The following is a 72,089-nucleotide window of genomic DNA, read 5'->3' as shown; positions in this document are numbered from 1 at the left end:
TTTTTTGCCTGTGTCTCCCTTGTCCACATCCATGTTCCCCATTAATAGTCAGTTATGCCACCTCTCTCTTCCTCGCTCTGCACCCCATTGGTAGCCCATTACATTGTCACAACTCCCTCTTCCTCATCCTGATACCTATTAGTAATCCACATCATTTTCCAACCTCCCACTTTCTCCTGGAAATTAGTTGGAAATCTATTCCATCAAAGAGATTGATCTGGAGATTGTCTAGTATGTATGTTTTGACAGGTGGTATGAACATGTTTTAGAAATGTTGGTACAGTAGATGGACGAATTGCTTTGTCATCGATTGCCTCTGGAAATAAATTACAAAACTCATATTTTTCATAGAGTATGTATAAAAGAATGTTACATTCTAAATGCCCACTTGTTTACAAATATCCCTTTAACTTCAGCAGTATCTGGGCTGCAGAATTGCTATGAGTATTTCACAAATATGCCTAATATGCCCGTTCAAACCAAAATACAATGTATATACAGAATCAATATTTCAATATATTTATTAAATATAAATGAAGCCACTTAGCTGTGAATTATAGGACTGAATAACACAGTATCAGGGCCAGTATGTTGTTCCCAAGAACAATATGTTATTTAGTACAATTATATATGTTTAGAAAGATAATTATTTCACGTGTTGCATTCTGCTTGACTCTCGCCGGGTCCTTACCCGGCCGAGAATCCTTTGATTCTCGGCCGGGATTCCAGCCGTCTTGTCCTCGGCGGGGGGAGTGGCAGCCCCTCAGCCAATGAGGAGGCTGGAAGCGGGGCCATCCCCGCTCCGATCCTCCCTGTGGCTGAGAGGCTGCCTTCGCCCCCCGCCGGGGACTCGGGTAAGGCTTTTTTTTTAAACTCCATTTCCTCCCTCCTCCCCCCTACTCCCACTTACCTGCTTGTTCCTGCTTCCCCGGCGAGGGACGAGGGAAGCCTCCAGCCGTGTGGAGACTTGGAGCGGGGCCATCCCCGCTCCGCGCCTCCACACGGCTGGCGGCTTCCCTCGTCCCTCGCCGGGGACGCAGGTACGTTTTTTTTTTTTTTTCCCTCCCAACCCCACTTACCTTCTGCTTCTTTTTTTTCTTTCGGGAGCGGACACGCTGGGAACACTTGTGTTTCCAGCGTGTCCACTCCCGATGGCCGCCATGGAAAGGGAAGACGGACTATGTTTTCCCTTTCCATGGCAGCGGCTATCTGTCCCGAAATGCCACAGTGTTTCGGGACAGAAAAAAATGCTTTTAGTGCCCCGGTCACGCACTTAATGCGGGCCGGGGTACTAATAGCAATATAACCCTCGCGGCGGGGGCATTACCAACTGAGGTAATGCCCCGGGGCCTTCGTTAATGCCCCCACCGCGAGGGTTATATTGCTTAATTATGGAAGAAATTAATATTTTAATAGAAATCAACAACTCAGGGTATGGGGGCAGGTAGATTATAAGAACATCTGATGATGACACATTATGCCTTTGGACAGTGCCAGACTCTAGGATGGCACTCTGTATGCACATTAATGACATCAAGCCAATCAGGTGGTCCAGCCAGTGGAATATTCCTGTGTCAGATTACACTGTATAACAAATATAAAAAGTCATAATCCTATGGAGGAGGGATGTGTTTTTGCAGTCTGATGAAAAAGGGACTTTATAAACGGGCTCTAGTGCCAACTTAGCAGACAGGGAGCTGATCCACATTAGTAATGAGTAATCTTTAATTGAGTTAAAGGTGGGGCAGAACTTGGTGGAATCTTGGTACCTGGTTCCAAGTACAGAGACGTAGAATCAGATTACCTTTCAAATATAACAGCACCTGCCAGAGGGTCAAGGGATAACCATTCCTGGGATTTGTTGTTGCCTAGCAAGATTTTTTTTCAACAACTAAGAAATGGTAGCTGAACTCCTGTCCCACTGTGTATTTAAATATTAAATGCATTAGAAATACAATCTTAATTGAGGATGGCATTTTCCTATCATATCCCACTTAAATTAATAAAATAACTCACATTTTGTTTTTCAGAAGCATTACTCTTTTTTTAGGCCTGCGAGCTGTATAGAGCTGCAGACGTCACTGATTTACAGTGAGTTATTTGACTCCTGCCCATCAGCAGCATTAGTTAGTATAATGTCCTGAAGTAGAATATGTTTCCGCACTGGGGCAATGGCCATGCTAAGCAAAACCATATTTAGGCGCATGCTATTCGATATGGTTGTCATTCTGAATGGTGTCATGTTCTGCTTGACTTTCACGAACAACATCACAAAGGTATGCTGGATATGATGCACAATTTTGTTAAATATGAAACTCTGTAATTATTTTTAGTGTTTTACGTGATGCCTAAAATATTTTCTTGCAGCTGCCTTAATTTGAACTCATTTAATTTAATAAAACAAACAAAATACTCCATCCAAAACATGTTGCGAGTTTGTCCTATATAATGGGGTGGCAGTGTCATTTCAGGGGTTGGTACCATTGGATCATGAGTACTCGATGACAAGCCAGTTAAATACTTTGGTGAACCTGACTGGGTCAGTTGTTAAATTGTTTAGGTTGATTTCTTTCCAAGATATTTCCAAGATATTCCTACAGGAGATGGTGCTTTTGCCAAGATGCTGCATTAGCTAGTGCTTGTATTTAAGCATTGACACATTCTGTGACACAGAACGCATTTCACATTTTTGCTCTGCAGGGATGTGCTGTTGTCTAGAATAAGATGGTCCGAAGTGATTCATTTTACAAAGGATACAGATTATAGAATACGACATGGATAGATGTTTATTGTGGATTATTAAGTGAATATTGATCTTTTAATTATCATAATCCTCATGAAATTGCAGTACTATTTAGTGTTGTGCATTCATTTAGAATATCAGATAAACATTGATGAACTGAGAAGGCACACAATATTGTGCAGGCAGATTGTTTGTTTGATCATTGATCATTGGTTATTGATTGTGATTTGCGATCAAATACCCAGTTAAATAATAGTGAATAGAGAAATGGTTAGGATCATGGGCTGTCCATATATTTTCTTCCTAAAAAGATTTCACGAAAAGTGGGTGACCCAGGAAATCAAATTCTTGGAAGACAAAATGAAGAATAGTATGGACAAGATTGCAGGAACTGGGTGCATTAGACCAGCCATTATAGAGGCTTTATATCACTGATACTAACATAGATGACAGACTTCTGCTTTTAAACTTTTTGGATTACAGCTTTTTTTTGCCCTTAAGCTATTGGTAAACAGTCTATTGCCAACGGTACCTGACAAAACTATGTATAAAGAATTTGCTCACAAGATATCTGTGAAATTGATAGTCAACAAATCAGTGTGAGATCATAGAGAAAGGGAAATAAAAGATTCTGGATAGCACCTGCCTTCAATGCAAAATATGATTAATTGAAAGCATTCAATGAAACAAAATAATTCATTGATCAAGAGTTTAGGATTCTTAAGGATGACCATAGTCAAGGTCAAGAGTCACATGACGAATTACAGGGTAAACTAAATGATGACACCATTCACACTGAGCCTTGCTAATAAAGTTGTCACTCTCAAAATCCAGCAAAAAATACTAAAGAAGCAACTTCAAAACTAATTGTTAAAGAACTATATTTGCAGGCTGGTTATGATCAGCTACAACAAAATGTAAATATAATCAAGTCGCATTAAATCCAGATTAAACATGAAAGAGACACTGTTTTCCAGGGAAAACAACTTACTCTGCATTTTTACACAGGGACAAGGATATCAGAATATGGTCTATAGACATTCATTTTTGAAAAGGATACAAGAAAATGTGGCATTGAGAGTGAAATTGGAAAAGGTAATGACGTGCCTCTCTGATGTAGTTTGACAAACAGGAAAAGTTTCCAATGTGTAAACCAGGAGTAAATGAAGTACGTGCTTGTCAGTGTGAATATAAGGTCATCCTTGCCAAATCCAGGGAGCAACTAGTACAATGAACACAACAGTTGATGAGCGTAATAGATATTAAGGACAGGCTAAGACAACAGATGAAAGAAAACAGGTAAGCAATGGCCAAACATTTAAAGACAGACACGTTTTATGAAAGGAGGATACTTTTCATCCTTTACACGGATTCCCATAGACACAGGGGGAGGAAGGTTTTCTGTCTGTCAGACACAGATGAATACATCCCAGGAGTGGGTATCAGGGAAATGAGAGTATTTCCAAGCACATAACCATTGAAAAAGTTCACCAAAATCAGTTGAGGGAACAAGAGTTAGAAAGCATGGTCCAAAATCGAGGCCAATTAGCTGACCCGGATAACATTTAAAGATAAAGAATACAAATCAAACGGAACATTTCAAAACCCTTTCCTACATAAGAAACCACTAGAGAACACCAGGATCCTTATATAGATGGGAAACACAGAATCGGAAAAGCAGCGTGTGTGAAGAAACAACATATGGACCAACCTTTCAGAAAGCATTTAAACAAGTAGAAGAACTGGGAAAAGAGAGGATACTCTGCATAGAGCACATACAAACCTTCATGCAGTCCTCATGACAGCGATACTTTTCATGTAGGAAGGGAAAAGGGTTTAGTTGGGAGCTCTCACTCTCTAGACACATTGATCCACTGCTACACTCTGTCAATGATATGCTCAAGCAAATCTAGATTCGTTGCTGGTCTAAACCACCATAAATGGTTCTCTTACAAAGCAGCAATTTTAAAGTATTTTTCAATTCACAATCCCATGAGAAGCCCAAAAGGCAATAATGTGCACTGAGGATCAATCTCCTAGAGATTTTGCACAGCAATTGAAGCATGCATTTGCCTAGAACTCTTTACTTGTGGAAACCGACAGCCGAGACTTTAAAACTACTTTTGCCAATGCCCTTGCAAAATATGTAATTACCCAGTTAGTCTGTGATTTTTATAATACTAGGTTGCTGGAATTAATTATTACTCAGGACATGAACAGCTATGAAGCACACAATACCACAGCTCTGAAAAACAAAGAAAAGAACTCCAAAGATATGCCTGCACCTGCACTTAGAAAAAGGAGGACAATTAACTGCTTCTCTGCTGTCTAGGAAACTAACAGATATAGGTGACCCTCTATGTAGATTAGTTCTCCTGTTGACATGCAGAGTACAGATCCCCCTGGTATGGTCACGTGAACCAGCTGCCAGGCTGCATCACATTTTCTACATTTGGTTGTATGCTGCCGGAAATTAAAAGGAATACCAGCCGGGAAGCAATACGGCACATCCCATCCGAATCATTACGAATTGAATGTTTGACAAGGTGAGAATGTTTATTCAGTTTACCTGCCAATCTATTTAGATTTGGTTTCGCGCGGAGGTACTGTTTCACATGGACTCCGCTGTGCATAACATTCTACTAGAAGGGAGTAATCCCGCCGTAGCACACTGTGTTTAGAGTACTCTGCAAATGTATCTACTAAGAGGAGCAGCCCATCTGGCACCTGTTCGCATGCACGTCTAACACACAAAGGGGTTAGCATGGGTTTCTATGGAGGATGTGCTAATGATATGTTGAAGCACAACCTACATATAGGATATGCCACCATGGGGTAATCTGTGTATGTGAAAGAAGACAGGCTCGCTTAGGAGCCGTCCTCATGCATCAATAACTCAAGCTAGTACATGATCTTCTTGTGAACTTGAGTTTTAAGTTTCACTGCAGTTATGAAACTACTATTGCCATACAGCCATATTAATAGACTAAATTACCCTTTTTGGGAATGTTTTTCTTTTTTAAAGTTCGTACAACATTTGGCTTACTTAAGACAGCCCTTTTGGGAAGATCAAATATATGCTTTTTCAATCAAGGACCAGCATATATAAGTGGGGAACACTGACTATGAGGTACTATATAGTCCCTTGTGGTGCTATATGTATGATACACTGCTCCCTGTAGGAATAATCTAACTAGGGCTTATGTTTATGTTTCCGCCCTTCCCCTCCTTTATTTGTATTAGGTGGGTCCTCCTAGAGACAGCCACATTATGCTGTATCACAACTTATGAAGACAGCAGATGATCTAATGCTGACTTCACCAGCCCTGATGAAAGTGGTGTAACCATTGGATGCCACTGAAACCGGTCGACTCATCATTGGGCTGCAACTTGGTAAAATAAGGATTGATGAATTCATAAAAATTTCCGCCCGTCTGCAGCTCTATCCTCTTAAGAATCAAAAAAGAAGAGGTCTTTGGATTTTCACAGTTGTACATTTTGGAGGATGATGAAAATCACTCCAAGTAATTGTATTTAGGATAATTGTTTGAATTATTTGGTCCATTCATCTCTCTGATACTTTTAATCTCACCACCCAACAGATACCATTGGTCTATGGTAAAAACATAAAGGCAACTGCCAAGAACCTGTGTTTTTTTAATAATGTTCTGCTTTCCATAGAAACTGAATCAAGACTAAAAGAACGTTTCATTTGGAAGGTAGTCTTCATATGGTATAAAGCCAATAGAAAATGAAAATCAAATATTGATCCTCCCCAAAAAACTATTAAGCAAACAAAATCATCTGAATCAGAATGTGTGACTGTCATGAAAGAGGGAAGATTCGGATGTTAGACTACCCTCAAGGTCCAACAGGTGGACATCAGGTATTGATTTAAACCACTCATAGATTACACTGTGGTTGTGAGCTGTCCTCTCCTCTTGTAGTCCAATCAGACCTTTATAATGCAGTATTGAGGTTACAAGCCCTGCTCTCCTCTTAAGGTTGAAATACAACGTTCATTTTAACTTGTTTTTATCTTCCTTCATTAAGTGTATGGTTTTAGTTTCATGTGGATTTACTGTTTGCGGTTTGTGACTGTGGTTGTGTTGTTCTGTGCTAAAGGATCAATCTAAATAAAGCTTTTTGACATAAAAATAGAAATCAAAAACAGAATTTCTCTTGGCAAAGAAACCAATCATATCTTGCAAAAATGCATTAGCCAGATATTCTCCCTCTTCCTCCTACGTTCCAGTATAGTAGATGTAGGTAACATGGTGGCGGAAGACCAAGTAATTCATATAACACCAGCCATCAGGATTGCCTCAAAAATTTCTCTAGAAGGGATAGTTACACTCTCATGGCAGAACTAGAATACAAGCACTGAACTACACAATTTTGATGGAAAACGGATTCCAGTAGATGAAGTTATTGAATTGTAAAACAAAATAAGGCACAAGTGACTTTCCCATGGGCGCAATTTACTTCAAAGGCTTCCACCTTTGATAGATTGTATGAACCAGGTCCTTTGCACCATAACTGGCTAGCCAATCAAACTGTAAAGGAGTGCCAGCTACAACAGCCTGAATGGTCCTTGCCACTTAATTGCACAACATCCACACTGAGCCATGTCTTTGCCATCAGCATCATATCTGTGAAGTAAGAGGTTGGTAGTGAGGGGACATCAAATGAACCCTTTAATAATAATCCTTCCATCCAAAAATGAGTGCTACTCCATTTTGCATGGGAAAACTTTGAGGTTTTACTCATGGGAGGCTTCCAATAGGGATCAGGTCCAACTGTAATTCGGAAAATGAAATAAGCTGTCAAGCTACTATTCAAAGGAGAGGAGAGCAGATGTCCTCCCCCATTCAAATAAATGAAGGTAATGACTTTGTTCTCTCAAATCTATATTTCATTTAGTAAAAAGGTTTCAACAGTGAAAACATGTTTAGGCAACTAAAAAAAGATTGGACATTTCCCACATTTATGGTTTCTAAACACTTGATTACTAACAGGTGTATTCTAAATCTTACACGTTTAACTAAAATGAAAGATAATTGTTAGGTTGAGATATGTTCTTTCTGATTGTTGTATATTTCGGTAATGTCTTACTACATTGATTAGGTATTATTTTGGGTTTTGCCAGCAACAACGTCTGGTCCAAAACAGGAGGTAACCTGATAGATAGCAACAATATCGAGAAAGTATTTAGCATCTCAGTCTGCCTAAATGATAGGCAAGATATATCTTTTTTCCGATATCCCAAAAGCAGATCAGGCAGGAGAACAGTGGATACGCATTAACCAGGCCATAAGCTTTCTTCCCTTATCAGCCCCAAACAGAGAGAGGAAACATTTGGACCCATACATGAGGAGGCGTTGGAATAAGGATCAAGTGGAATATGCACCCGAACCCGTTCACGGCAAATGAACTGCTGTACACACCAAGCATGTAAACCATCCACCTAATTTTGATTAATGCAAGTTGAACAGCTCGTATCCGAAAGGATTTTGGCCAAGAACATCCTGACATTAACTATACAAATTGAATTAAAAATATAACAACTGATTGGAACAGTGAATCTAATATGTGGTTGCCTGTATCTGTAAAGACCTTATGGTCGAAACACGTGTTGGCATAAGGATACCTGCTTCCAAACATTAATAATGTTTTGGTGCATACCACATGGTATAGATTACTAGAGATATAATTATTGATCTGCAGTGCTAAAACATTAAGGTGTCATTTATCCACATTAAATATATTTGTTTGATAATATGGTTTAATATGGAGATTCCATGTTTACATATCTAAATGATTAATTGATTATACATTTATTACCTGAAACTAGGAAATTGATATTTCATTACCATTATAGTTTGAGGAAGCACGCTAGCACATAGAGAATTTATTTTTCACGCAATTATACACTTTGATTACCAGATGGCCGAGTGTTCTTATTAAACCTTACCGTAGAAATCATTAGTCAACATCACAGAGGTTTCGTGTTGCTCAAAAACCAGGTAACGTCTGGCAGAAAAGAAGAGAGAACCTATTAATCAAATACATTTGTATCCTAATGGGAAAGCTCATAAATGCTCTATGCACTAAATGCATAAATAATGGCTTTCTCTAAGCCAGGTGACTTGCGGCATATGCATTCTAGAAATCATTTCACAACACTTGCCAGTTTGCATAGAAAAAAAGTTACATTGTAAATGCCCACTTATTTACAAATATGTCTAAAATCGACACCATCTGGGTTGCAGAATTACCATGCAAAATTTCCGAATACGCCAATACAAACTAATATAAAATGCAAATCCAAAAATGTATATTTTCCACATAATAAGAAGTATTAGTAATACCACTTTGCTGTGATGTACAAGATGGAAAACATGGTGCTAGAATCAGCACATGTTTGCAAACATTAATATGTTATTTACCACATGTTTGCATGAGTACACAGGTCATTACTAAAGACATTGGGGGTCACTGGAGGTAAGGTAAAAAACAATGCCGGTAAAGGATTACCGGCATCGCTTACCGCTACGGGCTATTCTGACCAACCAGACCGCTATTTGCGGCATCGTACTTTACAAAGCAGTAAATAGTGGTCCAGGCGCACACGCGACACAACATGGCGGCATTACCGGCATGCCGTAAACCGGAGCTGATCGCAAACCATGCGCACATGCAAATAATGGCCTACTGAAGCCCGAAAAGTACCTTACCGGCATGGAGTAAATACACCACATAGGATACACAGGAGGAGAAGGAGGGTGAGACAGGCCCAACATGCCCCACCAGTGCAGCCACCATCACCATTCCGGCAGCCCCAACAACTCGCATCAGAGTCACCCCCTTCACCCTAACACCAGTGCAGATCCACACCCTGTACCAGCTTGACTGTGACACCATCACCACCATAGTGGACTTGATATATGACGACATAGTGAGCCTCATAGAAATACGCACCGCCATCCCCCCTCTACTGAAGGTAGTGTCCATTCTCCACTTCCTTGCTACAGGCACCTACCAGCACACAGTGGGGCACATGCATGGCATATCACAACCCTTATTTTCCCGGATACTGAACCAAGTGCTGGATTCCCTCCTCAAGCACACAAGGGACTACATATCCCTACCACAGACTCCCCAGGAGATATTCGATACAAAAGTTGCCTTCCATGCACTGGCAGGCATGCCAAATTTTATAGGTGCCCTCGACTCCACCCACATGGAGTTGGTGGTCCCGCATGCCATGGAGGTGGCATATCGCAACCGCAAGCAATACCACACCATCAACGCGCAGATAGTATGCAACTTCAGCAAGATCATCACACACTGCTGTGCCCGATATCCAGGATCAGCTCATGACTTGTCCTGTGGAACTCCACGCTACCACGCTATATGGAGCAACATGCTGGACGACGTGCCTGGCTGCTTGGTGAGTTGCCTGACTGGGCCATGGCAGTGCATCAGGGTTGTGAGGTGGGTGCCTGCATACTCCACGTGGGTGTGAAGGGGGGAGATGGAGTATGCATACTCCACCTGGGTAGGAAGGGGGGGAGATGCATACTCCACCTGGGTGCGAAAGGGGAATGCATACTCCACCTGGGTGGGAAGGGAGGGATATACATACTCCACCTGGGTGGGAAGTGGGGAGATGCATACTCCACCTGGGTGGGAAGGGGGGAGATGCATACTCCACCTGGGTGGGAAGGGGGGGATGCATACTCCACCTGAGTGGGAAGGGGGGTGGGGAAATGCATACTCCACCTGGGTGGGAAGGGGGGGATGCATACTCCACCTGTGTGGGAAGGGGGGTGGGGAGATGCATACTCCACCTGGGTAGGAAGGGCGGGAGATGCATACTCCACCTGGGTGGGAAGGGGGGGAGGTGCATACTCCACCTGGGTGGGAAGGGGGGAGATGCATACTCCAGCTGGGTGGAAATGTTGACGCCAGTGCACGATGTGCACCTCACCGAACACTGTGCCCCAAAGCAAGTGAAACGGCACATGACTACCAAATCCAACAGTGATGAAGTAAGGCCGACACCTAACACTACATGACTAACAGGTAACCAGGCCACATCTCACAACACATGCACCAATCATCGGCGGCCCTCACACACCGTAATGGCATCCTGCACTATGCACTGCATAAACACTATGTCGCTGCCCCAGCATATCACCACAAAGGACAGTCATCCCTGGGAGTGCATTGAAATGAGCCTAACAGGGATACCACAGCGTGTCACTGGTTCCACACACCCACAGGAGTGCTGCAAGTCACCATGGTACTGATCGGTGCAGAATGACGAATATGCTACTGACTACAGCCAACACTCCCTACTACCAAATCTCATAGAACACAACAAATCAATGATTTTACTCCAACACTGCTGCATGCATATACGATGCACGTGCAACAAGATATGAGTGCACACCATAACCCATCTTGAAGATGCTACCCCCTCCATCATTCCATTGCACAGGACACATAACAGTACCAGAAATGGGGTCAATGCATCCAGGGACATGTGCGTATGGGCAGAAATCACCTGCTGCCATGTAAGACTAGTACAGTTGTCCGCCATGAATGTACGAACACTTACCTTCATTCACCTCTCATGCAGGCGATGGTGGCTATCCCTTGAAACCATGGCTCATGACCCCTGTCCGAAACCCACAGAACAGGCATGAGGAGGACTACAATCGTTCCCATACCTGTACACGTGTGGTGATTGAGCAGACCTTTGGCCTGTTGAAGGCACGGTTTCGTTGCCTCAGCCGGTCGGGTGGGGCACTCATCTACAGCCATGAGATGGTGTCCAAGATCACCATGGCATGTGTATTGCTGCACAATATGTGCATCCGTCGGAACGTGCTCCTGCCCCCTGACATGGAACTGCTACCACCTGATGATGATGAAGGGGAGGAGGCGGAAGAAGTGGCAGGACAGCATCACGGTGCCGATGCACAGGAGGGACGTGCTGTGCGGCAATCATTGATTGGACAATATTTTTGACACACAAGTCAGCAGAGGGTGTGAGGATGTCAGGAAATCGGGCACTGGGTGTGGGGATACATGTACACTATGCACTGTGCAATATTAAATGACACATGCGCAATGATGAATGTGCACTCTGTTTTTTTTAGATGAACAACCAGTGTATTTAAAGTGAAAATTTCAACGTGAAAAACAAACCCTCCACCCCTCCCCCCCACCACAACTCCCCAACACACCCTCCACTCCCTCCCCCTCCCACCACAACTCCCCAACACACCCTCGCCCCCTCCCCCTCCCACCACAACTCCCCAACACACCCTCACCCCCTCCCACCACTACTCCCCAACACACCCTCACCCCTCTCCCCCTCCCATCACAACAACCCCACACTAGTCCCATAGGGTCCACATAGCCAACATGTGGATGGCAGTAATGTCACTGTGCGCTCCCGGAGCCAGGGGGAGGCATGTCCTTGCGGCGCAGTGTACAGAGCGACCGAAGGAGCGGGCTGGTCTGGGTCGAGTTGCTAATTGGGGGGGGTGTCCTCATGCTGGGATGTTGTGCAGGATGTGCAGCCTCCAGAGCATCGGCTATGCGGCTGAGGACCTCACAGAGCCGGTTGGTGCTGTCTGTTATTACCGGGCCCAGTGTCCTCAATTTATCCCGCCACTCCTCCCTGGCCTGTCGATTGTCCTATAAAATAAAATCAGTGATCATGGCTGTGAGCTGCTCAGCCCGCTGTGCATCTGCGGCAGATGTTGTGGCCCTGGTGGGGATCGGGCTGACATGTCCTGTCTGCGCTTCCTCAAGGGAACTGGCCAGAGGACTGGCATGTCCCTGTGTTGGTCCTTGGCCACATAGCTCAGGTGTGTCGGTCTAACCCAAGTCACTAAAGGAGACCTGGGGGTTAGAGTGGGCATCAGGGGTGTGGACGACTTCAAATGTGTCCTCCTCAGTCGCTCCACAGATGGAATTGGGGCTGTCGGCAACATCGAGGGGGGCCGTGGCTGCCACCTCCCCAGCTATACTCGACTCCTCAGACCGCGGCATTGGGCATGTGTCTGCAGCCAGTGCAGGGAGGGGTGGGAGTGGGGGTGGTGCACCCTCCATGGGCCTTGCTGGAGCCGGTGGTGTGCGTCCAGATGTTGTCTTCCTCTCTGGGAGATGGCGGCCCCTGCCTTGGCCCCTGGAAGTGCTGGGGCGGTTGCTCTCCTGCTCCTCACTGTCATGCTCACTGCCTATGAGGGTGGAAGGGAGGGGCAGCTTGAGTGATGATTTCAGAGCCATTTATACATGGCTACAATAGCACATTCAGATATTTGTGGGTTATCAGCATTTGGGTGGGGAACGGCACATAATTCAATACTTGGGTGGTAAATGCATGCATATGTCTATGACACTCATGTTGGCCGGTTACTGTACTGTCTAACATGCACACTGTTTGCATCCACTGCCCTGTGTGCCTCATGGAATGGGCCACTTTGTGTGGTATGTCTCATATGGGTTACGGCCTCGCACCTGGCACTAGCCTGGGTGTCACTTGCTTCGGCATGATTTAGAGGGGAGGGTGTGGCCGACCATGCCGTGACTCCTTGGCCAGACCTTAGCAGTGACTTTCATAACATTGGCGTTGGCAGTATTGACTTTGGACACTCACCTCCATCAGCGGATGACGTTGCACCACGTTCCATTTCCCGACCCCTTCAATGGATTCAGGGCCTGTCATGGCCGCACATGTCTCCTCCCACGGCATGAGTTTCATGGGTGAACCTGGGCCTCCTCCAGTCTCCAAGGCCTGGCTTCAAGTCGCAGAGAGGATGCTCCGCACCCTCAGCCGCAGGTCATCCCACCTTTTGCGGCAATCCTTTGTGGTGCGGGGGGTGTTGCCCACAGCACTCACCTTCTGCGCCACTAGTGCCCAGATGTCTTTTTTTTTTAGCACTGCCACCCTCTGCATGTCGTTGCTGAAAACTGTGTGAGGGCTGAACCGCTCCTTTCGGAGGTGGGTATCAATGATTGGTGACTGGCCTGCAGATTTGCCCACTAGGTCTGTAATGTCCTCCTCCTCACTTGATAGGAAAGGTTCCCCCGAAATACCGTTCTCCTCCTCACCTGATGTAGAAGAGTAGTGGGTTCTCCTTCGACGTGGTTTCTCCCTTTGAGACTTCTTCTTGGAGAGCAGATACGGTCTGCCTCGAAAAGAAGCCACCGTGAATCTCAACAGAGGAAACCTCACGATGACCCCCTCCCGTGACAGCCAGTTGTTATCGGGGGAAAAAGCCTCCGAGGCCCAAAAAACCCCCACAAGTTGATAGAAGACTCCTGAAGCAGGTCCGTTGAAGCGTGGAGCACTAAACGCAGTATCCAGAGAAATCGGCTCCAGGCAGAAGCGGTGGAATCACAAGAAGGTAAACGAAGCAGCGTGAATGGGCTTCACAGAGGAGAGAGCTCCTGAAAACATTGACAGGAGGAAACGACCAGCAGGGAGTACTTCCGATAGAGTAGGAAGCGAGGAAAAGGGGAGAGAGCAAGCGGGAGAGAGCGAGCAGGAATTGGGGTTGGAAGATCGCTAAGAGGGGACAAAGCTACAGAGCGCACGCAACGAACGGGAAAGCAAGTTGCAACGCGCCAGCCCGCTGAGATTCGGATGGAGAAATACACGGCGGGCGGCCATGTTGGAAAACACTAGACTGCACCGTACGTTGAAGCGAAAACGTAACGGAACCGTCTAATGGCGACGGAACTTCCACCTTCGCCAAATCCTCCAAGCGCCAATGGTCGTGACAGTATGCCCCCTTCGAAGGCCCCTTCCTCCAGGCTTACCCGGGAGGAGACGGTGGAATCGTAGAATCAATCGGGGGGCAAAAACCTGTGCAGCCGGTTCCCAAGTATCCTCGGAAGAGGGGTAGCCTTTCCAATGTATGAGGTACTCCAGGCGTCCTTGATGGTACCGAGAGTCTCGAATCTGGGAGACCTCATATTCCTCCGAGGTAGAAGTAGGTCGAATCACTAACTTGGGAGCAGCTTGTTTCCTGGCATCAGGGACAAAGGGTCGAAGGAGGGAGGAATGGAACACCGGATGTATCCGTCGGAGAGTCTTTGGCAACTCTAAACGGTAGGCAACAGGGTTGATCTTTGTCTCTATCTTGAAAGGTCCAATGAAACGAGGGGACAACTTAGAAGGACGGACCCAACGGGGTAGGAACTTGGTGGACAACATGACCTCTGTACCCTTGTCCCAAGAAGGCACTTGTCGTCGATGTCTATCGGATTGTTCCTTATACCGTCGGCTAGTCTCACTTAGACTACGTTCCGCTGTGTCATGAGCTTCATTCAGGCGATTGAGAGTGGTCTCTAAAGACGGGATGTTGGTCTCATTCCAGGCTGTTGGTATGATGGATTTAGGATGGAACCCATAAGTGCAAAAAAAAGGGCTGATGCCCGTTGCGGAATGCACAGCATTATTGTATGCAAACTCAGCTGTTGGAAGTAGAGAGACCCAGTTGTCTTGTTGTTGATTTGTGAAACACCGTAAATACTGTTCCAGTGAACCATTGAGTCTTTCAGTCTGGCCATTAGTTTGAGGGTGATACCCAGAAGAGAGAGCCCTCTCCATGCCCAAGAGCTTACATAGGGCCGTCCAGAACTTGGAGGTGTATTGAGTACCACGATCGGATACGATCTTCTGGGGTAAGCCGTGTAATCTAAAGATTTCCCTGAGGAATACTTCAGCCATAAATGAGGCTGTAGGCAGCTGGGATAAGGGAGAGAAATGAGCGAGTTTGGAGTAGGTGTCGACAGTAACCATGATACAAGTACAACCCTGGGAACTAGGTAGTTCTACGATGAAGTCAGTAGAGATAGAATTCCAAGGACCCGACGGAACAGGTTCTTGTTGTAACAATCCCAGTGGTTTTTGAGTGGAATACTTGTTCTGTTGGCACACTAAACAAGATTGTACATAGGTCTTGGTATCTGTCCTCATGTTGGGCCAATGAAAAGAACGTTTTAACAGTTCCAATGTTCCTCTAATTCCTCGATGTCCGGCGGTCCTGGCGTCGTGACACCACTGAAGAGCCTGTTGGCGATGTTTCTGCGCGGGCAAGAACAGTCTTCCCTGGATGAAGTATAGACCATCTTTCCTACAGACAGGCAGCTTATTGACGTCTAGAGCAGGAACATCTGAAGAGGTTTCCCTTACCTCCTGCATAAAAGAGGACACCGTTGAGACTATTCGGGTATGTGGGAACATTAACTCCTTTCTGTAGGTAGGGTTCAGGTCGTCTTTGCGGGACAAAGCATCAGCAATCTGATTTTGAGTACCCGGGATGTAGGAAATAGTAAAATGAAATTGAGCAAAGAAATGAGCCCACCTGGCCTGTCTAGTGTTGTAACATTCTTGTTGTCTGAGGACCTGTAAATTTTTATGATCGGTGCGTATTTGGAAAGGATGAAAGCTTCCTTGGAGTAGATGTCTCCACTCGAGGCAAGCCAGCTTCATGGCCAAGAGCTCCCGCTCGATGACTGAATAGTTCCGTTGGCTCGCAGTTAGTGTCTTTGAGAAGTAGGCCACAGGGTGTTCCTGGCCCTGGTCCAATTGCAGAAGAACAGCTCCTACGGCTGCCGCTGAAGCGTCGGTCTCCAGAATGAAAGGACTCAGCTGATCGGGCTGTCTAAGTATAGGTGCAGAACAGAAACTTCGTTTCAGGTGGAGAAAACTATCCTCAGCGGCTGTTGACCAGATAAAAGGTTCAGAAGATTTCTTTAGCAGCGAGGTTATGGGTAGAGTGAGTTGTGAGAAGTTGGGTATAAACTTTCTGTAAAAATTGGCTAGTCCCAAAAACCGTTGTATCTCTTTGACAGAGGTGGGAGACGGCCAACCAAGAATGGATTCAACCTTTTTGGGGTCCATAGTAATCCCTTGCTCGGATAGAATGAATCCTAAATAGGATACAGAAGACTGGGCAAAGGTACATTTCTCCGGCTTTACTAGAAGGTGATGTTGTTTAAGCCTACTTAGGACCTCTCCAACATGAAGAATGTGGTCTTTTAAATTGCGAGAGTACACCAGAATGTCATCCAAGTAGATCACAGTGTTTTGACCCAAAAGATCTGAAAATAGGCGGTCCATGAACCTCTGAAATATGGAGGGTGCATTTACTAGGCCAAACGGCATTACTTGGTATTCGTAAAGGCCGTAGGGAGTGCGAAAAGCCGTCTTCCATTCATCACCCGCTCTTATCCGGAGTAGATGGTAGGCGTTTCGTAGGTCGAGCTTGGTGAATACTACAGAGCCCTGAACGGCTTCCAGGATCTCATGGATGATAGGCATCGGGTAACGGTCTTTGATGGTCACTTTGTTGAGACCCCTGTAGTCTATACACGGTCTCAACTCCTTGCTCTCGCGTTTAGGAATGAAAAACAAAGAGGCGCCTGCGGGAGATTTAGAAGAACGAATCAGTCCATTGGCGAGATTGTCGTCAAGGTAGCGCCTGAGAACTGCCTTTTCTGACAATGAGAGGGGATACATCCTGCCGAAAGGAACCAATGCCTGAGGAACCAGATCAATACCACAGTCTTCGGGTCTATGCGGAGGTAGTTCAATGGGTACCTGTTCTTCAAATACTTCAGTAAATTTGGAATAGCAACTGGGTATACAATTTACGGTATTCTGTTCCGTAGCACATACCGTCTTGACCAATTCATGTTGGGGTTCAGGTAAACACTCCTTCAAACAGTACTTGGAATGAAAGCTTAACAGGTTGTTTGTCCAATCCACAGTTGGGTTGTGCTTCCGGAGCCAACCGATACCCAAGATGACAGGGAAATGAGCTGCTCGGATTATGTCAAATGATAACCGCTCCTTGTGTTGCTGAATAGATACTTGTATAACTTCGGTGGTATGAGTTATGAGTCCGGAACATAGGGGTGTTCCATCCACTCCTTCCACCTTTTGATCCTCCTTTTTTGCAATTCTAAATAGACCCACCTTATCCGCCCACAAGGTGTCCAAAAAGTTTCCTGCGGCTCCGCAATCCAACAACGCTTGCGTGTCGATTTCCTTGTCTCTGAAACGGAGCGTGATGCCTATCACCATCAGGCGGAGGTCCTCTGGCGTTCTGGCAGAGGTCACGGAAAGTGTGGTGTAAGAACAGGGAAGCACCCCTCGGTAGTCCGTCCTACCAACTACCGAGGGCGCTCGTTTCCCGACCTTCGGGGGGGCACAGAAGGGCAGTCCCTCAACAGGTGGGCAGCAGAACCGCAATACAGACAAAGATTTTCGTCACGTCTCTTCCTCTTCTCTTCGGCGGTCAAGGGAGGTCTAGTGGTTCCGACTTGCATGGGTTCGTCTCGGGTCTTTCGAGTAGCAGGTGAGGAGGCGGAGGTGTGAGAGTCTGAGAACAAGTTTGGGCCACGGCTCTTCTTTCTTTCGTTTTTCCGTTCGGTTAGGCGGAAGTCTATTCTTAGTACTGCTGCTAATAGATCCGAGAAAGAGTCAGGACGAGAAATCCTGGCAAGTTCGTCCTTAAGTTCTTCCCGTAAGCCTCTGCGGAAAATCGTGTACTGAGCCTGTTCTTGCCACCCAGCTTCCGCAGCCAAGGTCTTGAATGTTGCTATGTAAGATAGTAAATCTGAGGTCCCTTGCCGCACATCCAGTAAATCCTCACTAGCAATGTGGGCACATTCCGTCCGCAAAAAGGTCTGTTTAAGGAGATCCTTAAAGGCAGTATAATCCTGTAACACAGGATCTGACTGGGATACCAATGGTGTTGCCCATGCCAAGGCGTTCCCAGTTAGGTGTGTGATCATGAAACCCACCTTAGCATGATCCGTGGAAAACGCATAGGGTCTAAAGGTGAAATGTATATTGCAGGCATCAAGGAATTCTTTTACCCTTCTCTCAGTGCCATCAAACTTTCCTGACACTAAAGGCAAAGGGGGTAGATCAGTAGCCTGTTGTTCTCTAGTTGCTACTCTCTGTTGGAGTGCTGCGTTGTCGGCCTTGAGTGTTTGGACCTCGACATTAAGGTTCTGAACTGCGGCCACCAGCTCCTGTAACTGCTGTGGCGTGGCCATGTCTTCTTCTTTTTGGCGTTGCAAGCTATCAAGGATTGGTGACTGGCCTGCAGATTTGCCCACTAGGTCTGTAATGTCCTCCTCCTCACTTGATAGGAAAGGTTCCCCCGAAATACCGTTCTCCTCCTCACCTGATGTAGAAGAGTAGTGGGTTCTCCTTCGACGTGGTTTCTCCCTTTGAGACTTCTTCTTGGAGAGCAGATACGGTCTGCCTCGAAAAGAAGCCACCGTGAATCTCAACAGAGGAAACCTCACGATGACCCCCTCCCGTGACAGCCAGTTGTTATCGGGGGAAAAAGCCTCCGAGGCCCAAAAAACCCCCACAAGTTGATAGAAGACTCCTGAAGCAGGTCCGTTGAAGCGTGGAGCACTAAACGCAGTATCCAGAGAAATCGGCTCCAGGCAGAAGCGGTGGAATCACAAGAAGGTAAACGAAGCAGCGTGAATGGGCTTCACAGAGGAGAGAGCTCCTGAAAACATTGACAGGAGGAAACGACCAGCAGGGAGTACTTCCGATAGAGTAGGAAGCGAGGAAAAGGGGAGAGAGCAAGCGGGAGAGAGCGAGCAGGAATTGGGGTTGGAAGATCGCTAAGAGGGGACAAAGCTACAGAGCGCACGCAACGAACGGGAAAGCAAGTTGCAACGCGCCAGCCCGCTGAGATTCGGATGGAGAAATACACGGCGGGCGGCCATGTTGGAAAACACTAGACTGCACCGTACGTTGAAGCGAAAACGTAACGGAACCGTCTAATGGCGACGGAACTTCCACCTTCGCCAAATCCTCCAAGCGCCAATGGTCGTGACAGTGGGCTGCTCCCTTCTTCAGCACGTTGGGCATTCCTCAGTAGTAGTGGTAACTCACCGGTATGTCAACAATGTGCCAGGGGTCCTGTCTGGTGAGGATGGCAATGGATTGTGTTTTTAAAGATGGCCATCGTGCTCCTTCCAGTTCCTGTGCGATGACGCTATTTCCGGTTCCGCATTTTAACGGTGACGGTAAATAACGGTGACCGCTATTTACGGTCACCGCTAATGCTGCATTGCTCCATTGTGGTAGTGTTGGCTACAGTGTGGTTCATGTCTGTAGGGGGTTTTTCGGGCATTTTTGCACCATGGTGCTACGTTCATTACCGGCATGGCGCAAAGCTTGTGCCCGCAAACTCGTAATAGTGCGCTTTTAGCGGTCTATTGCCAGCTCGGACACGCTATTTGCGCCATGCCGGTAATGGATGGAACTTGCCTCCAAACTCGGAATGACCCCCATTCACATTTTAATCAGAATCCGCAACTTATAGTGAGGGGCAGAAAGAAGCTGGTACCTCCTACTGACGAGACTCTAGGCACTTGACCAGTGGCATTCTGGAGTATGACCTTTCTGGGAGTGCATGGATGCAACAATGTATGTGGGAGGAGTATGATAAATATAAAATGTCATAACTCTAAGAAGGAGGGATGTTTTCTTGCAATCTGACAATACCCACAATCAGATCAAAGGAATCCATGCCAGATGTGCAGAGTCGGTGGTGAGTTACTTCACACAAAAGGATTATCCCATTTGCCAGAAGGGCAACAGAGCGAGGGACACCTTTCTACCAGGATCCACGGCCGAGAAGCGACATGAGATAACTTTTTGTACAGTGCCCTACCACTCCAAATAGTTCTGCACCAGTCAGAGTGCCCAGAATGATTCAACACGGAGGTTGAAGCCAGTCGACCACGATGTTTATTAAACATTTTCTTTTCAATCATAATAGGTGAACTCCTGTCCCATTGTACATTTTAATCTCAAATAACTTAGAAATAGAATTCTAGTATGTGATATTTCCATTTCCAGTGAAAACGAAAACATTACTCCCGTTTTTTTACAGACAAAAGACTCTTTCTGAGTCTTCCAGTTACAAGGCTTAGCAATGAGTCATTTGGCACGTGCCCTGTAGCAGCCTCTGTCAAACAATGTCCTGAAGTCGAATCTCATCTCTAGTACTTAGAATGTTGTAGGTGACATTCCTTAAGGGAAGCCAATTTCAGGAATGTATTTAATGTGATTCCCTTTTCGCTGTTTCTTATTCCAAAAATAAAGTCAAAGCCATTTTGACTCATGTCATTTATTCGCAACGTAAAAACCAAACGTTTTCAAAGTTTCCTTTTAATTCTTATTCAGAGAACATCCTTCGTTAGCTCCACCCAGAAGGTCATTTTTCTCATTCAAATACCCAACAATGTATGCTGTATCACATATCAGGACAAATACAATGTTGAAGAGTCCAATAAGTGTCCAGCAAATACGAGTACAGCTAAATCGAGGATGACTCTTAAAGAATAATCACAGAGGTACATATGTTTCACATGTTAATTATTATTCAATAGGATTGCAATGGTTTACTTATGTTTATATCACTAACAAAAAACATTGTTAAAAGGACGTTATGGTTAATTTGAATTTCATAGGTTTTTGGTACGGCACTGTAACAGGAACGGTGCTTTAGCATAGTGTTTTCTGTAAAGATGAGAGGTTTTTGGTACTGCAACTGACCATAATGACCTGTTAACAACAGTTTGTTACTGATTCCTTGGCTGCCTTCAGGATGAACTTGTTGAAAGGCCACATTCTCCGGTGTATGTATCCATTTCCTTTTCCTAATAGTGTTGGTGTATCTTAGCAATTACAGATGTACATGGTATGTGTTGGTGAGTGTTTGAGTGGTTTTTATTTTTGTGTTAACATTGCATGGTGAATCTGTGCAGCACAGTACTGTCCAAGATCACTGCAGGTGAGCGATATGGACGTTTCCATGGGAGACTGCACCTGGCTGGCATATGTGCAATCACACTGCAGGTATCCATAGGATTCCATTAGTGGCCGCATGGCCGCTTCTTCTAATGCACTTTTAATGAGTTGTGGGAGCCCACGTGTATCCATTTTACAGCTATACCCATGTGTAGGGCATTCTCTGTGTACTAGTAACACTGCCTCTGTCGCCAGCCCTATGGATTCATACGGTAGGCTACCACATTTCAAGTAGTCCTGCCGACTACGTGGGTGGCTCTGCAAACCTGCCAATGTATGGCTGCAGCACACCTGGCTGTGTGAGGCCCACTGGTAAACAACGCACACCAACCTCCAGTGTAACGTGGGCGTGTTAAATGTTGCAGTATTTTGATTGATGTGATGCTTGCCTTTTCATGACCCGTGCAACAGACACACCGTCTCTGCACAGAGCACTGTGACAGAAAGTATCAAGGGGTCACCTGCGAGTCGTACAGTTGAAGAAAACATGTAACTGCAGGTGTGACAGTTTGTTGTGAGTCTGCAAAATGGCAAAGCTGATGCGGCTTGGTCAAGCACATACTAGTGCATGTAAAGGCAAGTAAGCAAACAGCAGAATCTTCGGAGCACAAACAATGTCAGTGGTGGTAGAAAAGTACTGTAGCAGCATGGGTCATGCTGAATAATTATCTTCCTGCTCCACGTAATGAAGCTGTGTTTTGCGTTGTTGTAAGCATTCTTGTATTTCAGAATGTATGCATCTCCGTAAATGCTAGTCCTGTGGCTAATGGCGTAGCATGAAGTGTTTGTACTGCATGTGATGACAACAGAAATGGAAGCACAATGGACCGGTGGGCAGGGTACTGCCATTCCAACAATGCAGTAGGATAATTTCATGTACAGCATTTTCCACATCTGCTGCGACCAACAACAGGGGCACTCCTGTAGGGGAGTGGAGCTCTGAAACATCATTGTAGACCATATGTCGCGCTGCAGACTCCTACCCAGAAAAGGAAAAAAGGGAAATAAAGAAAGCTCCTTTCAGAGTTGAACAATGGTATTGCCAATGAACGGATGCAGGGCGCAGCGCACCGTATACGCTCCACACAATGTACGCAAAATAAAGGGAGGCGTGGCAATGTGGAAAACACTGTAGTGGAATTGGGTAGAAAGGGGCTCGCTGTAGAAAGAAGTTTCTTTACGTGTTGCAGAGAGTTTTGAAGAGTTTAAGTGCGCAACACTTACTACAAAAATTCTTCCACTACTTTCAAGAATGGCAGCCTGGCAATTTGGATAGGGTGTGCAGAAATCGGGATGGCAGGAATAGTGAGATGAACGTTATTGGTGGGGAAAACTCTCGTGCTGTGAAAATCATATTCTCATGTGTGAAGTATGCCATTGGCACATGCCGTACAGAGGCAGAAAAACCCTTCTTCACAATGTACCTTGCTTACTCCATTTGCGGACCAAATAAAAAATAACGCAGCCACATCAGTGTCTGCGTAATGCGATAGAAAGTTATGCAGGAGATCGGAAACAGACGCATGACCTGGGCAAGTGCCTCATTCATTGCAAACGGCACTGAAACTCGTGTAGCATGCTGTGCAAGTTTCCCTCCACAATGAAGAAAAATAATGTCGGCATGATCGTGCATCATCAAAGTGTCACACAGACAAACCAAAATCAGTCCCTTCATTTTAGGTACTTCATAGCAGTACACATCCACATGATAGAATCCAAAATGAGCATCCACTGCACAGTGTTTTCCATTCACTTTCAATGTATTTAGAACTCCCCCAAAAACTGTACGCTGTGGCTCGTGAAACACCAGCCATAACTGCACCCTCTTCATTTCTGTCGACAAATACACCATGTACCACAGTCTGTGCGTAAAAACCTGTAAGTGATTTAAAACCGGCACTAAGTCAATGCTAAGCGTGTAATGCACAACTGAAATCCTTATTTACTTTGTGTCTAAAAGTTCTTTTATTCTGAATGATGTACCACTCATATCACGCCCCTCTCTTGGAACCCCCTAACCCCCCCGGTCACGCTGAACAAGGAATCAGGCTGGTTTGCAAAGTTAAAATATTTATTTATGTATTCACAATATAATTAATGGGTATACAATAATCACCAATGGGGTGATGTCACACTAAACAATCTCTTTAATCACAAGGAGTAACAGTGAGCAAAAAAATTCAGCGCAGAAATAATACTTTTGTGTGTGTGTTCAAATCAGATAACAGTATGGTTACTATTTCCCCCTGCACATCCCCCAACAGGCAATATAAAGAGATAGGAGGAGAGGGAGCAGGTATTCAGAAATGCAGAATTCAAACAAAATGTCATTCCCAATTTCCCCCAGCAAACACAAGAGAGAAACAGAACTGATTGGCATACTGCCAAATATTTTTAAAGTTATCTGAGAATGGATTGGGTAAAACACTAAATATGGTTTAAATTGCAGATATTGTTTAAATTCTTATGGGAGCCGCTTTACATAGTTGCAGACAAACACTATCAATGACTTGATACTAAGGAACAATGTGAAATCTTAAAATTGAGGTCGGGTGCACTCAAAAGCTGTTTTACACGTGTCAAAAATGTCCTAAAACAAAATTCGTGGCAAACTTTTCCGCGCACGGTAATCATGATTGCGGGAGAACTATATGGATTTGGAATGCGGTTTTTGGTTCTATGGAAAGCTGAGGATGTTAGCTACAAGCATAAGTTTTGTTTCTAGCATAAAAATATCGGAAGTTATGGACGTTTTAGTGGAGGTCGTTTTATTCAGACAGGCGCAAGAAATGGAAAACAAGGATGCACTTTTAAATGACAAAAAAAGGATTGTTATGCTAGATTATGACTATAGAAAAAGAGAATGCCACACATGAATCTCCATCAATCCTGGCCAGGGACCCGTCATGTGGTGGATAATCAATTTCTTTCTGGGATTCAATTTATTCATTCACAACACTATTGATTTATGATTTTAGAATACAAATAAGAGAAACTCTGTGCAAGAAAACGCTCTGACAATTAAAAAATACTCCTAACACTACTGGTTCTGAATACAAGAGAGGATGGGTTTAAGACAGGGATTACTATGGACAGTACATATGCTAGTGACACAGTCCTATCTATAGATACTCACTATATGTGTTTCAAACGGAACCGTCGGGGATTCTGGTCAGGGATTCTGGTTCTGGGACAGACTGCTGGGCACACTGGATTGTACTGGGCCTGCAATGGTTCTGGTGACAGCTCGGCACAGGACTGGATCGGGGCTGCAATGGTTCTCTGGTCACAGCACAGCACAACGGGATTGGATCTTTTGGTTCTGATGAGGATTCTTTTAGCAGGAAAGCAGTTACAGCACAGCCCGGCTGTTTCTTTGGTTCCCCTTAGGTTTTGTGGGATTCTTTCTGATTCTGGAAATTCAATGCCTAGTTGAAAATGGTTCAACTAATAGAATGGGCCTTTCTGCTTGCCAAGTTTCTGGAGTCTGGATCAAGGAAGATGGATGGTTTTCTTGCAGGGTGCTCTGCCAGCAATCGGTTAGTGGGTGAATCTGTGTGTCTTTCTAAGTCCTCAGCTGTCTCTATTTATGCTTATGATAAAGGGGGTGTGTGCTGGTTTATCCTAAGTGCGCCTCTTAGGCAGGTGATTGGCTGGAGTCTCTTCTCTCCTTTGATTGGAGAAGAAAACAGGGTGTCACCATGATGATGTGGGTTTATGAGTCATAGAATCCTCCCCTTGTCCCTTTGAACATAAAATCTACTTTTGGTACACTACATATGTACATGTGTGCAATCTTTATAACAATAACATATATAGATTACATATGTTGTGTAGCAGATACTCCTCCAAACCTCGTCGCTGTAGGATCTTGTGTCTGCTTTTGACAGAATGTTGCCCTTTTTGTCTGGAACACGATATCCAGTTTATCAGAAAATGTGTACAAATGTGCGCATTGAATATGGGCATACGCTTATGACGTTTCATGCTTTTGGCATGAATACATTTGGTGTAAAACCACCTTTTCCGTCATTTCCCTCTAGAACATGTCACACGGTTTTGCTGCCTCTTAAAATATACAGTCAGAATTTAGATACACAAATATGTGATTTTTGTAATTTAAACAATTTTAAGTGGTAAGTTATATGTGTTTAAAGAAAATGTTTCTTTGTGAATGTCCAGCCCCAAATGGCTGTTTGTCTCTGCCTTGTTCTCTCCCCTGCAGTTCAAGAGCAATCTCCTCCCAGTTTTCTTGGCAGAGGCCATTTTACAACTTTAAACACTGAGCCTTTCCTTTGTCTGGAGGAAGTCCATTGTCTTCTTCCCCTGCAGCACCATATTCTCCTCCCCTAATCTAATCATCACAGAGGTGTGATTTCCTGGTGGAGTGAGCAGAAGGGAGATGCCTGGCCTCCATGGGGGAAGCTGTAGGACTGGTTGGATTGCTTTTGGCAGGCTTAATTTCAATGACATTCTGTTACATATTTTTCTTGGTTTAAAACAAACTTGTAATTTCAAAACAAGCAGCTAGAACACTTATTCCAGATTCTAAACCATGAGATTAAACAGTTACAACCTAGGTTACTCTCAATAACAGCTCACTTAGTTTTCAGACATTAGATTTCAGTTGCACAAGTTTAAATTCTATCATGCAATCTACTGACAGCTGTCATACAGGCGGCCACGGGTACTGCGGCCAGATTTTGACTGATTTCACAGGCAGGCACATTTTTGCTGTGAATGTTTTGATGACAAATTCAGCTTTTCAGAACATTGTATGATCATAATGATTTATTGAACTAAGTGAATTGTAGCAGCCAGCAAGAATATTGGATGTTTGATGGTGTTTTGTACTGGCATTCTGCAGTTTCAGCAACCAAGAAAAAGATTTAAAAGCAATATTTTGGGTTTCTTTCAGTAAACCTCTGCTTTTCCCTCGGTGCTCCATTTTTACTTGTTGGGCAGCCCAGTGACATGTTTCAGGAGTGAGAACTCCATTCCACCACTGACAACATGCATGGTAGATTTGGCAGCCATCTTTTCGTGTTGTAAAGCACGATTTCAATAGGTTTTGGCGCGCACATGGGTTTTGCGGCCATTTTGATAATTCTGACACCACCAGAACACAGTGATGCCGCAGGGCAGTGCATAAGTGAGTTAATACATCCCACAAACCACACACTGAAACCTTATTGACCAATCCTGTAGCCTCTGCACGCCCATTTCTATGGCCGTCATCTGCAAAAGGGGAATATGTAACAGGTGCAACTCTGCAACTATTGTGATGTCTGCAGACTTTTCGTTCTGTGCGCGTGCGGGAGTGGGGGAATACATTTCAACCAGGGTAGGGGACGTCGTTAGTTGTGGCGGCTCGGAGAAGAGCCTTTTTTGTTTTTTTAAAGGTGCTTCCATATAAACACCTTTTTTTGCGCTTTTTATAAGTATTTTTGTGTTTTGTAGGTCAGCTCAAATTCTTACAATAGGTTCTTCAGTGCAGCCTGTAAAACAAGATATCATTGTCCTTGGTCGAAAAAGACATGCCATTTGCTTTGAAAAGCTGTATATATCGAGAACCAATGTTCTCATTCTCACAGGAGAACATCTCAGCAGCACTCAAGAAGTCACACATGCTTCTGTTTATAAGATCCCTTCTGACCTCTGGCTGGTGACAGGAATTATTGGAATAGTCCCTTACTATTCTCAGTAGTATACATGAGAAAAGCCCCTCGGGAGTAGGAAAAATGTGCTTGACTGCTTTCATCAACTTCTTCAGTTGACGGTACACATGGGAACAAGCCATGGAACCCAAATACAACGCTCCATAGTGCACTACCACACAATGTACAGTTGCGAGGTGGCCGCTCGTTGACAGTCTACAAGTAGACTGCCAAAAGTGCATGCATTACCACCGCATCACAAAGCCTCCACTCCCTCCAAATCAAAATTGCCATAAAAGCATCTTTCGACGGCATACTGGAATAGATCTTCCACAAAGACGTCACCGACTACCAAAACAGTGCGTCTCTCCATCTCTGCCTGCCATCCTCACTACACAGAGTAAGGAAAAAAAATGTTGCCGCCCTTTCCTGTGACACACACCCTGAGCACCCGTTTGGACAATTCCCACAGTCCCATTTCCATTGATCAGCAGGATGAGAAGCACAGAATGTGTCAAGTGCCCTTCCCCAAGTATCTCGCAGGCCGTGCCCCAGTACAGCAGGAGCAGTCCTTCTTCACTTTCTACTATTTTTTGTCCATCACTACCGCATTGGGTACTGTGAAATAGTCACACACACATCCATCAATGGTTCAAGACGTTAGCATCTAACACTGTCACTTCTGTGCAACACTGCATATGTACCATTGCTCATTGAGCCTTCAGGTGTCATGTCATTGGAGTGCACGTCCAGTGGAAAGTTCAGTAAAATAATGCAAGATTTGTGCATCAACATTCATCCACATGAGCACCCATAATTCTAAAGTGGAGATATGAAAACTGTTTCTGCAGTATGTTTACAACTCCATCATAAGCGCCTGTGCACATGGTATCTGCCAGTGAGCATTCATTACATTCTTAAAAAGGTTACTGTTTTTTTCTCCCATCCACTATCGTCAAGTGGCTCTTCAATTGTATATGCTTGCAATGTTTCCATTTACCCGTATCACCCATTGCAATATTGAAATAGGAAGTCTCTTATTTCCTTCCGACAAAACTATGATTTTGTTTCCCCACTAACACATCTCCTACATAAATCGTAAAGATATGCCACCAAAACCACCACTGAATGTATGTTACCAACCTAAAGCAACATCCAAAAATCTCACTTTCTCCACAGCTGTGGATCACCAAAGGCTACACAATTGCAACAACCTCATTCTAAATCTGCCTGCTTGTACTCGCTGCCCTCTGCAACTCATCCAGAAGAAGTATGCGCTCCTTGTGCTTGGCCTCAAGCCCAGGGATCGTATCTCGCTGTGACTGAAATGTCTGCATTGGCTCCCAGTATCAGAGAAGAATAAGGTAAAAATCATCTGCATTATGCACAAGGCCTTCTGGTCCCTGGGGCCTTAATACCTGCAACTGTCACTTCATAAATTTCTCTGTGCTCGACTGCTTCCCTCATCCGCCTCCAACTCCCTCAGGGTCACTTGCTTCAGCAACCAATCAGTTGGTGGTAGATCTCTTTCTTCGGCTGAGGGCTCCCTCTGCAACAGCATCCTTGAGTCCCTGAAACACGAGGAGAAGCATTGCTGGTTCCAGAAGCACCTCAAAACCTTCTCATTGCCTCTGCTTTTTCTCCTCCTAGCCCCTGCTCACTTCGTGGCTGAAACAAATTCTGCACTGGTTACCTGGCCACCCTCTGATCTCGGGCCCAGGCAACCTCCCTCTGCCATTCGCACACATGCACTGGCTTTCTGGCAAACCCTGCACTTGGGCACTGTTTTCTGTTTGCCTAACAGTTCCACCACCACCTGATATCTACACTTATCCTTGTACTTGCCACCATTGTGCCGTATTTTTACTTATTGTCATTGTTTCTTCTTCCCAGGTACTCCAGTTTCTCCTCCCCCTCCCCATGCCCTTCGGTAATCTGAGTGACACCTGGAGTAGTAGGTTTGTTGTGTCTGTCTCCCATTTGTTCCTACGCCCCTTCCTCGGCGCACCTTCAAAAACTTTGTATGATATTATACACATATTGCATGCATACAACAGGATGCCTGCCACTTACCTTGTACACGTTACAAAAAAAAATCCACAGCACCCCTTACTGCACACTTTGACAACTTATAGCAAAAAATCAACACTAAGTGTATGTTAGCAACTGCAAACAAGTCCATACTGTGCATGCATACAAACAGGATGCCTGCCCCTTAGCTTGCACACTTCCACCATAGTCTTCTGCATTTCTCTGTACAAAGAGACCTTCTGCCACAGTTCTTCCAAACACACCACAACCAGAAACCTTATAGAGTAATCCCTTTGCCTCCACAATCCCATTTCCATGGCTACCATCCTGAAAAGGGGCAGATGTGGCACATTTAATCCTGAAACTACTGCGGATGGGAACGAGGGAAGAAGTGTGAAAAAGGTTAGGGGATTGAGTCTTTATCGTTCCCTTGGAAAAGAGTTTTTTTTACGTGCTTACAGAGAACTTTTTTTGTTTTTTCTCTTTATTTGACTTTCTCTTTTGGTTGTCTCCTTACATTGTTACAGGATTGTCTTTAACACATTTTGCACAGTGTAAAACAAAACAGCATTGCCAATGTTGGTCAAGAAAGTGCCATTTGCATGGAACCAGTGCAAATTTCACTCATTAATGATGTCGTAGTCGGTGAAGAACATCCCAGCAGTGGACATAAATTGACACATGCTTCTGTTAATGAAACACCTTCCGACCTCTGGCTGGGGACAAATTACACCGGCATGGTCCCATTCTGCTCTTGGTTGTATGCTTGAGAAAGCCACCTTGGCAGTGGGAAAAATACACATCACTTCTTCCATCAACTTCTTTAGGCGACGGAGCAAACGTCCACATGACATGTACCCCAAATGTACAACTCCATATTGCAGTATGACAACATCAACAGTACCGAAAAAGGCCACACATCTGCAAAGGTCAACCAGACAGCCAAAACTGCCCTCATAGAGAGTGCCAAAGAAAGCCCCCACCCCCTCCAATGCAAAATTAGCGGACATGTTTCTTTGTGCAGCATACATGTACAGATCTTGCACAAAGGTATCACCCACTATTAGGACTCTGCACCTCTCCATCGCTGCCTGCCACCCTCACTGCACAGACTGATGGGGAAAAATAGTACCTGCCCTTCCTGTGAGCCACACACTCAACACCTGATTGGCTAATTCCCACAATTCCACTTCCATGACCACCATGCTTAAAAGGGCAGGATGTGGCACATGCAATTTCTCAACTACAGTGAGGGCCGCGCCCCAGTAAAGCTGGGACAGTCCTTCTTCCCTTTCCACTCCATCCATGCATCAAAGGCGCTAGGCCCTCACCACAGACAACACACCATAGTACACCTTATGTTTAAATGCTCATGTCATGTGCAAATCACTCCCCATCTGCAATTGAGCCTGCCAGATTTCACCCTAGCCACATGTTTGCATGCATGGCTGCATAACATTGCCTCAGGTGTGCTGAACGGTATGTAGATGCCTGTGTACATTGGCCATATTTTACATGTGTGGTGCTGAGCACTTCCTTTCATACCACAATATCTTATAGCACTTCCATCAAGGGTCTTATACGGGCACAAACACAACACATGGAAATGGTCATATGTGGATCCCTATTGTACTACTGGTGCAATGATGTACCCAAATGCTAATCTATGCATAGCAGCTCACTTTTGCTGTTCTACCAAGTTTACAATGTCCTCCACAACCATTGTGTAAAAGTCACCAACTTCAAATACATGCAGTGTTACAACTGCATGCCTGCATTTTGTTGTGGTGGCTGTGGTGAAGTGCTAGGCTGTTGGGTGCATGGCCTATGTCCTACTGTCTTTGGCCATGCACCCAACAGCATAGACCTTGGCCACACCCACCACAGCATAACAGAGAGATGCAGGTGAACATGTAGGCAGCTTCCAGAATTCACAAAGGCAACATAGGCACCGGCACTTCTACCCAAACACCGTCCCATAATGTAGCGATCCATGCTAACATGTTCCAGTTACCATAATCCACACACATACCACATTGGCTGCCAACCCTACCCACTTCCATTCACAAAGCATTCTATTACTGTCAACCAAACAAGAAATTCTTGACAACATTGGTCCTGCTCCCAACACTCTTGTAAGTGCATAGAACCAATACTGCATAGTGCACGACAACACTTACTAATCTGCGCAATAAAGACTGCTGAAGCACGTACAAGAACCAATTCAACCATACCCTCTTCTACATGGACACTAATCCATTACTGCAACCTGTGGACACAGTACCCCACTTCACACTGCTGCATCTCAACCCATGCCGCCACAACTGTAACAAGTAACTGCATACAAGCAATAGTGCAGAGTGCAGTACAACACTTACTAATGTTCTCAATGCAAACTACCCAAGCACATATTGTATCCACTTAAACCATACCCTCTTCCGTACGGACAGTATTCCAACACTGCCCCCACTAGACATGCTGCAGCACTGCCCACTGCAGCATCTGCAGCCATGCACCAACAACTGTAAGATGTTCTAACAATCACCACACCCATGGAACCAACATTGTATGCAATGTAGCCAAACCAAACACACAAAGCAACAATGCCAAACCTACTTGCAACCAGTCGACATACTTGTCGGTGAAAGGGCTCCAGCCGTGCATGCAACACAACATTTGAAGGGTCTTATAAAGTGCAAACCCTGGCAAACGCAAATGGTCACATGTGCCTCCCTAATGTGCCGCATGGCTAATGACCTACACCATAAGCCAATGTACGCATAGTAGCTCCCTCCTGTGGCTCTAGCAAGTGTATAATGTCCTCCACAACCATTGTGTAAAGGCCCCATCTTCGAAGACATGCAGAGTTAGAACTGCATTGCTGCATTATGTTGGGATGGGTGTTCTGAAAACCTAGGCCTAGACTGTTGGGTGCGTGGCCATTGGCCTACGGCCTTCCGCCATGCACCCAACAGTCTAGGCCTTGGCCACACCCGCCAAAACATAATAGAGCCATGATGGCAACCATGTAGCCATGTGCTACAATTCACAAAGGCAACACATCTGCAGCCATGCACCAACAACTGTAAGATGTTCTAACCATCACCACACCCATGCAACCAACATTGTATGCAATGTTGGCAAGCCACACACACAAAGCAACAGTGCCAAACCTACTTGCAACCAGTCGACATACTTGTCGGTGCAAGGGCTCCAGCCATGCATGCAACGCAACATTTGAAGGGTTGTATAAAGTGCAAACCCTGGCAAACGCAAATGGTCACTTGTGCCTCCCTAATGTTCCATACAATGTATACAGATACCCACAAGCAGTTTCCTCCCTTCACGTTCTGAGTTAGTTTACGGGCTCCCCCTAACACTCCTTATGCTACCTATTTATCAAAAATGTTGGTAGACCTCCATGGTTTATTCAGAAAAATATACACATTTTATTGTTTATAAAACACAATTCAATCAACAAATCAATGTTTAAAAAAGAACATATTCATAATTCATTCTACTGAATATTGTATCTAAAATACACACATGAACCAACAGTGTCTCCTACTGGTGTAAAGGCATGACCCGAGAGAAACAAACAAATGTTAGTTTCTCTTTTGTCTCCTTGTGGAACAACTAATTAATTCTGCCTGCTTCAAAGCTAAACATTAAACCTTCCCCCTTTGTGGAGGAAAAACAGTGTGCCAACACTGTATATGTGTTTCTAGCACCAATATTTACTGTTTAATATGCAATCAAATTAATTCACATCCCTTATTGGTGCTGTCTTCAGGGCACTAGTTATTTTCATCACCTAGTGCTATTCAACATGTGACGTCACAGACACCTGTTGCATTCCAAACAATCCTTCGGTTATATATTTGGAAGTTGAAGATGTTATACTTCTTCTCTAGGCCCTCTTAGTCAGCGACCACCCTTGCTGTTCTGTGGCCCCACTTCTCGGTCACAAATATTAGCAATTCATGGTTAACTCCAAGAAAGCTCGTATTTTCCCTCCTCACATTTTTTTTAATGGCTGCGTGTTCATTCACGGAATTCCTCCGTCCCCACCGCAGACCAATGTTTGGTCTTTCTCAGTCGTAATGCTTTCTACTCCGCGCAAGAAGAAACAGAAAGCATTTCAACTGAGAAAGACCAAACATTGGCCTGCTTCTAGTCCGTGGCCACACCCACCACAACATAATAGAGCAATGTAGGCGACCTTGTAGCCATGTGCTACAATTCACAAAGGAAACGTAGGGACCAGCACTTCTACCGCACTGCTGTACCATAAAGCTCGGATGCACGCACACATGTTCCACAATACTGCGTAGTGCACTACAACTCTTACTAATCTGCGCAATGCAGACTACCCAAGCACATATAAAAACCAGTTTAACCGTACCCTCTTTTATATGAACAGTATTCCAACCCTGAACCCAGTCGACAAAATGCAGGACTCTTCACTGCAGCATCTCCACCCATTCACGACAGCTGTAGAACGTTCTAACAATCGCCACACCCATGCAAACAACAATGTGTACAATGCAGCCAAACCACACACACAAACCAACAATGTCCCACCTACTTGCAACAAGTGGACATACCTTTTCAACCTGTGGGCATATTTTTCCATGCAAGGGCTCCAGTCATGCATAGAAGGGGCTACAGACTTACCACACAAAACACACCATAGTAGACGCTATGTTTTAATGTTGTTGTCATGTGGAATGCACTTCCCTTCAGCAATTCAGCCTGCCACCACTCATCACAGAAAGAGATCGCCGCTGGAGCTGTCATGCCATAATGAAGGCTGCCTGCAATCACCACACAAGGCTGTTGCCTGGTGATGTAACCGCAAATTGTCGTAGTATGCATGGATACCTCTGGCACACCACTGTCTTCTTCTAATGAGATATATCAGATGAAGCACTTCTCACTCTGCCAACCTTTCCATCCATTCTTCCCACCACAAGATGCCGGATAGTATGTTTTTTTTCCAAGCCCTTTCACCACCCCATTGTCCTCGGACACAACATGCCGGCAGTATGGAAAACATATGACTCACATCACGTCACCCCAACGCAGTGCAATCACATTTTTGACAGCGCAGCGACCAGGAAAATGGGACCCCAGAGCGGCGCCAGATATGACTAACTTTAGTGGGCAAACTGATACGTAGAAGAGCCCCAGACATGCGCACAATGCCATGAGGGCTTGTCACACACCACAACACTCTCCTCCGATACACCATGGCAGCGTTTCCCAAAACACTTCCCTCCAGCCAACCACCGACCGCGTCCAAAGTTCGCTGACAGAACGGCGTACTGCAAGCCAATGAGACTTCTGTCCACGGAGTGAACAGGGAAATGGGTCTGCGGAGCGGAGCCAGATATCACTAATTTTTTTTTAGATGTACATTTCTGTGCTTTGCAACAAAAGTACTGGTTGGATTTCCACCAAAGACACTAAAGCACGCTTTCTGCCCCAAGCCCCCGTTCCTGGAGTAAATTTGGTGCAAATCAGTCCAGCCGTTCAGCCTGTAGCCGTGTGCAAAGTTTTTCCCTATTCAGTCTATGAAAAAAAAAACATTTTTTGGGACACCCCTATAACTTTGCCCCCCCTGCACGAAACCCTACCAAACTTGCCAAAAGAATTCAGATGGGGCCATTTACTTTTTGGCAAAGTTTGGTGGGGATTCCTCCTGAAGAGCGAAGTTATAAGCCACCGAAAAGGTGATCTTCTTATGGGTTTAGCAACTTAACCATAACTACACAGCCGCTATCACGGGCAATACCTACATTTTGAAATACACTTACCTTGAATGCTTCAATAATTTTCTGTTTGTCAAAGTAAATGACACATAAGAACATATAAATGAGAATAGCAATTCCTTTTTTTTTATAATTTACGGATGGTTAATTATGTGACTAAGCCAAGTCGAGTCTATGCTTATGTTGATTAACCTTCATTAGCATGATCAGAAATGAGCAGAGTTGAGTGTGATACACAATTTTGTTTCTCACGGCATTCAGGAATTATTTGTAGTGTTTTGAGTGCTTTCCTGAGCACTGTGAGCTACAGTGCCACTTATATCTGAATTAATTTGATTTATTAAAATAAGCAAAATATTCAAATCAAAACAGTCTGCTTCTTTTCATATATGTGCAATGGGAATTTCATTTTGGGTGTTGCTTGATTGGGGTAAGCTATAATACATATGAACCTATTCACACAATTCACACAATTGCGTAAAACGTGTTATAGATGGGTTGATGGACTGCCTTCATGTCGGTATCCTTTATGTGAATTGAATGTATTCCTACACACGCCATAGGAATCCTCTATTGATGTTTTTTGCGATGCATAAATGGCAGGTGGCATTTACACAGTTGGTAAAAAAGAAGACAGAAAAGAGATTTCCTTCTTTTTGACCTTTTTTAAGTCAAATGACAACATCTGCAAGTAGGCGACCGACCAGTATGAATTTAAGTGGAAATATAACACATCCCCACAGTGTACTGTATTCTGCAAGGATAGGACCCCAATAGTGTTTTTGTAGAATTGCAAGGCATATGGATCTTCTTGACCTAGCATTTGTAAATCAGTATACAGCCTTTGAATTTAATCTATTTTTGCAACTGGATTACGATGCAGTTTTTTCCTCTCCTCAGATACATGATCTCATTGTCTAAGAGATGTTGTCAGGCAGGCAGCAGTCTTCTGGGCTACCTGTAGTTGGATGCAGGCCATTATTAATGGTCCTGCTTACAACCAGTGCACAGTTTTCTTTTTGTGTTAGAAATTAAATAAGTCTTCAGATATAAAAAAAAACAACGACATTGTATTACTCGGTTAATATATGACACATATGAGAGCGACTTATACAAGTTAACACCTAGCATTTTAACTTTCCCTTGCACTGGGATATTCCCCCAGATGTAGGGTGCAGGGTTGACGTGGAGAACCTTTTTCCGATGGCTACCACCAAGGTAGATCTCATTGGAATCTCACTCATGATCTATTCGGATGAAGTCAGCGGGATTGCCCACATTCTTGTGACCTTCTAAAGCAGTCTTTGCGCCAGATTCTCAAAACCTTTTGACGCAAGTGATGAGATGCACTAGCGTCAAAGTGATGAGATGCACCTGTGCATCATATGACTTGTGCCCCAAAAAATGTGAGAATCCGTCTCAAAGACTGCTTTATCACTTCAAATCATTTGCACCAAAATAAGGCGAAGGCCCCTTCTGAAAGAGCATCGGAATGTGCACAGATGTCCTTTCTGCATTTACACATAGGTGCTTTACTGCACATTTTAAAAGCACATCCCAAATTCACAGACAGGGTGTGCTTTTATATGCGCAAGGAAATTAGGGTCATGCCCCTGCACCTAGGGCAGCAGGAGTGGGGGGTGCAATTCATGACTGGGGGCCTCATTACGAGTATGGAGGTAATGAAAAAAGCAAGGCGGAATGGCATTACCGGCATCGTTAACGGGTCTGGGCCATTACGAGCCGACAACCCGCCAATGCCGCCACCGCCCATACCGTGCCCCTTCTTACTGGAATACGCGCGTACACGTGCCTCTTCGCGACTGTAATACCAGGATGTCACTAACAGGAGGACATCACAAGTTACGCGGGCATGCACTTACTGTCATCCCGAAGGCAGTAATTAGGGCCTGCACGAAGGCGGCAATACCGGCATCGCGGACCACCCGTAAATAGCAACCTGCAGTGTAGGCAACTTCCACAGGTGCACACAATCACCACAGGTGGAGTCAATGGAGCCTGCCCCAGTACAAAAGGAGTACACCGACACACCACACCCCTTCCTATACCAAAATGATCCCACTAGCTGTTGCAATCATGGGTCTGGAGGACATGCCTGTACTGCTACAACAACAGCAACAACAACAACAACTACAACAACAGGCAGCACAGAGTAGACGCAGGAGGAGAAGGAGGGTGAGACAGGCCCAGCAAGTTCCACCAGTGCAGCCAGTGGTACCACGTAGGCAGCCACCAATCCCTCGCATCAGACCCAGTCCATTCAATCTAACCCCTGAGCAGATCCACACCCTGTACTGGTTGGACCGGGACACCATCACCACCATAGTGGACATGATACATGACGACATCGTCAGCCTGATAGAAATCCACACTGCCATCCCCCTTCTACTAAAGGTGGTGTCTGTGCTCCACTTCCTGGCCACAGGCATCTACCAGCACACAGTGGGGCAGCTGCATGGCATATCACAAGCACTCTTGTCTCGCATGCTGACCCAAGTGCTGGATGCCCTCCTGAAGCATGTTAGCCCCCACATATCCCTACCACAGACTGCCCAGGAGCTTGCCGACACCAAAGTAGGCTTCCATGCAATGGCAGGCATGCCAAATTTCATCGGTGCCCTCGACTGCACCCATGTAGAATTGGTGACCCCTCATGCCAATGAGGCGGTGTACCGCTATCGCAAGCAATACCACTCCATCAATGTGCAGATGCTATGTGACTCCAGCAAGATCATCACACATTGTTGCGCCTGATATCCCGGATCTACACATGATGCCATGGTGCTGCGTAACTCCACGCTACCCCGCTACATGGAGCGATATGCTGGACGACGTGCCTGGCTTCTCGGTAAGTAGCCTGACTGGGCCATGGCAGTTCATTGGGGTTGTGAGGTGGGGGGGATGCATACTCCACCTGTGTGGGATTGGGGGGATGCATAATCCACCTGGGTGGGATTGGGGGGGATGCATACTCCACCTGGGTGGGATTGGGCGGTGAGTGGACAATGCACTCAGAGCTAAACACTGTTGTCCTAAACATCCCAACCTGAACATGACACATCAATGCCATACATAAGAACAATGCCGCACATCAATGACAACATGCCAGACGCACAAGCAGGCCACCATGGGTATGTCAAGCGATGCATGACTAAAAAGGATTACAACTGTGCCAATGCCGCTAGTGTGATTAGGTACAGAGTAGCATACACTGCAATAATGGGTTGCAAGACATCGTTCCGCATCCACAGTACATCCGCATCAACATGCAAGTGAACACCCTGCATCATCTGCACAACGCAATCCAAACTAGTAGACCATTGTGCAGTACACAATGGGCCTCATTACAACTCAGGCGGTAAGGGTTTTACGGCGCCGTAAACAGCGCCGACCCTTACCGCCTGAGTACGAGGTCCCTTAGCGCCATGGCGGACTTAACACCTGCTTTTAGCAGGTGTTAAAATCCATGGCGCTAAGGGACCATGGAGTTAATTACGCCACCGTAATTTACGGTGGCGTAATTAACGCCTTCCCCACTCCCATTATGCCCTATGGGGCAAAAATGGGAATGGGGAAGGGTAAATGGGGATTGGGGACTTACCGCCCCGCCAAGGTCGGAATGGGGCGGTAAGTCCGCCAACCACCATGGCGTAAACGTAGTTTACGCCATGGCGGTAAAGTCACGCCCAGGCGGTAACTTACCGCCTGGGTCGTAATGAGGCCCAATGCATCAAATGAACCTGTGTGCATTTATCCAGGGACATGTGCATGTCAACACCAAATAGTTGCAGCCATGGCAATTAATCCTAAAGGTGTCAGCTCAGATATTGACTCATACAAACCTCTTTGTGCTCCCATGCAGGTGATGGAGGCTATCCCTTGAAGCCGTGGCTACTTCCCCCTGTACGGAACCCGCATAACAGGCACGAAGAGGAGTACAATCAGATTCATACCCGTACCCGTGTTGTGATTGAGCAGACCTTTGGCCTGTTGAAGGCACGGTTCCGCTGCCTAAGCAGGTCTGGTGGAGCACTCCTTTATAGGCCGGGGAAGGTGGCAAAGATCACCATTGTCTGTGTCATGCTGCACAACATGTGCATCCAGAGAAACGTACCACTGCCACCTCACATTGACATGCATGCACCGGGTGAGGATGATGAGGATGATGATGGAGAAGCAACACCCCTGGCAGTACGTGATGCACAAGATGGCTGTGCTGTACGCCAATCACTGATTGACGATTGCTTCTGAACCACAGGGATATTGATGGTTATGTGTCAGTACTACACTGAGCACTGGGACCGTGTGGACATGGACACAGGGTGTGTGGGGAGTTGGGCACTGTGCGCTGTCATGAATGGAATGAACACACACAAAATGAACAATGTCCCGGCATGAAATGATTTTGAACCAATGGGTGTATTAAGAAAAATAACAATATAGTGCTTCCTCCCTCCACCACTCACATGCTCCCACCTGCCCCCAAAACACCCAAACATCCCATACCCCCCCAAACACCCCATATCCCCCAAACACCCCATACCTCCCCCAAACAACCAATACCTCCCAATAAACACCCCCTTAATCTCATCAACACCACCAACACCACCTCCCCCCTCACCCATTGTCATCCCAACACACAATGTGGTTGGACCAGCTATTTCCGGACTTTTTTGTGTCGGGGCAGCATTTCTGTGGGCCTTGCACTGCGCCTCGTCATTCGCACAGGGCTTGAGGGAGTCGAGCTTGCAGGTGTGGTCGATGGGGTGGAGGTGGATAGATTTTGCACCGCCGGTGCAGGTTGTTGGCGCTGCATGTGTGTCCGCATCCTGTTTAGGACCTGTATGACTGCCCCAAACTGTCACGTATGATTATGGCACTCGAATTGATGGCCGCAGTGGTTCCAGCATTTGCCTTCCGGATCTCACGACGTGTTTGCTCACCCTCGGCCACATACTGGCGCATCAGTTCGATCATTGAGTCCTGGCGGGCCTCTCCCTTGACAGGCATGTCTCCATGTCATTGGGGGCTGTGGAGGTGGAGGGTGCTGCGGCTTGGTGGGCCATTGCAGGGCTGGCCTCTGATGTGCTTTTCAGATGCGGACTCCGCAGTTCAACCGCTGGTTCCTGCATGGGGCTGGACGGTGTGCCCTGTGTAGAGTGGTGAGGGTAGACAGGGGGCTTGGTGTGTGGGGACATTCGACATGGATGGTGCCATCAATGTCCTCGTTTTCCTCTGCGTGCACATCCACATCGCTGAGGGGGGATGTGGCTGCTGCCTCACCCACTGAACTGTTGGCAGTGCACTGCGTGCCAGCAGCCTCGCCTTCAGCAGTTGTTGCCAGCTCAGTATTTGCAGTCTTGTCTGCTGCTGTTATATCTTCCTCAGCTGGCATGGCCTGTACAGGTGTCCTGGGTTGCACTCTGGCCCGCGGTGCTGCCCCGGAGGTGGAATGCCCAGTATCCTCTGGTCTGGCCCTGGATGTTGATGCCCCTGGAACAGGGTCCTGCCCTTCACCTTCTGCATCAGTGCCTTTGGGGGAACAAGAGATGCAGGGCATCAGTGATGGTGTTACATGCAAGATGCATGAGCTGGTGTTGTACAGTATTTAATTTCTCAGGCATTGCATTCTTATAGGTGTGTCACACAGGGCACTTTCAGGGGGGGGGCATATTGGCATAAGCCGTGGCCTCTCCATTCAGTACTGATGTGTACCAGGTGGCATACCGTTGTATTGTGGTTTTCGTGATGTGTGACATGTGAATGATGATCCCTGTGTGTTTGGTGTCTTTTGGTAATGGGATTGGCACGCAGCATGCATTTCATTGTGCCAGGGTTTGAACCTCCATGTGGACATGGATCTGTATATGTTTGTATGATGGGCCATGCATTGGCTTGGCTCACTTTCACATCTGTTGTACTACGTCATGTTTTGGCCAACTGGGGTCTGCGGGGTCACTCACCTCCATCTCCTGATGTCGCCCGACCCATCTGCATTTCACCAAATCCCTCTATGGACTCAATATGTATGGTGGTGCTGCAGGTCTCTTCCCAGCGCATCAATTTTACTGGTGAGTGGGCACCCCCGCCTCTGGCCATGGCCTCCCTGCGATGCCAGGATGTTATGGACCCAGAGATGTAGTTCATCCCATCGCTTTTTACAGTCTTTGACCGTGTGGGGGTTGGTGCCAACCGCTGTCAGCTTACGCGCAACCTCCTCCCATATTTCTTTTTTTCTTAGTTGGACTTCCCTTTTGAGGTTGTTTGCGAAAACCTCATCTGCATGGGCTGCAAGAGTATCAGCCAGCATGTTGAGCTCTTCGTCGGAGAAGCACGTCTTGCACAGGTGGGGGGTAGTCTTGTGGGTAGCCTTGGACATGCTGGATGGTATGGCCCTGCTCTCTCCTCTGTAGCACTGCTGGATTGAGAGGATTGCAATGGATTGTGTTTTTAAAGATGGCTGCCGACGCATTTCCCGTTCTGACGCAATGCCGTTACTTCCGGGTCCGGTATTACGAGCTCGGTATTAACATGATGTCATTACTGGGTCGTTATTCAGGGGTTGCTCCTTGGCTGAGGAGGTATTAGCAGCGTCAAGGGTACACGGACGCGCTATTACCACCATGCCGGTAATGACTCCGTTTTTACCTCCATACTCGTAATGAGGCCCAGGATCTCTTTTTTAAGTCTGACAGCCACAGGTTAAACAACAGTGGTCACACTTGCATTGCCATCCCCGAAACAGGATGGAAATAATTTTATTAGAGCATTTCAATAACACAGCTCCTTAAAAGGACCTTCTCAGTTAAATTTGCTTCCATCCACCACGTGGTTGCTGGGAGCGTGTCATACATTAGGGTTGGGAACTTACTCCTGACAGTAATATGTGGAAGGGGGCTGGACAGTGCATCTCTACACCACTGACCAGCCCCTCTTGAAATGCTTCGGTCACGTTACAGAATAAGGTGTCTTGAGCCTTTCTGAAAGTAGTGCAAAGGAAATGAGTTCATTCTCTGCACTCCCTTCATGTGCACTATATTTTGAGAATTTGGCTGAGTTCATCTTCCTTTACTGAGTGTTTTATTGCAGTTACATAGTGTTGTGTGCCATCTACAAAGGACTGCAGATTTATTCACTTTGGACAATCAGTTCTATTAAACAATGCATGCACACCTTTTACTGGGCCTCTGCTATGGCCCCCAGAGTAACCTCACAGCTCCCTAAGAATGTATTTATCGAAAATAATACATCAATCTATTGATCAGAAAAACAAATACTGGTATTAAACTATTTATACACATTTGAAAGTTTAATCTTCTATTCCTATTTTCATATTGTTTCTTATACATGGTTATTGGTATAATAATAATACGAATTTCCAATAATCCAAAGCACCCCTCAGCCAAACTGGACATTTTGGGGAAATTTCATTAAGCAGTTGCTTATATTGAAAACTGTAGCATGAAAACCACAGGATGGATTTGCACCAAAGAAGAAATACATTGGGCACAAGTTGGGCATAAAGTGTCACAGGCATTCCTTTTTTTGGTTCGGTGTAAATCCTTCATGTAGTTTTTAAAAGGTTTGATGGAGAACAGGATGTCTCCAGTCTCAAAAATCATGTATAGATCTCCCATGATGCCATGCAGCACTGAGGCTTTTCAGAAATAAAAAGCCACAATTTTTTTCTTTTGGCCAATGCAAGTCTTTCCGACAGTCACTGCTTCATTTGTGGGGGTGTTTACTAGTCGTCACTCCTGGCACTTATTTCTGTGCCCCGGGACATATTGTCTCAGACTCAGTTTGATTATGATGTGGTGTTTTGGCAACTTTATTATTGTGACAGCCAGTGACATAATAAACACCTACAGAACCAGAACAAAATGTAAATGAGGCATGTGTTTAAAGAAACACTTAAACCTTTGTCTCATGTCAAGACACGAGTGTGTTATTTTATGTGGATATTGATTTGTATTGGTAAATCCCACATCTGCCGTAGTGACCGAGTACATCGGTCAACCACAATAAGCCAAGCCGGTGGGAGTTGCCGATTTAACCCCATATATGTTGACAGCATGGGGAGCAGCCAATGGTGGTGGCAACAGTGGGCTGGGAGCTGCCCATCCTGACGTGTCATGGTCATGTTGGTAAATATTTGAGCGCCAATACTTATTTAATTTACAAATTAAGCACTGCCTATGATAATCTTCTGGGAAGCCAAATCTGGGCAGGAAAGGGGTGATTTCACATCAGGGTCATGATGGGAGAGGACTGCAACTGTAGTTTCTGAGTTTCTGGTGGGGTGGAGAGCCCATTTGTGGCAGATCGTTTTGGGCAATGCTGCACGGGCATCCCACAAGCGGGTCAGGGTAACTGCTGTTACCATCGGCAGCTGGGAGAGAGGCAGCCCCAACCTCCCTGCGCCTGCTCCTCTCCTCCCCCCAGCTACGGAGACACGCAGTCTGGGCAGCACAAAAGCCACGGAAGGGTAAGGTGCGAACAGTCATCGCACCCTTTCTCCAAACAGCAAGGTGCTAAGCGCCATAAGGAAAACAACCGTCAGGCAGGGCCCAGGTTCAAAAGATCTGGCCCCACCAGGGGGTCAGACAGTCGGCTATCCAGCCGGGGGCTGCGACAACAGCAGCCCCCACCACATACACAACAAAGACCTAGGGCCTCCCTGGGTCCTATAAATGAGAGCAACATGCTCGGAGTAAACACAATCTGTTTGTGGACCCTGAACAGGGACCCAAGCAAACAGGAGGTTCACTGTTTACTCAGTGTCTTCCAAATCTTCTTGCTTCTTTAGCAATTCTTGAAGTTCGCTGTACATCACAGTGTCTTTTTTCCTTCCTGAACATTGTACTGTTCAAAGCAATTGCAATGCAGCCTTAACGAAGGAAGAAGCGGCAACCGAACGGCCAGCGCGGACGGTGTCAACTTCTACATTTTCGGCATAGAAGGAAAAGTGAGCGGCGAGCGTGTCCAAAACAAAACAAACAAAGACGCGTGCTGCGGAATCATCCCCAAAACCAGTGCGAACGAAGGAGAGAGTGGCACTCGAACAGCATGGCGCGGACGGCTTCCAATTCAACAACTTACAGGTGAGCCACCGGGCTGGGGCTACGAGAGAGGAAAAATAGACATTTATGTCTGGAAGAGATACATTTTATTACAGTGGACCGGAACCCCCACGTTATAAGGCAGGCGGGGCAAGATAACACAAGCCAGTTTTAAACTCTGGCAGAGTCACAAGCCAGCTTGGTAGCACGGCGAGCCGGGAGCTCGTCTTTTCTTGACAACCACGCAGAGCTGGCGAACACAGTTTCAAGCTCAGCGGGCCCAAACACTGCAGATTTAAAATAATTTCTGTATTATTGCAGGGTGACCTCACAAGCGAAATCAATTAATTAAATCCAGTAAATCAAGCCTGTGGGCTGCCCAATTTTCTGAACCCGGTCAAGAAGGCACCAGTAAACAGTTACCCAGCACGGGCAACAAATAGAACAGGCGCAGAGAACTCACCGATAACAAAAGTTTAACTCCTTGATAAAACCTTTTTCCTTTTCCTATAGCAGGCATAGAAGAACATGGGGCCCAAACGGAAAGCAGGGGCACCCCCAACACCGGTGCAGAAGCCCAAATCACCACAATTGCTAGCAGCCATTGAAGCGGCAGAGCACTACGGATGGGCATGGGTTAGAGAAAACATGTACGGCCTACCCAGGGAAGGAATACCCAGGAGGAGGTTTCTGCACTATTAAAAAGGAGAAAAATATCCGAAGGCGCCAGAAAAGGTACCAAATAATTGTCGAAACTATGTGAGAATGTAGCGGAATTACAGCAACTAATGGTAGAAATAAGGGGGAAACAGACACCGCCCACAAAGGAACCTGGGGCCTCAAACCCTACCATCGCAATAGAACCTACAATAACGGTTGTCAACCCACCCGTAACACTACCTACAGCAATCCCGCCACAACAAGTACAGCAGTTGCCAATAGTGCCCACATCTATAAATACAACAGCCTCCACAACTCCAGCAACAGATTCAGCAGGTGCCCTAAAAGCATGGGCAACCCCAGGCACAGACAACACAGGCGCGACAGGGACACCCGGCAGCAATACAACTGACATTGTAACAATCTGTAATGCACAATTAGACCAAAAAATGAAATCTTTCCAAACAGAGATATTGAATAGATACAAAAGATGCCTTGCATGGAACATTGATACCACAATCAAAGAAGCCATATGGGCCAAAGAATTTATAGAAATCTTTTCCCTAATAGAAGCCCAGCGCAAGGGGAAAGACGCTTTCAGAGACCCCAAAAAAATTGAAGAAAAAGCTATTGCCAAAAACGCCCAGATCGAACAAAACTGGGACAACTGGTTACAGACCTTTGCCATTTTAGCAACAATATATGAAGAAAAATTCCCCATGGATGGTAGGAAGATCTGGGCATACGTTGATAAAATAAGGGAAGTAAAAGTAACACAGAGGGGGAAGACATGGCTTGCATACGACATCAGATTTAGGAGGAGCATGTCAGAAAGGCCGACCATCGAGTGGGATGAAGTCCAGAACGATTTATACACCCTCAACGCCGAACCTCCCCAGGAAGAAGGTACCATGCATTCTTCTTCCAAAAATAGCAAAAATTTGCAAGTAAGCAAACCCCATGACAATGATAAATCCAAAAAAGGGGAGCAGCCCTTTCGGAGGAACCAGCCTTGGGCGGCTAAATATAATGCCCACAGATAGAACAAACAGCAGGCTGTCAAATCCAACATCCCATGCAGAAATTTTGGGAAAAACCAGTGTACATGGGGCAAAGAATGCTGGTACAAACACGCCTGCACAAACTGCAATGGCGACCATGCAGCAAGCAACTGTACCAGACTACCAGCCAAGAAAGAATGATATCCCAATTTTAGAACCAGGACGAACGCCCATCAATCTGGGCAATTTTAGGGATGCCCTAAACAGCTACCCAGACAAGTAAACCAGCAGATTACTATGGCAGGGTTTCACCAAAAGTTTTTTCATCCCATTTAAGGGCACGGGGTCAGAATACATCCCGATGAACCTAAAGTCAGCCAGGGACAACCCCCAGATAGTAGAAACCAAAATCAAGAAAGAACTGCAACTGGGCAGGGTAGCAGGTCCTTGGGACGTCATGCCTTTAAAGGACTATTTAATATCTCCGCTAGGCCTGGTCCCCAAAAAAGAACCCGGGAAAATGAGACTAATCCATCACCTCTCCTACCCTAATGGCCAGTCTTTAAATGACGGCATCCCACACACTGAATCCGCTGTATCCTACACGCATTTCCAAGAGGCGGTAAGGCTCATACAAGAGTGCAGCAGAAACGCCTTCATGGCCAAGCTGGACATCGAATCTGCTTTCAGACTCTTGCCAGTCCACCCAGAGTCACAGCAGTGGCTAGGTTTCACTTTTAACAACAAATTCTACGTAGATAGATGCCTCCCCATGGGGTGCGCAGTATCCTGTGCACTATTTGAGCAATTCAGTTCCTTTTCTCAATGGGCTCTCCTAAAGCAGAGACCAGGGACAAAAATAGTGCATTACCTAGACAATTTCATGGTCATAGGGCCACCAAACTCTGAGGAATGCGGCCGGGCTTTAGCAAAACTGGAGCACATTGCCGCACAGTGGGGAGTTCCCCTAGCGAGGGGAAAGACCACCAAACCAGACACAAACATAATTTTTCTGGGCCTCGAAATAGACTCAGCAAAGGGGCTCTGCAGAATCCCCAAAACAAAAAAATATCAGAACTCCTGGCTAAAATACAAAACCTGATGATGAGAGAAAAGGGGACTGTAAAGGAAATACAATCCTTAGCAGGCAGCCTCAATTTCGCATCCAAAATAATACCTCAAGGAAGGATATTTTCCAGAAGCCTGGAGTTCAAAATCAAATCGCTCACCAAACCACACTTGCATATGTGTGGCAGAGAGGTGAAACAAGACCTGGAAACATGGGGAAAATTCCTCAGAGATTTCAACGGGTCTTTACTTTGGCGAACGCCTTTAAATACCCGGTCAAACAGGGTCCTATACACCGACGCAGCTGGGAGCAAGGGTTTGGAGCCATACTAGACTCCGAATGGGTGGCAGGACACTGGCCCAATTCATGGCAAGCAGCAAGGTGGATAAGAAACATCACCCTACTAGAAATATTCCCCATCTGGCTAACATTACACATCTGGGGCAGACGACTAGCGAATACGGAACTTTCGATCTGGTGCGATAACATGGCTGCAGTGGGCTCCATAAACAGAAGGTCTACGAAATGCCCTTTAGTACTAAAAGTATTACGAGCCATTACAACAGTCACACTACAAGTAAACATTGTACTCAAAGCGAAGCACATTTCAGGGGCAGATAATAACATTGCTGATGCCTTATCTCGTTTCCAGTGGACAAGATTCCGAGAGCTAGCGCCGCACGCCCAACAACAGATGACGAATACCAGCAGAATGCTGAGCAATAATGGGAAGACAAGAATAACGGCATCAACACCAGATCACTGGCCGGGATGCACAACGAAAACCAGGCACCTCTAAAACAGGTGCCAACAACACATCGGCATCAACGCCAGCGCCAGAGAGCCCAGGCCGGGATGCCCAACAAGAATCAGGCACATCAACAACGGGTGCCAACAACCTCACAGGCTTCCTAACGGAGATGGTAGAGAGGGCGGTGGCAAGCACCACTGCAACACAGTACAGTAAGTGTTGGCAAACAGTATTTAAAGCCACAGGTGTAAACCACGTAGAACTAATAACGATTAAAGATATACAAGTATTTTTAAAATGGGCCCGGGAACAAGGTTTCAAAAGGGATTGGGCTAAAGGACACCTGGTGGCAATTTCATACTTTACAAAAATACGGGGCAATTCAGACCCCACCCAGAACGCCCTCATCTCTTATGCAATGAAGGGATGGGGCAGAATAGAGGGTCTGCAAGTGGACACCCGTCGACCCCTTGATTTCAGCAAACTGGTGCAGATAGCAAGTCATTTGGAAGCCATATGTTGGCACCCATACGAGATAATGTTATTTAAAACAGCCTTTTTCCTAGCTTACTTCGGGGCTTTCCGGGTAGGAGAACTCATCGCTTCCAGCACCAAGGCCACAAACGGCCTGGGCGTCATGGAAATCAGGGTGAGACAGGAGAGTGTTAACATAGAAATGCAACAGTCGAAAACGGGTGCAAAAAGAACCATCAATATTTGTTGCATCAATGAGGCAACAAACTGCCCAGTTTGCATCACCAACCTCTATTACGCACAACGACCCAAAGTGGGGGGGAGTTTTTTAATCCACAAGGATGCATTGGCCCTAAGCCGCTACCAATTTAAAGGAGTGCTGATAAAAGCAATCAGCAGAGCAGGGTGGGATCCCAAATAGTTTGGCACTCATTCCTTCAGGATAGGTGCCGCCACTGCAGCATGGCAAGGAGGTTTAGCACTGCAACTACTAAAAAACATAGGGGGTTGGAAGTCAGACTGTTATAAAAGATATATCAGACCGCAATCGATATAGCCATCCGCCCCAATAATTTGTCTTGCTTTTCCCTCCCTCCCACCACCACAGAAACAACAGGCGAATTGAGGACTACACTCGATCAGCATGGATAGTTGGCCACTCATTCATTTTCAGGACAGGCAGATGGGCAGAAGAGATCAAAGAAGGGCCACCTTTCAGAAACACCATTACTTCATGGTGGGGATACAGAGGCCTTCGCTGGGCTGACGTCCACGAAACATTAGCAGAACTGGTGGCATACAGGGACCCCCCAGAATTCCTGATCATCCATCTAGGGGGCATCGACCTAGTCAACACAGCTAGACACATCCTATGCAAAGAAATCTGCTCCTCCCTAGCAGGCATTTCGCACAACTGTAGGGGTACTGAAATACACTTCTCAGCCATCTTACCAAGAAAAAAATGGCTAGGGGCCAACTGCTACAAATCTATAGACATATCCAGAAGAAAACTGAACAGGACGATAGAGAGATTCTGTATGACAAGAGGACTGGGTTTCATAAAACACCCAGCCATTACACTAGGCAACCCAAACCTTTTTCTCCACGACGGCACCCATCTGTCTAGCCAGGGCATGGAGCATTTCTTTCGGGAAATCAATACAACACTTGCTCACAGGGGCTGTCTCTAGGGCATACTCTTGGGGGAACACGGTGAGCCGGCAACCTGCCTGCGTGTGGTGGCACGGGTCCGAGGGGGTAACCTCAGGACCCGGTGCCCAAAAGTATGATACCATCATGATATGTGATATTGTTATTGCCATAACCCATATCTGTACAATAAAATCCTACGGCCTTTTATTGCCAACACTTGATACAAGTTGTTAGCCTATCTTTATGGGTGAGGGTTTGGGGTTCGGCCATTACTAATTCATGCATATGGGTTCAGCAGTTATCGTTTTACTGCAGGAATGCTTTAGGATACCCACGGAAATGTTGCAAGATGCACTCGAAAATGAAGCATTACACAAACTGGCAGGTGAAAGGGGATAATAGGTAAAGGGTCAGGGGAGATTTACACAGAGGGGGGGAGGTGGCGGGAGCTTGACAGCAGGAGGGCTGCACATAGAGAGTGCCAGTGGGGATGGGAAAGACTTTCAAATTGTTGAGCATTTTCCCATTACTGCTGTAATCGGTAAAGGCCGCATTACCATGGGAATGGTTACTGGTAACAATTACCCAATTACCGTGGTAACAGAAGGTGCATCCAGGTGACCATGGTATGTTTTTGCTGGAATTTACCTGGGGAAAGCTTCCACAAAAATGACAAAAGGGGAAAAATGGGGGCAGGACATGGTCAGTGGTATTGGGGCGTGGCTAGGCCCAATGGGGTCCGGTTAGTTATTATGCAGATGGACACAAGGTCCCGACTGTCACGGTTCATTAGCCTAAGTGTTGCAATGTGTGGACACAGCCTAGGAGAAGATATAGCATCACAATTTAGTGAAAAAGCCAGATTTAACATTGCCACCAGCAAAACCTATGATATTCGGCTGTGGGTAGTGACGACCATCTTAACTCAGAGTCCCATTCTGTTGCTCAGCCCATGAGCACATACATGATATTACAACAGGAATCAACCATGAGGTCAAACACGGCATCATGGCATGGGTGACATCTACTAACGTCTGATGGTTGGTACTGCCTACATTTGCCAAATGCCATGTTTTTTGTAATTAATTGTTCTCCCTTAACTCTGTCTTAACTAAGGTTTGGTTTTTCACTGAATATGTACAGATGACTGCATACCTTTAACGAAATAGTTAAGACACAATTCACCAAGATGCCCCATTGCATTGTACCAGAACCCAAAGTGAAGTGACACCCAGAAAACTCTCCTGCAAGTTTTCAAGACACATAACCATTGAAAGTGTATGATAAGGGCATCCGATTGTAGTCATTTTCACATGCAGGCAGATAGGTTGTTGTTTGTGATGTGATAAGAAAAAGTCTAACATGCATATTTTATGGAAATAAATTAAGCTGTTAAAAAAATGAAGGGATTTCACTTTTTGGTTCAGTTCATTGTCTTGGATGGCTACATTTCTAATTGGAGCTGTGTGAGTGCTATGAGGCCTGATGCAACAATTACACTCGGAAGCGTTCAGCCATTCTCACTTAGTAGGAAGAGTTTTCAAATGTAATTGTCGCTCCAATGGTCTCCACTCACTGCTGGGCCTCCTCAGGAGTAGGTGAACCCCATGACAGCTGGCTGTCTCGGGGGAATATCTGGGGCAGGGGCTAGGGAAAACTATGTAAAATGTCAAGCAATACATTTCACTGCAATACAATGAGTACCAGTAGCATCACAACATGTTAAAGAATACATGAGATAGCATTTATTTCATCGGCTGTGTAAAGATGAAAGGAAGACATGGTCCTGCCAGAAATAAAACATATATGCAAGCAGGAGGCACAAAGATCTCTAGAGATCTACATGCATCTGACGTCACTTAGTTGCAGGAATACATATTCTTCTGCCAAACAAACATAACCTGCAAGATAAATAACTGCTGAATTTGAAAACTAGTTATTTGGAACAAGCCCTGACAACTTCCCGCATCCAGCATCTCTACTTCCTACGCATTCCTGTTTCAGAAAAAAACATCCTGAGATTCTACTCATCGGCACACCTACCCCCTCCTTCCCTGCATCTGTCTGTCTGGCCTCTCTTGGCCCTCTTCCTACTCCCACCTGCAAGGCCAAAACCCTTGGGGTCATCTTCGACGCCACACTCTCTTTCTCTCCTCACATCTCTGACGTCTCTAGGAAGTCACACTACCAGCTGCACCTCCTCAGGGGTATTCTTCCTTTCCTTTCTTTCCCCCAGAAGCTCACTGTCTCCAGAGCCCTGGTTCTCTCTAAGCTGGACTATTGCAACAGCCTCTATCTAAATCTGCCTGCCTCGACTCTCCGCCCTCTGCAACTTATCCAGAACAAAACTGTGAGACTTGTCCTTGGCCTCAAGCCCAGGGATCGTATCTCTCCAGGACTGAAATCTCTGCGCTGGCTCCCAGTGGCTGCAAGTATTAAGTTCAAAACCCTCTGCATTGTCCACAAGGCCTTCTGTGGCCTGGGCCGCAATACCTTCAACTCTCTCTTCCTAAATATCTTCCCTCTCGAGCGCTTCACTCATCCGGCTCTAACTCCCTCAGGGTCAGTCGCTTCTCCAAGCAACACATTGGTGGTAGATCTCTCTCCTCGGCTGGGGCCTCCCTCTGGAACAGCCTTCCTGCCTCCCTGAAACTTGAGGAGAACCATCTCCGGTTCCAGAAGCACCTCAAGACCTTCTCCTTTGCTTCTGCTTTCTCTCCCCTGCTCCCTTGCTGAATTCTTGACAGTAACTGCACTGTTTACCTGGTCACCCTTTCCATCCCGGGCCCTGGCCCTGCCAGTTGCCCACCTGCTCTGCCTGCCTGGCAACCCCTGCACTTGGGGACTGTTTTCTGTATCCCTGCAGTCCTCCTACCAGCACCTATCTCTGCACTTACCTTGCACTTGCCACCTGCTGGCTGTTTATATTATTTATTCTACGATCCCATGTACTGCACTTTTCCCCTCTCCTTTACCCCTCGCACTTTTCACTTTCCCCCTTCCCATGCTCTTGCGTGTTATGAATGACACCTGGCCTAGTAAGCTCGTTGTCTGTTTTCCCTTGTTCCCCCTCCCTTGCCTCGTCACGCCTTGAAACACTTGTGTATAGACGCATTATAAATGCCATATCATATCAAAAGGTGCTCACAGATCATGCTCTGTGAATCTTGGTGTTAGTAGTACATGACATTTTGCAGTCATTCTGCACCCTGGGTCTTCAGCCTTAGGCTCTCCAGATGTTTGGGCTGCAACTCCCTTCAGCCTTAGAAAACAAAGTGAATGGTGAGGGTTCGTGTGAGTCATATTCCAAAACATCTGGAGCGCTGCAGGTTACAGAATCTCCTGCAGTACACTTTTTAAATACACGACTACACGCACCAGAATTAAATATGATGTGAGTCTCAAAGTCAGGACTGAATCAATACTTTAAATTTATTTACGCTACCCGATTTGGTGTACCACTTTAATATGCAAAACACACCACAAAACAGCTTGTGTGATAGTCACCTGCTTGTAGTCAGTGTTTTACACATGCAGGTTCCTTTGTGCTATGCATCCTGTTCATAATATTTGCAAATCTGTAAATGAAGGTGTTAAATGCACCTTTAACATACTCCCAGTTAATGCCTCCTGAAGTGGGAATGTTAGGTTATTACTGGGATTTATTTGAGTATGTTTTTTGCACCAGCATCTGTCTGAAGATGCACCGAGTGATTTCCTTTAAAGCAGAGAGCTCTCGGTGCATGAAAGAGCTCTTAACATTGATGCTCAGCTCCTCTGTGAACTCGTATATTGTAGAGTGAACATTTAACATGCTGCAGTCAGAGAAGGGAACAACGCAGCACAATGGGGATCATTTGGTAGTTGGAAGTGCAGAAAATGAAGGTGTGAAAGCAAGGAGAAATGTTTTTACATCTTCATTTTTCATGACAGCCTCATTTCAAATGCTTACCGGCAGAGGCATTGCTAGGGGGTGGCGGGGCTAAAGGGGTTGTAACCCCAGGTCTTACGGTTGTAGCCCTGGATAGAAGCTCAGGGGCTACAACCAAAGGATATAGCCACCCCCGAGTCCCGCCATTAAATTAGCCCCTGCTCTTTTCCAGCCCTAGCAACACCCCTGCTTACTGGGTAAAGAAGGGACAAGCGTTCACATTTTAACTCGCCTGTCCTCCTTAGTCATGTGAGTGCATTTCGTTTCGCACCTGAGTCTGATTTTCGTTGTCCATGCAGGCGTGCAATTAATTGGTCCTTACGTAATCTGCCTCCATTGAGCACCTGCTAAACGCTGACATATTGCTTAGGAATGCATCAGCATAACCTTTCTGCAAAGCGTTATTTCCTTGATTAAATAGACGAGAGGAAGAGCCGAAGAGCAAAGGAGATGTTGCCTGCGTTTACTTGTACTCCGCATTGTAAATGTTAAATATTGCATGCAGGGGGTCCGACAGCACGCACATTCTAACGTTGGCGGTGTTCTGCCCGCATTTGACGCTTAATTACCTCACAGAAGTAATGGTTACGCTTGATTTTAATCTGCCAGCCTTTTTTGCAGTTTAATTCCCGTGTTGACTGCATAAACCTTCGGATCGATGTAAAATGTATTTCTTCTTCCCAAATTGGGCCAATCATCCGCTGGAAACAATGGGGTCTGAGACCATAAGGGTTATATTTAGGATTTGTGATGGTTTGGGTTTTACCCACAGTCCAGTGATGGGGAAAAGAAATGAGAATGTGATTTTAGAGAGCAATTCTTTAGCCAAATATCTTAGAGTGAAAACATCTTTTGGTCCTTGCCCTTAAAGCAAGAGCTGAAACCGCTCAGTTCATTGTCGGCAACAGAACAGTGTGGGAGATGACATGACAAAGCACCCACTTTACTAGAGGCATGACCGTGAAATGAAATCCACTGGGGATTACACCGAGGCTATGCATTATTCAATATGCACAGGGCATATGCAAATAGGATCCAGCCAGACACGTCTTGTGCATTTGGTTCTTATTGGAACATCATTTACTGTTTGCAGTCAAGCGACGCGAAATGCCTTTTTAAACAAAGTATTCCTTTTTAGCAATCAAAGTAGTGGAACTATGTTCTCTGCTGGCCTTGCCCACACTACCCACAAACCCCGTCGCCATGATTCCTCCCATGCGCAATCCCAAACCACCAAACACACCTGCTTTTAAAGGGAATGTTCAGTGCAGTGCGCTGAAGGGCAAGTTTCAACTTCTTCCTACACTTTTATTATAAAACAAAACCATTCGGGAATTGTTTATTTTAAAAAGAAAAAAGTATGGTAACAGCAGTAAAAGTTTTTTTTTTAAAGTAGCGGATCATCGCTCCCAACCGCTCCCGCCCACTTCAACCACTGTAAACGGAAGGACAGATTGTGCACTAAAACCACAGGTTTCATTAAGCAAGGGTAAAAATTCAGCTTCAATTATGCAATATAAACTAACTTGGATTTTTAATATGCATTGATGTGATGATATGATATGATAAGGCATTTGTAACGCGCCTATACACAAGTGTTTCAAGGCGCACGAGGCAGGGAGGGGGGAACAAGGGGAGACAGACAACGATCCTACTAGGCCAGGTGTCATTCAGATCGGGCAAGTGCATGGGTAGGGGGGACGGGAAAAGTGCAAGGGGGAAAGGGAGAGGGGAAAGTGCAGTACAGGGTTAGTAATGAACAAGATAAATAATAAGGGCCAGCTGGTGGCAAGTGCAAGATAAGTGCAGAACAAGTGCTGGGAAGGGGGGCTGTAGGGATACAGAGACGTGGTTGGTGTTATGGGTGGACCCCAGTTGGTCTTCTCGCATCTTGTATAGAGAATACCAAACGCAATGTTCTTAAATTCCCAAAGACAGTCACCCTACTGCATACCTTTTATTATTATTGTTAGTGTGGTGTTTATTGAGTGCAGGCCTGGCTTCCAGAAGCAACGGAGCGCTTTACAGAGGTGTACAACAATACAGATACACAACAGAGGTCTTTACAGAGGTGTAAAACATCACTTTTCAGAGGTAACAACAGAACAGATAAACCGCAGGGTATGCTACAGAGGGGCACAGAGGAAGGGTACAGCTGCTCAAGTTGCCAGGAAGGAGAGGGGCAGGCGGCATCTTCCGAGTCACGCGGCATGGGGGGTGGTGTGATGGCCTAGGTGTTGAGCAGGAGACTCCTTGAAGAAGTGGGACTTCAGTTCTTTTCTGAATTGTAGGAGCGTGGGGGCGAGTCTGATGCTGACGGGGAGGAGGTTCCGTAGCGTAAGCTCAGGCCTTATTTTCATAGCTGTTCATGCAAACATGCCAGAAAAAAGGATATTCTTGTGCTAGTGGTACGTGAAACTCCAGTGATAATGGCATTCCCGAGACAGGCAAATATTATGTTGTTAACAGGAAAGCTGAAGCATGTTTTTTAAAATATATTTATGTTATGCTTCTCATATGTTTTTTCATGTTGTTTCATGCCGGCGTTCTCCCGCTTCGGGGGTCACATTACGATGAATTTGGAGAACCCGCTTTGAAAAACACATGTATGCATTTTGCTGACCCAACACATGTACTTTTTGTGGCAGATTCCAAATTGTCAACTTGTGAAGCGGATACACATGTGCAGTGTTGATAGACGTGCGTAGTCTGGAGGCAAAGTCTACTTCATGAAAAGAACTGCATGGATAATCTGTACACGCGCGTTTCACTTCAAAAACAAAAGCATGAGAGCCACAGCCACACCCAATACTGCTGAAAAAGTATTCCTTAAACCCTGCAAAGTCCCATAAATGATGGCCATTGCTTGGAAATGACTTTACCCCCCACAAACTGCTGTGCCACACCCCAATCCTTTCCCTGGTCCTGATTGAATAACATTGTACTGCTCTCGAGCTGCCCTGTGCAGCTGTCCTCATAAAACGATGTCCTGCAATGCCCCACCTCCACCTTCTGCACTCCTTTGCCACCCCGTTTCATTGGGCATTCAGTGGCACCAACTCTTCCAGGATGTACAAGACCATGTTTAATGAAAATGGATGCATACTAATAGACCTTTTCACAATTGACCTCAGGAGAATTGACCTCGGGAGAATTGACCTAATTTAAAAGGTCAATTAGGACATACATGTGGGGGAAAGCCCCCACAACCCCTCACCAAATCCCCTTAGGGAGGCAACATCATAATTATCATTGAAATGCCTGGCGTGGAGACAATCTACAGATGAGGAAGCTATGATCAGTTCCTAACAGGATACAAACAACACGCAAACCACTGCAAGTGCCTATTTGCACGTATGCCTTAACTCATTTGCCTTTTGACAATTCTACACATGTCATCAACATCCTTCCTCCTGATGGCCTTACAATGTATGAGCCATATTGAGAAGAAATCAGTGGAAACTGAAGTGTCCGTCCAATTCTCCTTGGATTCTCCACAGTGCGTGGCCACCATAAAACAGAGACATTGCTTGGCGATATCACATCATGCAGGCATTATGCAAGCTGGCCCACCAGGGCAGCCCATGCCTATTGCTGATCAGTCACATAAGAGCAGTCTCAATCCACAAAAAGAACATGCACTGAAGTCACATGTGTTTATTGGCAGCTGCCATTGCTGATGTCCACCTAAATGTCATTGGAAGTATGGCGCTGATATTACAGACTCACCGCAGGAGACAGAGACACTGTGGGATTACGTGAGCCCGAGGTCAACCTGGTTTCCAATGTCTGTTGCACTGCATGAAGTGAAAGACAAGAATCCAGCAGCAAGAAACCTCAGACAAATAGTTGTAGTGAATATACTGACATCATCTTTTCACCTGCAGGTGCCATTCAAGGCACCATAGAGAATGGCCCTGAAGACACCATCGTGCAGGGTGCAAGGGGGCCTGCCCTTTCCAATTCCTCCCAGGGGTAGACAGGCGCCTCCATTTTCATTTTCCCCCAACCATCTTCACAAGGTGAACGAACACCTGTGCTGAAACAAATGTAACAGGGGAAATAGTGTCCTGAGAATGATGAGAAGATGCAGCCCCTGAGCGAGTCCACTCTCAGGCCAGTGGGGTAGATCCATCCTACTCCAGTGTCCCGAGAACTTTCTACATATGATGTGAAACAAGGTCCACGCCCTGTATGCCTGTAGCACCTCTATCTCCTGTACACAGGCCAACATGCATGCCCCTGTGCTGTAATAGGTTCTTGCGGGTGTGGCAACCATGGAGGCCGGGCAGGATCAGGTGCAGCAGAATCAGAGATATGTGTTTGTTTTGTTAGTTTATTATTTATAGCGCGCGCCACACCCTAAGGTATCTCGGCGCAATACAAGACATCTTAGAATACATAGACAAATCAAGTAATGCCAAATGGTGCATGAATATATAACAGTGACTTGCATAGATCAAGGTTGTGGTTGCTACCTGCACCTGCGTGGGACAGTTGATTCACCAGATCTGTCAAACATTGGAACAGTATGATTTGTGGATCTCTATCATGCTGAGAGTTGCATTTGCTGCTGAATCACTTGAAGAAAGATAAGACGCTGTTGAGGCTCAAATTGAGGTCCTAACTTCGTGGGATGGGACTGTGCCTTTCCAGGCCACGACTGATGTGCAGGCACCTCACAACCAGCTTCAAGGCTGGAGCAGTGGTTGGCCAGGCCGAGCGCTGACGCTAAAGCACAGCTGCTTGTAACTGGAGGCAGTTAAAGAACAGGCCTACGAGAAAAAATTGAAGTTGTCCATGACTCACGCAGCACAGCACATCTCTGCGCAATATTGCCCAGATGAACTTCTCAGCTGCCAGTTTGTAGAAGCCAGCCTCAAGCATGCCCAATCACTTGGTTCCTCGAGAAGGGTACTGTGATATCCGGAAAACCCTCTCTGGAATGCAGACCTTGTTCAAACTTTATGCAGTCACTTCATCATGCAGGATCTCTCCTTACCACAGCAGTCCCAAAAGCATCCCAGAAGGTAATTGACTCACAGTGCCAGTTGCCACCTCACCAATGATTCCAAGGGCAAGGTACTCAGAAAAGGGTCTTTATTTGTTCGATCCACCCATTCGGAACATGTGCAATTCCTATTTGAACCTCCTCCTGTCAGAGTAAAGTCTTTTTGCTGGCTCCTCCTTGTGCAACCTTTGAACTTTTATTACTAACTCATGTCGAGCAGTCTTTTCTTTTCTTTTAGGCTCTTCCATTGGAACCTTTGGATTTAGTTTTAGACCACCCTTTTGCGGTCCTGGGATTACTTAAAAAGACTAATAAAGCACATTTCCCAGAAGACATGGTTATGCAATCAATCAGAGTTGATAACCTTCAAAGGAAATTGTTCCCCAGTAAACAGGGAGTTCCCTCTAGAGTCACGACTATCACTGGGTGTTTTAAACTGTGTCACCCAATTGTTTTTCTAGATCTGCTCTCCCATCAAAGTTTTGGAGTTGTCCAGGAAGAGGTGTGAGGGGAATCTGGTGAATCTCCCCATTTCCTCTATTCAGATTTTAAATAGCTTCTTTGGAGTAGCTTGGGATCCAGTATCCACCAAAGCTGATATTTCACACTGACACTATGGTGTCGATTCATGGAATTAATGTGCACCGAAAATTCCAGCGCAGAGGTGCCAAAACGTGCAAATCGCAGTAAAAGTGCGAAAATCGCAGTGCAAGTGCGAAAATCGCAGGGAAACCAGCGCACATCGATTCATGGAAGTCCGTGCGCGAGAAAAACATTGGATGTGCACTGAAAAAGTGCGCCGCGCACGACGGCGCACAGGTCATCCAACAGCGTGCGCCACGGCCACTGCGAAATCGCACATAGCGCGGCGCACATCACAAAAGTAGGCGGAACACGGGGCGTAACACTCGGAATGGGGAACAACGCGTGAAAATATGGGCGTCACGGGGGAAGTACAGGAGGCAAGTGCGCGGAACGCCCACACGCTCGCCTACAACCCGTATTCATGGAATCGAATAGGGCAAACCAGCCCACGGTGAAAGACGCGCACAGGACCAAACAAGTACGCCACAAGAAAGCAGGCGGTAGCGTCCCTGCGCCTGAAATAAATGTGCGCCAAAATGTACACTAACAAAAAGCACCTATATACAGCCATGATGAATGGTCCATACAGTGGCCCTCTAGGACAAATGAGGTGCAAAGGGGTACCGACAAACACGGACACCCTCTGTGTGAAAAATAGCGTGTGCGTGTGTTTCTGGGTGTGCGGAAAGTTCCACACTCGATTGGCCTGGGTACGTGTACTTCGGGGTGCGCGGGAAGTTCCACACGCGATTAGCCTGGGTACGTGTGTTTCGGGGTGCGCGGGAAGTTCCACACGTGATTGGCCTGGGTATGTGTACTTCGGGATGCGCGGGAAGTTCCACACACGATTGGCCTGGGTACGTGTACTTCGGGTGCGCGGGAAGTTCCACACGCGATTGGCCTGGGTACGTGTGTTTCGGGATGCACAGGAAGTTCGACACGCGATTGGCCTGGGTACATGTACTTCGGGGTGCTCGGGAAGTCCCACACGCGATTTCAGCAGGGTACGTGTATTCCGAGGTGCGCGGGAAGATTCACACGCGATTTCAGCAGGGTACGTGTATTTCGGTGGTGCCGGGGAATGCTACACGTGATTTGGCCATGTGGGTCCTCCCAGGTGTTCCCTCTACACCCTCCACAGCCCCTGCGGGCAGCCCACACCACAGGGGACTACACTGCACCCCTGCTCATGTCCCACAGGCAACCCATCCACCATGGCCATGCCCCCCAGCCAACCCACATGTCACCTTGCACTACTGATCACCAACACATGTCTCCCAGCACCCCCACCCCCCAGCACTGTGGGGCACCCTCCACCAGGCCCCCACTCATGTCTCCCTGCACCCCCACCACCACCAGTCAGGGGCACCCTCCACCAGCCCCCACTCATGTCTCCCAGCACCCTCACCCCCCACCAGTCAGGGGCACCCTCCACCAGGCCCCCACTCATGTCTCCCTGCACCCCCACCCCCCAGCATCCAGGGGCACCCTCCACCAACCCCCACTCGTGTCTCCCAGCACCCCCACCCCCCAGCATCCAGGGGCACCCTCCACCAGGCCCCCACTCATGTCTCCCTGCACCCCCCACCCCCCACCAGTCAGGGGCACCCTCCACCAGGCCCCCACTCATGTCTCCCAGCACCCCCACCCCCCAGAATCCAGGGGCACCCTCCACCAGGCCCTCACTCATGTCTCCCATCACACCCACCCCCCAGCAGTGCAGGGCACCCTCCACCAGGCCCCCACTCATGTCCCCCTGCACCCCCACCCCCCAGCATCCAGGGGCACCCTCCACCAGGCCCCCACTCATGTCTCCCATCACCCCCACCCCCCAGCAGTGCAGGCCACCCTCCACCAGGCCCTCACTCATGTCCAACTCATGTCTCCCATCACCCCCACTCCCCAGCATCCAGGGGCACCCTCCACCAGGCCCCCACTCATGTCTCCCTGCACCCCCACCCCCCACCAGTCAGGGGCACCCTCCACCAGGCCCCCAGTCATGTCCCCCTGCACCCCCACCCCCCAGCAGTGCAGGGTACCCTCCACCAGGCCCCCACTCATGTCCCCCTGCACCCCCACCCCCCACCAGTCAGGGGCACCCTCCACCAGGCCCCCACTCATGTCCCCCTGCACCCCCACCCCCCAGCAGTGCAGGGCACCCTCCACCAGGCCCCCACTCATGTCTCCCATCACCCCCACCCCACAGCAGTGCAGGGCACCCTCCACCAGGCCCCTACTCATGTCCAACACATGTCTCCCATCACCCCCACCCCCCAGCATCCAGGGGCACCCTCCACCAGGCCCCCACTCATGTCTCCCATCACCCCCACCCCCCAGCAGTCAGGGGCACCCTCCACCAGGCCCCCACTCATGTCTCCCATCACCCCCACCCCCAGCAGTCAGGGGCACCCTCCACCAGGCCCCCACTCATGTCCAACTCATGTCTCCCAGCACCCCCACCCCCCAGCAGTGCAGGGCACCCTCCACCAGGCCCCCACTCATGTCCAACTCATGTCTCCCAGCACCCCCAGCCCCCAGCAGTGCAGGGCACCCTCCACCAGGCCCCCACTCATGTCCCCCTGCACCCCCACCCCACAGCATCCAGGGGCACCTGCCACCAGGCCCCCACTCATGTCTCCCATCACCCCCACCCCCCAGCAGTGCAGGGCACCCTCCACCAGGCCTCCACTCATGTCCAACTCATGTCTCCCATCACCCCCACCCCCCAGCAGTGCAGGGCACCCTCCACCAGGCCCCCACTCATGTCCAACTCATGTCTCCCATCACCCCCACCCCCCAGCAGTGCAGGGCACCCTCCACCAGGCCCCCACTCATGTCTCCCATCATCCCCACCCCCCAGCAGTGCAGGGCCCCCTCCACCAGGCCCCCACTCATGTCTCCCATCACCCCCACCCCCCAGCAGTGCAGGGCACCCTCCACCAGGCCCCCACTCATGTCCAACTCATGTCTCCCATCACCCCCACCCCCCCAGCAGTGCAGGGCACCCTCCACCAGGCCCCCACTCATGTCCAACTCATGTCTCCCATCACCCCCACCTACCAGCATCCAGGGGCACCCTCCACCAGGCCCCCACACATGTCCAACTCATGTCTCCCATCACCCCCACCCACCAGCATCCAGGGGCACCCTCCACCAGGCCCCCACTCCTGTCTCCCAGCACCCCCACCCCCAGCCGTGCAATTTGCCTGGGTACGTGTATTCCTGGGGTGCGCGGGTAGTCTCACATGCGATACCATCAGGGTACGTGTATTATGGGTCCGCGTGAACTTCCACACGCGATACCAGCAGGCTACATGTATTACGGGGTTCGCGGGAAGTTCCACACGCGATTGCCCTGGGTACGTGTATTTCGGGGTGCGTGTGAAGTTTCACACGCGATTTTGCAGGGTACGTGTATTTCGGTGTGCGCGTGAAGTTCCACACGCGACTGGGCCTGTGAGAGTGACGTACGTGTATTCCAGGGGTGGGCGGGAATATTTACTCACGACTGGGCCTGGGAGAGCGTGTTACGTGTATTCCTGGGGTGGGCAGGAAGATTCACATGGTCGCCTACAATGCGCCAAAAAATAAATGGTCCAATCCTGAAACACGTACGCCAGCATGAAGCAGGCGTACGTCGACCCGCGCAGCATAAAAGTGCGCACAAGCAACAAACAAGCTCAGACGCTAGGATGAACATACCGTTCCTAGCAGCAGTGGCCATGGGTTACCAAAGGAGGAGGAGGAGGATAGTGAGGGCCTGGATTTTCACTCCCAGAACCAGCCTTTTTGGGATGCCTGACCAGGTGTATGGGAGGTACAGGTTTCCACCACACATAATACTGGACCTGGTCAGTGAGTGAGAGGATGACCTCACATCACCCACCCTGTGCTCCCAAGCACTCAGCCCCCTGGAGAAGCTCCTTAATGTACTGCACTTCCTGGCCACTGGATCATTTCAGCGGACAAGTGCCATAGTGGGTGGTGTGTCACAGGCCACGCAGTCACGCTGCCTACACCAGGTCTTGAACATCATCACTGCACGCCCATCAGTCTGCAGGCACATATACCTGCCCAGGACACCTGCAGAAAGGCAGGCTGCCGCCCTGGATTTCTACGGTGTGGCACAATTCCCCAAAGTGCTAGGTGCCATTGACTGCACCCATGTGGCACTACGTCCCCCCAGGGCATCTGAGCACATCTATAGGAACCGCAAGCACTGGCATTCCATCAACGTGCAGGTAGTATGTAATGCCAAGGGAATCATTACCTCAGTATATGCCAACTATCCAGGGTCCACCCACGACAGCTTCATTTACCTAATGTCTACCCTAAACTGGGACCTAGAAGCTGGGCGGCATGGCGATACATGGCTGCTTGGTGAGTATGAATGCCACTGCACATGCATGCATGTCAGATGCAGAGTTATGTCACTGCCCCACTAATGATACCCATCACCTCCTCACCAGGGGACAGTGCCTACCCTCTCAGCACCCACATGATGACGCCAATTCGGAACCCCATCACGCCTCCCAAGGTAAGATACAACACAGCTCATATTGCAACCCGGGGCATAGTGGAGCGCACATTCGGAGTGCTCAAGTCACGCTTTCGTTCCCTGGACCGTTCTGGCGGGCAGCTGTTATATGCACCCCCAGTAGTGTGCAGGATCATAGTGGCAGCATGTGTCCTGCACAATGTTGCAACACGCCGGGGCCTGGCTGTGGACATGGTGGTGCCCCCACATCCCCAACCACATGCACGCCCGCTGCGCATGGGAGGGGAAAGGGCACGGGGTGAGGCAGCCCGTACGCAGCTGGTGGCTAATTACTTCACATAGAAATCACACCCCTGTGGAGTGCACACAGCCCTTGCACATACCATCTGATAAGCAATGATGACTCGACCTGACAATTATGACGAACAAAGGGACAGTCAACTATCAGAACCATAGCAGCCTGAGATTGTTCATGTGGAAGTGTCAGAATGTGTGCATCCCTACCTACACAAACACCACCAATGCAGTGTCATCAAAAGACACACTTCCATGCTGCAGAAATGAATACCCACTTGCAAAATACTACATGAGACAGTGCCATGTCACCCAACCCCTCCCCGACACGGCCGCACAACACACCATGGCATGTCATGCAATGTGAGAGCAAACAAATGAATCCCCACAACATGCCCCAAGTGTCACCAACTACAGTGTCCCTAATGGAAACTGGCCACACATGAAATGCTCACAGTAATGCAGGACCTACAACACACATTACCAAATACTTACCAAGAATACCAATCACCTACACAACCTCCAACCTATCTTAAACATGACATTACAGACTTAAAAAAATGGTAGCCTCACTACCTGATAATGCCAGCACTTCGAACACTTCCAAGTATACAGTGTTAGCGCCACACAAGAGTGTAGGTGCACTGCTTACAACATGGACTCCAGTTCCAAGGTAGACCTCCTTGTGAAGACATGAGAAATGGACCTGCAAATTAGGAGGATGAGATGGATGCAGAGGCACATATCAATACACCATGCAGTGTACAATACAACACCAATATGCACTATGAATGTATACACAGTATTGACTATAGACTGCCCACACATCAAATGGGAGTCCAACGTCACCATGTACGTCAATGTCACTTGGGCACACCCTTTGCAAGCCCATGGAAACGGGAAGCAGGAGGGGTGTGTGTCACACAAACCCAAGCATCTGAACCAAATTCATGACAAGCCTGCATGTGCCCAGCCACAATACAGCGTATGCCCACGGGAGCCACACAAGGCAACACACTTTCCAAAAAACAATAATTAACAAAAATAAAAATTAAAAAAAAATCAAAAATGGCCGTTAATGTGCCCGGGGGGTGGGGGGAGGCTGGGGGAAGCCACCCAGGAGGTCCGAGGACAGGGTGCACACCAAAACCCACCTGTGTGGATCTTGCAAAAAAAAAAACACCTCCATGGGCTCATGGCCTGCACGGCTACCCTATTGTGAGAGAATCACTGCTGTCGCTCTCCTCACCCTCTGCAGCTGCATCAGGAGGTGGTGGCACTATGGGAGGCAGCCCACGCAAAGCCCTAGTCTGGTCCTCCATGGCAGCAAGCATGCGGGTGTGGAAGGTCTCGTTCTGGAGGATAATTGTGCGTAGGTCCCCATGCAACAACTCACGGGATGCCCGGACCTCCGCCCTAGTTGCCTGCATCTCAGCTGAGAGCGTACGTGTGAGACGCTCCAGCTGCTGTTCGGTCTTTCTGTTTGTTGAAGCCTCAAGCTCAACAAGAGTCGTCCTGAGGTGAAGGAGTTCCACCCTCAGGGCTTCCCTGTGGCCCTGGGACTCTATGGCAATGGCTTCCCGCAGAGTCGCCAGTGCCGCCCGCCTGTCCCTGTCGGACGCCAACATGTCTTCCCTGTGTGACTGGTAGATGGAGTCTGTTGCCTGCTGTAGTCGCTCCATCAGCCTTTCGGGGGGACAATGGAAGTGGCCACCCTATCCATGGCCTGAGCCATCATCTCTGATGATGCTGTCTGTTGGGTTGCCATACCATATATGGATTGCTCCCATGCGGTATTGCCAGGTGGCATATGGCCACCACGTCGGCGGGCACCACACCTGTCTGGGGCAAGGCGAACTGCGCCTTGCTGGGTCTGGCACTGCCTGAGGCTGCAGGGCTGCATTCCCCCTTTGATCTGCTGGCCCAGGAACAGGATCAGATGTTGCGGAGTGTGACCCTGCATCCGTAACCACCAAAGGCATACCTGCCAACACTGACATCCCCATTGAGGGTTCTAACCCTGGTGCAGGTGGGTCGGACAGAACAGAATCCCTCCCAGGAACACTCACCTGCGATGGCACATAGGTCTCATCACCGGAATCGAAACCTGAATACAGCTCGGGGGAGGTGCAGCCAGAGAAACCCCTTGAGAGCACGACCTGCAGCAGTTGTGGGTTCTCACCCACCACCACACCACGTCCCTCACTGGTGGTCGGTCGGGCCTGAGGCCCCTCCTGGGTCTGCACCATCTCCACAACCCCAGCAGTATCAAGTCATCCCCTGCAAAGACATAAAAGAAAACAAATGGAAACAGGCATTAGCACTATGGCACACAATTAAGGCTGAGAAGCTACAGAAACAGTACTTGATTGCCACATGTCCTACATGACTAAAACCCTCCCATGCATGCACCGTCACTGCGTGTGAAGGGGAGGCAGATGGCACACATTGATGACACCAAGATGGAAGATGAACACATTTGCTGCATGCTGCCTAGCAGTTGCATCACACATTGGCCTGTGATTGGCAGGTCAAATACACATGCCATCACACAGATGGCATGTACCCTAGCCATAAAGTGAAGAGGGAGAGGAGGGCACCAATTGTTCATTCAGTCTAGTTTGCTCATGAAATTGATTTTTTCATTGAAATGGTTCAAATGTTTAACCTGGAGCTGCCAGTCCAAAATGGTCCTATAGCACAGGGACATGTCTAAACAAAAACAAATCATATCCAGGAAACAAAGCCAGTCCACTGTACCATAGCCTTGTTAGACATGTGACAATAGGACTGAGAAATGCCTAGTAAAAAGGGTGGTATGCAAACAATCTGTCTGAATAAACAGAGGAAAATAAGCAACAATGTTGTGGCAAGATGTCACTTCAAGGGCAACTGGCGTGGTGTTGGGCTAGATGTCTAATGTTGGCAGAAGGGATACTGCTATACCTAAATGCTGGTGCGCAGAATGTATTGGATGAGGCACATGGGTGACCCAAACCACTCAGGCACACACACCCTCACCTGGCACCCAAACAGAAGCCCTCACACACACACCATGCACATGGATGACACACACATGCATGTGCACTCACCAGACAATGCCTCGTAATCTGTCAGTTCTCCCACGCCTTGGATCTGTTCCTCCGTGACGTAGGTCCCAGCAACATGCTCATGTGGAGTGAGTTCTATGTCCTCTGCTGGAGACCCACCTCCAGTCACTAGAGTAGCGGCATGACTTGAGGCCAGCTTATTCTTTGCCCTGCGCTTCAGGTAATTCCAGCACTTGTAGCATTCATTAGCTGTGCGCCTCACGATTCCAAGGGCACTTATGATGTCCGTGATGGTCTGCCAGTGTGCCAGACGTTGTGCAGGTGTGGTCTTGGATCCTGCAACAATCCCCATTTTGCGGTCATGTGCGGACACATACTCTACAAGTGCATTCAGTTCGGCCTCATTGAAGCGGGGCTTCCTTGACGGGCTGGACTGTGTAGCCGTGTCTGGGGCATCAGCCTCTACTGGACGAGCACTCTTCCTGTTCCGCTTGGAAAGTGGTGGGGATCCTGAGTGTCCTACGCCGCTCTGGACACTAGGGGCAGGAGCCCTGGTGAACTGTGTACTAGGAGTGTGGGATTGCACACTCAGCATTGGAGTTGGTGCAGGCATTAGCTCAAGTGTGATGGTGTCAGGGGGAATGTCAGCAGGATGGACTTGGACCGACACTGTCCTGGCTGGGTGTGTGAGAGGTGGGGTGGATGGAGCCACAGCTGCCCCTGCAGCCTCCCCAGCCTGCCTACGCGGGGCAGCAGATGACCTAGCTGCCCCTGATCCACGTGGCCTGATGACACCAACGTGCACCTGCGCACGCAGCCTAGACCTGCTGACCTGGAAGTCAGCCATGGAGTCACCCTGTGCCAGGTCTGATTCCACAGTGGGCTGGTCCAACAAGGGCTGAGCATGGATGGTGTCAGCCACGTTACCCTCAACCAGGGGGGGGCATGGGTGTCCCTGACTGCTCCTCCACACATGGGGGGTTAGGGGCACCCTGCAAGTCACGGCCACGTCCCCTACCGGATCCACCACGGCCACCACTTGGGGCTCGGCCACCTTTGCCACCCTTATGGCTTGTTCGCCTCCCAACCATGGCACTGATTTTATTGTGCGTATGGGAGTCGCTGTGAACTATTGTGCTGGGCAATTGGGGGTCAAAGGGGTTGGGTGCCAGATGGTAATCGTACCCTAGTGCTCTAGCAAGGCTGTATATCACCCCTGGGGAAAGATGACGGGTCACGCAACGCACAGGCACCCCAAAAAAGGGAAGTATGGTGCACGCAACCCCTCCTAGACGACGTGTGTGGAAAAATAAACCTGCACTACGGTGTGGCACCCAGAAACACAAGAATGAACGTATGCGTGTCACACGCAGCCTAGAATGACCTCTGAAGGGGTATGCGACACACGGGGCAAGCACAGATGTTAAATACGTGCGCGACTCACCGTCTGCCAGGAACAAAAGCGTGAAAAATATGCGCGTGTGCGCGTTGTCAACACCCCCGCCAAAAGAAGAATTGTACGCTTTCTGAGGAGACAGGACAACAGCAGAAGGGAACGCTGTTTGAGGAAACAGGCCCAGGAAAAAGAGGAAAAGAGAAAAAGCTGTCAGAGGTAACAGGGTGTACGAACTTGAAACGCCGTGAAGTAAATCACGTGTGAACCGACAAGAAGTACAGATTTCACCCACTCGCTCTCCACGAAAAGCACGTACAAGGAAATGGCGTTCTACACGTACCTTTTATACACACGTCACAGACGCGCATATGCGATGAGGCCTTTTCCACCAATTACACGCTTTGACACTCGGACGTGTATCTTTTTTTTTACACGCGCCATTCTCTACGGCCATGCGCGTGACGTCATAGCTGCACATGGGGGCCATTGGGCCAATGAAATCACGTATGCGTGCAGACACGCTTACGCGCTAAGGGCCTTTCCTCGAATTACAGGCAGACGTGCAAGATTTTCACGTGCCAAATCATTCCGTATCAAGCTGGCCATGCATAAGCACACGGAAGACCACGATCCTGCCCAGAAAGCCGATTTACTGCCCACCAGAGCCCCGAGCACGCTCCCACCTGCCATCTGCTGCTGCCTGACTGCCTGCCGCCCACGTGCCCTGCCATTTGCTGCCTGCACATCAGCCAGGGGTGCTGTTGCTGTGACCACCCCTGCTGGAACCGAAGACTCCTGACTGGGATTCCATCGCTCCACAGCCCAGCCCCAGGACCCAGTTGCCCACCCACTCCCGCCTCTGGGGTTGTCATGTCGGGCACTGCAACATCTGGCACCACTGACAACCCCCGGCCAGAGAGGCAGAGGGGCACCAGCTTCACTGCCACCGAAGTTGGTGTCCTGGTGGAGCAAGTCCTGGGGCAGTATGATGCCCTCTTCGGAAGTGTGTGCGCCGACAAGGAAGGACAGACTCGGATCTGGACGGACATCGTGACTGCCATCAACACGGAGGGGGTGGCAGTCCGCGACTTCCAACATGTCGAGAAGCGCTGGGAGGACTTCAGGTCCAGGACCCTCAACAAGGCCCGGCGCCTCTTGAAGGCAGCGGATGCTAAAGGGCGCCGGGGCCACTTGTCGGAAGATCAGATGAGGGTCCTGGAACGCATATACCCAGTGCTCCACGTCCAGGACCTTGAGAGGCAGACCCGTCTGGTGTCGAGCGGTAAGTGTACATGCATCATGATTGTAAGCTGTGCGTGTGGTGATGTGCCAGTAGTGTGCAGGTTGCCATCTGTTTGTATGGGGCCGAGTATGGGTGGGGGTGTACAGGGCCATGAGGCTAACACATGCGAGGGCTGTCATGTGTGAGACATGGATGGTGCTTGTGTGTGTAGGCTTACATGCCAAATGCAGTTGTGTGGGCACACATGTTTGGATGAATGTGTATGTAAGTAGGCATGTTCTTGATGTCACGCATGTATGTTGTTTTCAGCTGCATGTTTCAGCACTGTGAACATGTGCATGTGTGTGTATTTGACAAGGGTGCAACAGTGATGCAACATGGAAGCATGTGACAGCGGGATGTGGAAGCCTGATTGGCAGATATGACATGGATGCCCATCTGAACACTGCGACAGTTTGCTGAGGTGTACACATGCATGCAAGTGTGGTGGTGTGCGTCCATGTGTAGTGCACTCCCTATGTTGCATGTGATGTCTGGCTCACCTTTGCCTGCTCATGCTGTTGTATGTGTATGGATGGTGCTGGCAGTTGCAATATGGCTGTGGTATGTCTCATGTATGCAAGTTGAAATGACATGTGTGTTGCCGATTGTGATGCCATGTCTGAGGTTTGCCAATGCCACTCATGTGCAACTGTCATGTGTGTATGTGTCCATTGTACAGTGCCCTGATGCCTGTGTTTTATTTCTCCCTGTCTGCAGTGTCAACTGATGAAGAGGGCGGAGAAGGTGCTGTGGAGCACAGCGGCGGGGATCGCACCGCCAGCCGGAGACGCAAGGCCCGGCTCCCCTCCCAGGTTGTGATCTCGTCGGGGAGTGAGGAGTCCAGTGCTGCGTCCCAGGCCGCAGCTGCCGGGGGGAGGTCCAAGAGGCGGAGGTCGGAGTTGGACTCCTCGGCAGCAGAAGGGGCAGCTGGGAGCCCACAGGGCCCAACGGGGGAAGATGGCACGGAGTCATCCAGGTTGGTGGGGGGTTTGGTGGAGGAGGAGGCCGTGCAAGCAACAGAGACGGGGTCTGGAGGTGGGGATTCCACTGGTGCTAGTGGTGCAGTGCAGGACCAGGGACAGGAGGCAGCACAGGTCGCCGCAGAGGTGCCTGTGTGCAATCCCGTCCCTGATCCTGTCACTGCATCATCTTGCACCAGCAGGGATGCCTACGTCCAGACACGTTTTCAGGCAGGGGATGAGCTCACGGGGATGAGCTCACGACAACTGGCCTTCCTCTGCCTGCGGACGTGGCTATCCGGGTCCGGGTTGAGCCTGTCCTGACTGGTGTCATGAGGTCTTTTCATGAGAAGACTGCACGTCATCTCGAATGGCTCGTTGACTGCGTCGGCCTACTGGGACAGGTCACCCAGGCTGGATTCCTCCGTTTGATGGGGCTTGCTCCGACCCCCTCCTCAACTGAACCCCCTATGCGTCAGTCGTTCTCCCTGCCATCTTCCCACCCATTAGTCACCTGGGTGCTCTGTGGAGCTGCCTCTGACGGTGCAGCCAGGCTGGTGGAGGAGGCATCCCTGCCACAGTCGGGAGTCGGATGTCCAGCAGGGGTGGCCACATCAACGACTGCACCCCAGCCAGCGGAGGATGTGCAGGCAGCAGGAGGCAGTGCACGGGCAGAGGCACAGCAGCAGTAGCAACGTGGTGGGAGCCATGATGGCTCGGGGCCTTCGACATCGGAGGGGCAGGCATCGGCCGGAGGGCAGGAGGACCCAGGACGAGAAGTGTCTTCCGTGTGGCAGCGGTTGGGCCGCGCCATAGATGCGGAGCGGCAGCGGGCGGAAGAGGCACGGCTCACGATGGTCAGGGCGGAGAACTCCATGCGGAGGGCCCTGAGGCGGGCCGAGTGCCTCGAGGCAATCCGCAGGGAGTTGGGGGTGAACATGTCGACGGCCCTGCGGACCCTCTGGGCCATGGAGGAGGACCGCCTCCGGGACATTGAGCAGGAGTTCGATGATGCCCTGGCCCGGAACATCCCGAAGTGAGCCATCGGACTAGCCCGTTGCCCTTGTAAATAGTTCTGTAGTTAGTGTTAGGTTTCCTTTGGTTTTGCATTTTTGTTGGACCTTTTGGACAATGGGCCATATTTTTGTATATAGTTTTTTTTTTTAGGTAGTGTTATTAGATAGGTTTCATTTCTTCTGTTGGGATCATGGACCCTGGATTGTTTATCTGTATATAGTTGACAGTTGGATTTTCATTTTTTTTATGATTTACCCATGGAGCAATGGTTTTCGATTTTAATTTTCCATTGCATTTATTTTTGTGGTCTGTGACTTTGGACACCTTTCCTTTGGATTATGATTTGTGGTTTTGCATTATTTCACGGACATGCTGGTTTATTTTTTTTTAAATTTCCATTATTGTTTGTTTATTTTTGATTCAATTTATGTTGCTTTTAATACATATTTTTTCTTCAAACTTCAATGTGTAGTATCATCTCATTGATTTCATGCATATCATGATATGGGTTTTGACATTCACTGACACCCATTGGGTGTATGTGAGGGACATGTGTTCATTTCCAAACTTGCAATTGGGGTTCTATCATGTTTTGCCATTTCTAAGTGGCTGGATGCAATACTCGTGTGGGTGTTTGGCATTTGGAGGCTGACCATAAGGGCCAGGGATCTAGATTGTGATGACATGTTGGCTGGGGGACATGAGTCGGGGCCTGGTGGAGGGTGCCCCTGGATGCTGGTGGGTGGGGGTGCAGGGGGACATGAGTGGGGGCCTGGTGGAGG

The sequence above is a fragment of the Ambystoma mexicanum genome, chromosome 6q, assembly GCF_040938575.1.
Source record: "Ambystoma mexicanum isolate Mex_15411 chromosome 6q, UKY_AmexF1_1, whole genome shotgun sequence".
Lineage (NCBI taxonomy): Eukaryota > Metazoa > Chordata > Amphibia > Caudata > Ambystomatidae > Ambystoma > Ambystoma mexicanum.
Note: the sequence above shows the minus strand (reverse complement) of the source record.